At 26.9% G+C, this 60,948-nt stretch overlaps 1 long non-coding RNA gene across 1 annotated transcript; it reads right to left on the bottom strand.

Moving 5' to 3' along the window:
• Nucleotides 1–4,690: 4,690 nt before the first annotated feature.
• On the bottom strand, nt 4,691–26,895 carry LOC139427065 (uncharacterized). Its single transcript, XR_011638224.2, has 3 exons — nt 25,554–26,895; nt 18,675–18,722; nt 4,691–4,879 (listed from the first exon to the last, which is right to left on the bottom strand). It is a non-coding gene; the product is annotated as an uncharacterized LOC139427065 (long non-coding RNA).
• Between the last annotated feature and the right edge of the window lie 34,053 nt (nt 26,896–60,948).

Raw genomic sequence — 60,948 nt, 5'->3', positions numbered from 1 at the left:
AGTTTGTATATTGGTTGCTTGATTTTGGAATGAATAATAGAAGCGAAGAATAAGAGGATTGAGTGAATTTTGACTCTCTTTTACCAAAGTCATGATTTTTAAATTTTATTTAAATTTTAGTTTTATCGATTTTTTCCTTTTCTGTACTAGTACCGAACTGAATGTGTCAACAAGATACTACCATGGTGTACAAAGCAAAAGCAACAGAAAAAAAAAAAAAAAAAAAAAAAAAAATACAAAGCCCATTTTTTGAATTTTATCACACAAACGGTATGCTTTGGTGTCTATTTTAGGCTTTCAACGTATGGTCAATTTGCAGAGCTCGAGGCAACAAAAATATTACCATAATTGGGAGTGCTTTAATAATTATGATAAAGTAATCATTTTGAAGGAAATGTCCCCCGTTAACATTACGGTACAATATGTTACTTCCGAAAATCAATATTTGTGAAAAAAATTTTTAATTTAATAAACTTATGTGAAAATTTTTTATTGCTGTCATTTTGAGATAGCCTGTGATACAAAAGATTGGCAAACTTTATCTGTCAACCAAATGTACTTAAACAAACTTTCCTAATACTTTACTTTGGTTCGATTCTTAATCCTCAATTTATCAAAAAATAGAGAGCAACCGTTTTCAGCAATATACCGCCCTGGTGCACAAAGCAAAAGCAACGTAATAAAAATGGTGCAAGCTAATTTTCCGAATGTTATCACACCTACGGTATGCTTTGGAGTCAACTTTAGACTTTCAACGTATGGTCAATTTTCAAAGATCAAGGCAAACAAAAATAAAATCAAAATTAAAATCAAAATTAAAAGTGCTTTATTTATTATGATACAGTAATCATTTCGAAGAGAAGGTCACCCGTGAACCTGTGGTACAGTGTTACTTCAAAAAATCGGTATCATTGTAATAATTTTTTTATTTAATAAACTTATGTGAAATTTTTTTATTGGAGTTATTTCGAGACAGCCTGCTATTCAAAAAATTGGCAGACTTCATCTGGCAACCAACACTTCTTAAACAAACTCTCTTAATACTTCACTTTGTTTCGATTCTTAATCCTCAATTTATCAAGAAATAGAGAGCAGCCATTTTCAAATTTCACCTTAATAACTTTCCCTATTTTTAAACAAGACAAAAGAAAAAGACAAATATGGGGAAAATAAATAGGGAAAGATTTATCATCGTCGCCTAAGCGGGGAAATAAGAAAAGGGAAAAAATATTGATATTTAACACGGAGTAAAAAGAAGGAGAGAGTGAAAAATAAACAAAGTAAAGGGGCCTAGCGGTGTCTGACATGTCAAAAATGATCATAAATTTATCGCCTCCAAAGAAAGCAGAAGATAAATAAGGAAGAAAGGATATCGGAATTCCCAATCGTGTGGGAGGGAAGTCAAAAGCTATTTGTCTCCCATAATGTTAAGAGAGGAATTTTTGAAACTTGGAGTGGGAGGATGTGAAAAAGATGAGTAAGGCGAACTTTTGTAGGTCAGAGAGAAAATGACAGCCAAGACGAATGATGTTCTTTTTGAAAAAATCATTTTTAATCATCGCATAAGGCACCCGCTTCGATGTAAATAGATACTCCGCCTTAAATTATCCGCGATTTATTTCCTTTGATCCCAGACATATCATCCCTCTGATCCTTTAAGGAAGCTCAAGATGATAGATGGAGAGTCTTGTCAATGAAGAGGGGAGCTGCTTTGAGTAAACCTATGTCACAGAATTAACTCTTCCGGAATATTTTACTGAGGTTTTATGTAAGAGTGTCTATTTAGGATTTGAAGAATACGAAATCAAGATTGGGACAACTGCATTCAGTATACTGTAACACAAAATTATTTTTTCCTGGTAGAGGTTTTAAGGTTAGACTTGGTTAGACTAGCGTTTTTCTGCTATATGCTTTTTACATGAAATTAATTCTAAAAGGCAGCTTTTTTTTTTGCTTGACTAGCCCAGTAAGAGATTTATTGTAGTCAATTTTGACGTTATGTTGTATAATCATATTATTTGAGGATTGATATTGATTTCAAGAATACATAATCAAGATTTGGACAACCGCATTTAGTAAAATGTAACACAAAATTATTTTTTCTTCACAGAGGTTTTAAGCGTAGACTTGCTTGTATTCAATAATGCTTAAAAAGTTTCCTATTTTATGCTTTTTATATGAAATAAATTCTAAAAGACAGCTTCTTCTATTAGAATAGCTCAGTAAAAGTCTTACTGTAGTCAAATTTGACGTGGTGCTGTATAATCATATTTAATTGTTTTTGGAAGATAGATATTGATTTTAAGAATACATAATCAAGATTTGGACAACCGCATTTAGTAAAATGTAACACAAAATTATTTTTTCTTCACAGAGGTTTTAAGCGTAGACTTGCTTGTATTCAATAATGCTTAAAAAGTTTCCTATTTTATGCTTTTTATATGAAATAAATTCTAAAAGACAGCTTCTTCTATTAGAATAGCTCAGTAAAAGTCTTACTGTAGTAAAACTTGACGTGATGTTGTATAATCATATTTAATTGTTTATGGAAGATTGATATTGATTTTAAGAATACATAATCAAGATTTAGAAAACTGCATTCAGTAAAATGTTATACAAAGTTATTTTTTCCTGACAGAGTAGCTTAGACTAAACCTTGCACTCAATAATGTTTTAAACGTTTTTCTGTTTTATGCTTTTTATATGAAATTATTTCTAAAAGACAGCTTCTTTTGTTCTTTGAATAGCTCAGTAAGAGATTTTTTGTAGTCGAAGTTGACATGGTGTTGTTTAATCATATTTTATTGTTTTCGGGAGATTTATATTGATTTTAAGTTTACATAATCAAGATTTGAGCAAGTGCAAGTGCATAAAAATATTTTTTCTTGACAGAGGTTTTAAGCTTAGACTTGCTTGTATTCAGAAATGATTAAAACGTTTTACTTGTTTTATGCTTTCTATATGAAATTAATTAAAAAAAAAAACTTTTCTTCTTCTTAGAAAAACTCAGCAAGAGATTTATTATAGTAAAATTTGGCGTGGTGTTGTATAATCATATTTTATTGGTTTGGAAGATTGATATTGATTTTCAGAACACAAAATTTGAGCTGTTGCATTCTGTCAAATGTAACCCAAAATTATTTTTTTCTGATTGAGGTTTTTTAAGTTCAGACTTTCTTCTCAGTAATGTTTAAAAGGTTTTTGTGTTTTGTTTTTTATGTAAAATGTACTGTAAAATATAGCTTCTTCTCTTCTTAGACTAGCTCTGTAAGAGTTTTATTGTAGTCAAATTTGACGTGATATTGTGTAAGCATATTTTATTGTTTTAGGAAGATTAATATTGATTTTAAGAGTACATAATCAAGGTTTGGACAACAGCATTTAGTAAAATATAATAAGAAATTATTATTATTTTTTTGGCGGAGGTTTAAAGCTTAGACTTGCTTGTACTCAGTAATGTTTAAAAGTTCTTCGGTTCTGTGCTTTTTGTATAAAATTAATTCCAAAATTCAGCTTTTTCTCTTCTTGGAATATCTCAGTAAGAGATTTATGGTAGTCAGATTTGACGTAGGCTTATATAATCACATTTTATTGTTTTTGGAAGATTAACATTGATTTTAAGAATACATAATCAGGATTTGGACTCCAGTATTTAGAAAAATAGCAAAAATTAGTAGAAATGCAGTGATCTACTGGAGGTGGATAAGACAATGGCTTTACATTGTCTAATTTTTTATTTTAAATTTGGTAACTTCAAAACTATTTTATACTTATGATTTCTGGCATCGAATGTCCATACAATTACGCTGCTAATACATAAAAATTCTCAAAGAATTAGATATACAACTTCTTGAGGAAACTATCATGAGGAATAAATTATGACAATTTTATTTGTTGCAACCATTTTGACGAGTCTTGTTATTCTGTAGAGAGCGAGTGGCATCTTCCTTCAGTGAAAAATTGAACAAATTTAAGCAGTGACTTGCTATATTGTATATATTCAGCTTTTTTTTAGGTCATTTAAAGAAAACTCATGAACTCCTTTTAATTTTTTCGTATTGTTTAATTTTTTTAAAAAGTAATATTTCCATAACTGAAGTGCTGTAGCGAAACTTTTTTCACGTATGACTTTCTATTATTAATGTTTATAGTTAAGTGATAGTTTAGGCACAGGGTGTTCCGTAATAACCATCAGTAAAACATATTTTCAGAATCCTTGTGAAAAATGAAGTCAAGCAAGTGTGCGCAGTAAGGGTTACAAAATAATACTTATGAGGTGAATAAAAAAGTAAGCTCTGTTAAAGAAAGCGGGTTGAAAACACCAAAACTTATTTGATAGCTTAAAGAAACAGAAAGGAATCGAAAGACGGTTGCTAAAAACACCTTAAAATTGTAATAGTTAGATTATAGTTAATTAGGTAAATATATTGGTCTTGTTGTTTGATTCCCATTTTTACAAATTATTCGGTAGTAGTAATTTCGATAGTAGTTTCGTCTTTTTAGTGATCCCTATAGTATATACATTTTTGGAAAGAATTCTGAAAATAGATATTAGGGGAGGTGGTTATGGAACACCCGGTGTATTAGTAGTATTTTTAAAGCAACATATCTTTATATTCAGACATAAAAATTCGTATACTTTTCCTTATAAAAAATCAGAATAATAGGAAATGGATTTAAATAAATAGAATTTTTATAATTTAAATATTTATTTATGCACACATGTCATTCATAACTACAAAAGAACACAAATAATAAATATATCAATTATAATTAGACAGATTTCCTTCAAGGCACTTTTATTTCTGTTGTTTCTAGGACAAAGCTTCTGATCTTCAATAACTATAATGTGATGCTATATCTTCTATTTAAATAATTTCTGCAAAGGAAAAAAAAAACGTTTATTAGATATAGGAAAATATTCTTCTTTGTGAGCAAGAAAAATTGTTGTTTTTAAAACTTCTTCATTCTCGTTAGTTTTATGTATGATTTGTAAAATTGAGTTCGATTTTAAAATAATTACCTCAAACGTAGGGCCGGACAAACGGAAGATGAGTCTCCAGAGTAACTGCGATTCCAAAACCCCTTATTGATTCAAATTTTTGAATATAATATAATATAATATAATATAATATAATATAATATAATATAATATAATATAATATAATATAATATAATATAATATAATATAATATAATATAATATAATATAATATAATATAATATAATATAATATAATATAACATAACATAACATAACATAACATAGCATAGCATAGCATAGCATAACATAACATAACATAACATAACATAATATAATATAATATAATATAATATAATATAATATAATATAATATAATATAATATAATATAATATAATATAATATAATATAATATAATATAATATAATATAATATAGCTGAGACTAATGAATTTGATTAATAAAATGGCTATCGGTAGAATTTATACTAATCATAACATTAGTTAAAATGCAATCATCAATTAGAAATAATAAAAGGAAGAAAATACTTCATTCCGACTATTTCGTTTCAGGCTAAAATTTTCTTTGTTTGGCCAGATTTATTTTTCAAATTAGATTTTTTTCAGTAGTTTAAATAATATAATTAGCATTCTTCAGTATTTTTTATCTTCATTTTTATTATTAATTTGGGATTAAAAAATTATGTTTTGAGCTCATTTCATGTTGGCAATTTAGGTCTGTTTACTCATGCATGAAAGGTCTTCTTTTAACCCAATAGTGAGATATAGTTATTTAAAATTTAGCCAAATTTATTATTTCGCATTTTAAGCTTAATGTCGTATTTTAGCGTGCATAATATGCAATTAGCTATTAGAAGTTTGTTTTCTTATCTTTTCTCTCGTTTTTCTTTAAAACTCTTTTATTATTATTTGCAGAGTGTTCTGCAATCAAGCCCTAAATATGTATATAGCTATATTTTTACGAGTAAGAATCATAATCTTAAGTCACTTTAGAATTCAAAAATTAATATTCCACTGTAAAATTTTTTTAAATCAAATTTAGACAAGTCATTATCGAGGTCAATCAGAGCACAATTAAGAGGCTATTATATAAAAAACTATTGATATGAAGCTGAAGCTGATAGTTTCCAAGAAAAACCCTAATGCAATTATAGTATTTAAATTCGAATAAAAACAAATAAACCGGGTTTTTTTTTATTAATGAAATCTCCCTTTGCTCCAATAGACCACGATAGTGAGTCGTCAGGATTCGATAATATTTTTTTTTTCGAAGTTAAGCATTGAATTGCATCTCTTATTAAACAAAGTATTTTCACTGAATTTTTTATCTAGATTCCATAAAAAATTATATTAATGTTGGTCATTACAGAACATCCTGCATGCGAGAATTAATCTTAACTTTATGATGGTATAAACTCATGTTGTTATAAAATCCAAGTAATTTTACAATATTTTGGTTTGTATAAGCTTTAATTACCTATTAAAAATTTGTAAATCTTGTTTGTAGCAGCATTTTTGTCTGGAAGTTTTGATATTAGTCAGAGTAAATATTTAACATTTTTGTCATGTCAAGCTCTACTTTATTTTCATGAATAAAAATTTCTTACAATCATTTAAATGCTCTCAAAATTTAGATTAAAAAATTTAATTTCGCCTCAAAATTCTTATTAAATTAAACAATTAATCAACATTATGCAAACTAATGATCTCTATGAAAATAAAAAAGTTTTCCAATTATTTTTTACCCTTCTAAAATGATCAATCATATAGCCATGCCAAATAATTACACACTGAATTATTTAGTATTATCTGGCGTTTTTAAATTCTAAATGAGAGATAGTGAAAGCAGGGGAAAATAAATAAAAAGAATAAAATTGTTTCTGCAATTCGAAATAGCGCGTTAGCTTTTTCTAGAACATCATTCCGAAGCGTTCCACTTGGTGGATCATAGAAAAGAGACAGAAAAAATATACGAAAACGTGCTATAACGCGTTGCCTAATCATGTTGGCAAGAGCCAAGACATTATCATAAACGACTGTGAAAATGAGGCACTGCAAACCTGCAATCAACTGTGCCAATCTTTGTCATTACTATTTAGGGTGACAGTTGTGATTAAGGGAGTTCCATTGCGTCCAATGGACACGTCCGAATTCCTGGATTTTGACACCCACGGACATGGTTTGCTTGTTCTTCTAATAGGTTCTAAGGTCTCGTTAAATGCTGATGTAACGGGAGCCATAAAAAGGGTACTCTTCAATTGGATACTTAGGTGGCAATTGAAATTAAATTCTAACTTCCGAACGAATCTTCATAGTTTTTTCATGCCAGGAGTGGGGAATAGGTTAATATTAGCTAATGGTGCGTCGCTTTAATATTCGAGTCACCAAGTCTAATTGCCCCGCTCATTTCTTTGTTTCCACTATTAGACCACCTCTGTGATTGGTATTTTAAAAATACATCGCCAAATTGGTAGCCAACAAAAAAGGTGAAGTGGAACGGTGTTTAAGTGATATGCCTTATCAAAATGAGAGCAATTTTTAAAGTAATTACTTTCCACTGTAAAGAAATGTTAGCTTTTAAGATGTACTTTTACTATACTTACCAATGCCAATTTCTGTAAAGTATTTCATTTATAGACGTAGAAGTTCGTAGTTTCATTTTTGACTGGGTTAATAAAAATGTCGGCCACGCGCTATTTAATACGAACTTTACGTTAAGTTTGGAACAAGAAATAAATGAACGTCAGTAATGCTTTAAATTCCTATTTTCAAAATTAAGTATACAGCATAATTATTGGGAAAAAATATGTTAATGAAAAAAGTAAGATATTAGACTAAAAACGTAGTTAATTTTCGTTTTTGCATTTTTTTTACTGCTTCTATTTTTTTGCTTTTTTTCTAAGTCATGTTTTTTATTTTATGCCTTAATTTAATGCTCATTTGAATAGAGATAAAGCGATTCATACCAGTTACCAGTGCGTTTCCACATACTTTTAGTTAACAAATTTCAATCACATAAATACTTATTATTCCTTTTTTAAATATAATATCTATTATAGACAGGATCTGAAAAATTCAGGTAAAATTATTCACTGTATGATATTGACATTTCTGGTAGAAAAAGAACGCAATTCTGTTAATAAAATCCAAAATAAACGGTATTTGAACCATTCATTTGGTAATTTTTCAGTTCGTATGATATCAGTTTTACGGAAATTATGGTTGTCAAAATCATAGTTCTTATTATCATACATTTAGTGAAAAATAAAAAGCCGGAAAGTAAATTTAACCGAATAAATGGTTTTTATGTCATGCTCTAAGGTATTATGATAAAATAACCAAATTTTACCACATGTTGTAAAACCATATTTGATTGCTAATTTTACCAATATTTTTATCAAAGCACATCAGTAAAAATTAAAGTTTTTTTTGGTGTTTCCATAGAGCCAGAAACACGATAAATTTTATCATATTCTGGTAGGTTTGACCATCCTTATTTTCTCAATGCATCAAAATAAACGAAATTTTTATTTTATTTTAATGTTTTAAATAAAGAAAATAAAAACATATGTTTTAGCTTAGTAATTTTGGTATTAAAAGACTTTTTTAATATATCCATTATGGTTTTCATTAAAAAAGATAAACGGATAATGAATGTAAAATTTATTTCGAGTGCTCATTCATCATGATGTGCCTTTTCTCTTTTTTATCATTAGAATTGTAGTATTTTAGTTTCGATTAAACTGTTTTTGTCCAGCCTTGTTTTCAGATGAATATCACATATGTATTTTTCAAACAAATAAGATTAAAAGATGCCTATTATTTGAATATCGATTTTGTTATTTCTAATTTCAAGAAATCTCAATAATCTTCATCATGTGCTCAGCCTTCGCTGATAAAATAAGTATGATCAAAACTACCAGAATATATTAAAATTTACGGTGTTTCTGGCCCTACGGGAAAACCAAAAAGCTCAGTAATTTTTGCCGAAGCGTTTTGGTAATATTTTAGTAAAATTTAAAATAAAATATAACTTTATAATTTGAAAAAAAAATTTGGTAATGTGGTCAAATTTGGCAGTTTTATTATACCTTAAAGAAAGGCATAAAAACCATTTATTCGGATAAATTTACGTTTCATTTTTGCATTTTTTTACTAAATGTGTAGTAATAAGATCTATAAATTTAAAAACCAGAATTTCCAATTAATCGTTAACGTATGAAAGAAAAAATTACGAGATAAATGGTTTAAATATTTCATATTTTGGTTTGGTTTTATTACCTGAATTAAGTTTTTTTTTGTCAGATATGCCTTTACAGTATGGTAATTTTATCATATTTTTATCTGAGCATTAAATTAAATATTAGATATATTAGATATTTACTATAAGGGAAGTAAATATCTTCGTGAAAGCTAATTGGCATTTTAAAAAATTTATTCTGGGAAAAGAATGTTAAGTGACCATTTCAATGATAACAATAAAATAGCAATTTCAGATTCCTGTCCTTTAGTGAAGTAGATATCGACAGTAAGAAAAATAATTTATTTCACAATTGCAGTTGTATTTTTGAAGCTCTTTTTTTAAAAAAAAATATTGTTCATTTCGTTTTATGATGCACGGTTTGATTAAATTTAAAAGCTTTAAAATGTTAGATGTTTCTGTATGAGTGTGAATGAATTGACAAAAATCCTGTTCAATTTACCAATGTAGGTTTAATATAAATCGCATTAATTGAGAGTGTGAATTTAATTGATTCAACGGCTAAAATGTTTTTCAAAATCTTGGCTAAAGTTCTCCAATTTTAGATACTCTGTTAAAAATATCGGTTCACGTTCAACCGTATTCTCAAACAAAAGCACTGATTCTCAAACAAAAGTAATGATTCTCAAACAAAAGTGATGGAGCAAACTCGAACAAAATTTTCTATCAATGTAGTTATGCCAAAATGCTTCTCTTTGGATAATTATGAGTTACTTCCAGAAATTAATTTTATCGGTTTTTACTCCGATGTTCAGCAATTGAATACTATCTTTCAATAGAATATAATTGTTCAAAACACCTTGATAAAAATGTCTAGTCGTGTTCAGCAGTATTCTCAATCAAAAATACTTATATTAAGGTGCAAAACTCGAAAAGAATTTCTAACGATGTGTTTATACCGAAATGATTTTCTTTGGGAAATTTTAAGTATCTTTCAGAAATTGATTTTATGGGTTTGAGCACCAATGATCTACAATCGAGTACTATTTCTTTAATCGAAAGAAATGACAGAATGTATTAGTTAGCTAAAATATTAAAAATGATAAATAAAAAATATGACAGAAAAATAATCAGCATTTATGTCGCTTATGATTTTCTTATTTTTTAAAAAAAAAACTTAAGCATTTATAATTGACTTAAAAATTCAGCAGAAAAAAAGCTTGTAATAGCTTTTAATTAAGAGATAAAGTAAAAAGTATAACGCCAACAATTAGTTCGTAGTTTTAGTTTTCGATATAACAATGGCATTCATTTTAAATATTTATTTAAGAAATAAAAATATCATTATTTCGAATCTTTTTAAAGATTAATGTAAATATATTGAAAGTCATTAAGCTCTGATTTCAAAACATGAGATTTTCGATGTGGCGATGAAATATGCAAATATTCTTTTCGAAATAAAGACAGATTGTGAGGATCTTTGTGGGTGGATCTGATCATGTCCACACGCAAATGGTTTCATGATCCATGAACATTAAGGTGCCATCCTTATCCTTGGCTTTTAAATATTGAATTACGGCGAGTTTTTGGGGTTGTCGTTTCATAAGACATTCGAAAACTGGTATCAAATTTGTCACTAGGGGATGTTCTCTCACGATATCTGGCCATTAAGCTTGTATGACGTCATTGTTAAAAGCATCGAAAAATGTAAATGCATTGAATATTTATAAAGGTGCAGATATCATAAATGATTTTTAGTGTCGGCTTTTCGATTAAAAGTCAAAAACTTTCATTTTTGGAAAGTTATTGAAATGGGTTTTTATTTCATACACGACTTGAAGAAAAAAAAGGTATTTCCGTGTTATTTCGTTACTTTTTTTACCTGGCTACTAAGAAATACTAAAAAATAAATAAATCAAGGAAAAGCACAAAACTCAGGAATGCATTTTTCAATGCTTTCAATAATTACGTCATACAAGCTTGCTTCGTTGTCACAAAAGCTTACTTCATTCATCCACAACTCTTTTTAAATTTATAAATTCAAGTTTGAAGAATCAAAATAAATTATATTTCAATTTCGCTCTTAGAATTTTCATTCTAAAATTACGGTAAAATAACTGCCAACATTGTGTCCATCCAATTAACCGTAAAGTTTACAGTTAAGTACTTTTTTTATCTTTACGTTTTCGAAACCGTTCACAACTAGCATGGTTAAAAAAGCGTGAATACAAAACAATATTGGTTTTTAACCATTTGCAACTAGCATGGTTTCAAAATCGTAAAAAAAAAAAAGAAATTTAACTGGACATCGGAGCCAAGCTTTTCGTTACGTAACGGGCATTGGAGCTCAAGTGGGATTATATTGTGTGTTATCAAATGAACCGTGGAATGTGGTTTAATTAGCTTATCTGGTTGTTTCACCTATCATAAGAGATGGGAGAATAGTTCGTGCAGGATGCTGAAAACTCTTCATGTGTTGAGAGGAATAGAAAAAATATTGTTGTGTCTACACCTGGACTCGAACCCCTTTTCTGTCGGTGATGATATTGACAGAGGCTAAACTATAGACTCTCGGCTAAAATATGCATCCAGCTGTAAGGAACTAAGTGGCTTCATTAAGTGGGCCTTGTTGGTGCGATAAAATTCTGTTTGTTTAACTGTATTAGGCGAACGCAATTAATAAACGCTTTATTTTCACAATTAACAGTTTGAATACAATATTATCTTTGATTAATTGACTTTTTTATTTGAATATGGTAAACCATTTTTTCTGAGAAACTTCTAACAGTGCATTATTTTTGATTCTTGTGTTCTTTTAAGAATTAAAAATGCATTTAAACCTCATAAGAAAAAAAAAGGGGGCATGAGAAGAATGCTCTTTTTAAAATATCTTATTCTAAAGTTGTTTTTTTTTTTTTTTTTTTTTTTTTTTTAACTCCAATTGTTATTTTACATAGCATATGTTAAAATAAATCTATTTTATAGTATGTCCTGTAATTTTAAACATTGTATAGATGAGGAACGTTTTCAATTTCACAATTGGGACTACTTGATTTCAATTTTATTTGTTGTTTATACTTCAATAGTAAGTATAAAAAACAATGCTCTGATAATAGAAAAACAATTTCGCTAAAAAAAATTTTTTTTTCATAAAGTAATATTTCTTTTGACCAGATTGTGTATACAAATTCTTTTTTTAAAATTTTTTTCTTGCTTTTAAACTTATTTGGGGATCGTATCGTAAAAATGTTTCTTTCAGAAAATTTAAAATTTTTCAAATGTCAATGGCAGAAAATGCAGTTTACATTAAGATGTGACAGTATTTGTAATATTTTACTCAACTCAATTTAAAAAACATTGCACAATTAGTTTACTGATATAATTTATTCAGTACTTTTTTTGTATGCCAAATTAAACATTTTTCAAATGAATGTAATTGCTGTGAAAAAATTTTGTTTGAGGAATGTAATTTGGAGTGCAAAATATATATTCATTAAGTTAAACTTGTAAATAAATAAATAAGTTGGTCAAAAAATATACCACCTTGAATAATGTTTGTTCAAAAGAATGGATTTTCAAAAACTAGTGCCAACCTCTATGGTACAAAAGGCTGCAATCTGAAAAATATGGCCCCAATACCTTTAGTTAAGAAATCGAAGATGATTATTTCACTTTTTGCTTATTCCACGAAACATTTTAAGTAAATTAAAGAAAAACTTGGTGACAAAATTAATTTATCTGTATATAATTAGTGTGAGAAATAATTTTAATAATTGTTTTTTAATTTATTGATTAAAAATTTATAAAATGTAGACAAAACAAATTTTTCCAATTTTAAATTATCTAATTTTAAAAGACAAAATCCGAAATCTGAGAGAACTTGATTGAATTGAGATATAAGACTTCAAAAATTCCGCATACTTAAATTTTAATTTCTCAAAAAATTATTCGACTGATTTTGTTTAAACTACGAATTTTTCCATTTGTAGTTACTTAGTTTAAAACAATGAAAGAACTTGCAACGTTACAATTTAAAACTCCTACCGCACCTATTAAATCAAATATTAAGTAATCGAAATTTACTTTTATAATTATGCTCATTTAAAAGACAAATGAATAAAAACAAGAGTATATGACGTCTCCTTTTTGAGACTATCCTCACTTTCATTTAAATAACAAACTACAAAAATTGGTACATGCACAGCAAAAAAATCAAGCAAAATTACCGTACTTGTATCGTAATGACATACCTGGTGAAAGAAATAAAACAACAACGTAATTCTGGTTACAAAACCAAAATATACGGTACTTAAACCATTCATTTATTTATTTTTTTTCGTTTGTATGGTAACGGTTTGCCAAACATTCTGGTTTTCGAAATTACAATATTTTTTACCACACACTACGTAAAATTTCAAAACAGAAAAGTAACTTTAACAGAATAAATGGTTTACATACCATAAATAACCACATAAAATAAATACAATAACCACATAATACCAAACAGTGACCACAATACAATAACCACATTATACCATAAGATAAAATAACCACATTCAATACCAAACAGCGTGGTAGTAAAACCATTTTTGTCGTTGTTGTTTACTTTACCAAAAATCATTACCAAAGCATTTCGGTAAAAATTACAATGCTTTTTGGTGTTCCCATAGAGCCAGATGCAAAGTACCGTACCATATTGTGGTAGTTTTGGATATATTTTTTCTCAGTGAGATATGTCTCTTTTGAGACTATGCATTTTGTTAAAAAAAAAAAAAAAGATGGATATACGGTTTGAATTTTGAGCATGTCGTTGTATTTAATGAGGAGTACATGGCGTTTTCAAATTCAAATATTTGTTTCGGAGCAATTTTTAGTATGTGACATTAACAGAAAAGACTCATTTTTGACTCAATTTTGAGAAACCTTTTTTCAACAGTGCACATTGCTTTAATTCAACTCGGGTGACAACCTTTTATATTATATGCTTTGAAATGTATGCTGATCTCAGTAAATACAGATGTTTTGAGGAAATTAAGTACAGATGTTTAAAAGCGTATTTGGTTATCTTCCTCCGTCTTTAACTCTTTGACTGTTGAGTGCTGTCGATATGCAAGAGTCAACTTAAGTGCAAATACTCTTTATTTCTAAAGAACCATTGATGAATGCGGCGTTATTAAAAATAATATTATTAACAAAACGAAATGAATACCATTTGTAGTATTTTTTCCTTCTATTCATAATAGCAAAGGAATCATCACTGTAAATATCAACCGAAAAGAAATCACATTATACTAAATACTTTTCCTTGACAAAAAAAAAAATATATATATAATATCTTTTAAACTTCAATTGTAAAACAGTTCAAAAAGAAAACTGTAATACTAGTTAGGGGGAAGACAGTTTAGAATCATAACTTTGAGACGGTTCATTTGCCATTGTAGACCAAACAAAGGCGATCAGATAGTAAGAGACGATATATTTTTAACGGACACAATAATCAAAGGGTATTTATTATACAGTAGTTTTTTTCTTTTTCTCTTTTTTAAATAACAATATAGGACTTTAAAAAGGAAGCATTCCAATATGATGACATTAGTTTTTGCTGAATCGCCGCCTGAAAACAAATTAATACGGTTCATAATAAAATTCAAAGATAAAATTTTAACTAATGCCGTAAAGCTTTCAAAACATATAATTTAATACGTATATCAAAGGTGAATACAGTTTTCTTCTAAATAGTTTGATAGGAGCTTTTATCCGAATAAGAACAATTATTTTCAATTCTTATGGTTTTTGTTCCGCTACAGGGGTGGTCTGGGCAATATTTAAATTTTTATTATTTTGAATTGAGAAAAATATGTCTGATTGAATTTTTCTTCTTCTTAATTTCCCCTTTGGTTTTAAATAAAAAAAATAGAGCAAAAGTTGAAAATTATTAGGTTTATTGTTTTCTGATTAACTTGCGTTTAATTGTAGGCATTACATTTTCTTTCTTGTTTTAAGTATAAACAATTTTTTTAAGATAATCAATTGGTAGATTTTTAGTTAGAGTAATTTAATTAGTACAAGCTGCCGCAACAAAAAACAAAAGAATATATGCATAAAGTCATATTGAAATAATTTGTTTTGTTGATTAAAGTGATGCTTACATAAGATTAAATGAGGAAAACTTAAATCGAGCTATAATTTTCTTTTGAAAACATTAAGATAAAAGAAAAGAAACTGCTTAGACATACATATTCAATTATTGATTTCTCTTCACCACATCGTTCTGTTAAAAATTAAGTCATTTTAGGACAAAGTATAAGACATTGTCAGTAATGTAAGAGAAAAATTTGTTTCTCTGGTTTTTTTATGACACTAATATCCGTTAATTAGAGAACTATAAAGGTATATCACTTGCAAGAGTAAGGTCAATCTGATGATAAAGTTTAATAAATGTTATATCAAAGATTTTTATATCAAGGTTGTTATATCGAAGTGTTTTACAGTATTGTTCCCAGTTCTGTGTGTGTTATACTTGAAGCTTTGTTCCATGCAATAAAAGATTAAAGTTATTCTGATTTACATTAGCCAATAGTAATAAATGTACAGATTTTTTTTGGAATAAAAATACCTTATATAATAAAAGGGTTGGCTAAATTTTTTCTTTTTCTTTTTTCGTTTATATTTATTTTTTTATATATTTTTTTTAATATATTTATTTATTTTTATGTATTTATTTATTTATTTTTTCTTTGATGGAAAGGGAAGAGAAGGAAATTCTTCAATATTTTCTTGTATTCTTCAGTGTTTGTGCATCCTTAAATTCAACAGAAGCCATGAATAAAAATTGTGAATTTATTGAAAAAATAATAAAAATGTATTAGTATTTTCCTTTTAGTCATGCGAATTTAGATTTGTTTTGGAATAAAAAAAAATGGCGAGAAACTGGAGAGGTGATGGAATAAAATGTAAAGGTTGTTACAACACATAAGATTTAAAAAAAAAGAAAAAAAAAAGAAAAAAACTTTTGATAAGAGTAATGTCAACTAGTAAAAAACAAAAAAATTAACACATGACAATTAAGCAATTTCATTTCTTTGAATCTAAATAAGTAATAATATTTATAACAAATATAAAACCTTTAAAAAGATATTTATTCTTAAACAAGTATAATTGTTGCATGTTTTTCAAAATATGTCAACATTAAATATTTCTTATTATTTATTTTATTTTACCTAACATATTTGTCTTTAAGGTCAAATTTATTTGTTTGACATTATGCGCGATAACAAAAATAATGGCAAAAAATTATTTGAAATCAGGGAAAGGAAATATATAAACTGAAACAAAATAAAAATTTTACAACAGTGAAATTAAAAGGAAAAATATTCTTGATTTATTTTATTTTTAGCTTTTGAAGCAAATCCATATTAAAATTAAAATTTTAAAAGCAAATGAATTCTATGACTGGTGAATGAAAAAAAAGTTTAAACCGTTCTAAAATTTTAAGATCCGAAAGTTCTCTTAAAATAAGGGTAAATTTATATTTTGAATGATTTTCTAAAAAATAAAACAAGAAAGACGAGAAAAAAGAAAAGAAATACTTCCGCCTTAAACTATATAGTCAACCTCAGTTATACCTACCCACTAAACAAGAAAATTTTCGAGTCCTGTACTAAAAATTAATAAATAAATACATAGTCCCTGAAATTTTAAGTGGAAAAAATGTCTTATTTTTTCGTAATTCTCACAATTTAAAATTTTTAAACATCCCTCTATTTTTTTAATTGTTTTCCGTAGTAACATCGCATTATTACAGCACTGTATTATTACGTTAAAATAAAGTTCAATTTAATTTTGTCTGTCAGGTCAAAACAAATCTGCAGCGTACTCATCTTGGGGTTATAACTGTAGTTATAACTTAGTACTCCTAATTATAACTTAGTATCCCTAATTATAACTTTATACTTATTGCGCATAATATAATAACTTTATACTTATTACACATAGTTACATCGTTAGAAATTTCTTGGAAAAAAATGGTCAAATAATTATTATATCTTGGAAAAAATGGTCAAATAATTATTTATTTAATTGATATTTAAACTTATTCTAACGAAACAGTCAAATACCGATTAATAAGAAGGCAATCAAACTGCTAACTGAGAGAGAAACCGTTTATTAACTTCTTTCACCTAATACGATAAAACTATCAAAATTTTATCGCACCAACTAAACCCATTAAATGAATCCACTTAGCTTCTTACAACTGTGTACATATTATAGCCGAGTAGTCTAATCTCTCAGTCACGTGACAGACAGAATTTGGGTTCGAGTCCCAGTGTTGACACCACATTATTTCCTCCATGTTCACATGAAGAGTTTTCAGTGCCTTGCTCTCTCCAATTTTTGTCCTTTTCTCTCCGATGTCCATTATCTAACAAAAAGTATAGCTTAATGTCCATTTGAATTTCTTATTTACGGTTTTGAAACTGCTGATAATTGTAAATTGTTAAAAAACCGTATAGTTTTGTATTCATGGTTTTGTAACCATACTAGTTGTAAACAGTTTCAAAGACGTAAACGTAAAAAATGTCTTTTACCGAAAAATTAACGGCTAATCGGATGGGCAGATTGCTGCCAGTTATTTCACCATAATTTAAGAATGATAATCATTTAAGACCATAATTAAGATTCACCATAATTTAAGAATGATTAAGAATGATTTCACCATAATTTAAGAATCTAACAGTGTAACAACATGAACAGTGTTATTGTACGATTTTCTTGCAACTTAATAGGATGTCAAGTTAAGTTTTTCACTTTAGGCTAAGACAATGAAATCCTATAGAAGTTGAAGAGAAATTAACTGACATAGTAATATGGTTCAATTAAATGCTTAACTTGTATTGAAGCAAATTTGAACTACAATATGACTAAACATGAAACAATATAGTGACTGCTTCATCAGGCTATCTGCAATTGCTAGAGCTATATCATTCACGTTCCAACTGAAAATGGGAAATTAAGATCAGTCGAACTCTATAAATATAGTGAAGAGTAGAAAAAAGAAGAATATATGCAGAAAACAAATTTTCTTGTCGATTGAAAAATATTTTTTATATATTTAGTTTAAGAAGAGTTAAATATTGTAGTAATATGGTTTAATTAAACATTTAACTTAGGTTGAAGCAAATTTGAACTATAATATGGTTAACAATTAAGTAATACCGACTGCTTTACCATGCCGATAATTGCAAGAGCTATATCATTCAAGTTCCAGCTGGAAATGTGGCTTTAAGATCTGTCTAACTATGAAAATGCAGTTTAAAACTGAAAAAAAAAATCATTCATACATAGAAAGCAAATTTTTTTCATTAAATTAGAGTAAGAAAATTTAACTTGTGCAATAATATCGTTCAATTAAACGAGCTTAGGTCGAGGCAAATTTGAACAATAATATAGTCAAACATGAATCAATATACTGACCACTTTATCATGCCGATAATTGCAAGGGCTATATCATTCAAGTTCCAGCTGAAAATTAAAATGTGGAATTAAGATGAGTATAACAATAAATATGTAGTTTAAAAAAAGCAACAAAAAAAAAACATTGATACGTAAAAACAGATTTTCAGGTCAACTGAAAAGTACTTTTATATGTACGCATGTGCATAAAAAAATAAACAAAAGGACTAAAAATTTGGATTAAACTTTTATCATTCTAACCAAGTCATTAGCGCGAGCAATGAGATTAAGCGTGAAATTACATTTATTAATATGATTTAACAAAAGTAAACGTTATAGAAATGGATGTTCATTTCTCAAATAGATGGTACAACACCCACTAATTTAAGATAACTCCCAAAATGATCCCCTCAATGTACTCCATTTTATTTTTCATATAAATAACTGTACCATTTATATTCATAAGAAATGATATAAAAAATCTCATTCAAAGAGCTTCAAGTGAAAGAAAAAATTGGAAAGAAAAAAAAATGAAACAAAAAGCTCCATTATGACAACTAAATCGAAAGAAAAGTATTACACAGTGAGCAAATCATCCGAGCAAACGAACAATAATCATTTGCTCTAGCGGTTGAGATAAAATACAGTACCGCATCAGTAGATTATTATTTGACCATTCTTCGTCCCACACCACAGGGGTAATCGAGCGCTGGGACCGCGTCGAAGGGATTGTTACATCGGCATACACACCGTTTCATCCCGCATTGAAAGATATTCCCTCTGTATTGTTAGTTCTTTTTGTACTACGACTTGAAAATTTAATTTTTTCTTAAGTATTGTAAAATATTTTGGTGGGCTTTTCTAGTTGGTTTAATCTATATGGATAACCAAGATTGCCATATTTGGTCATCTATAACAAAATTAATTATAAATAAAAATAAAAATTCGGGAACTAAGAAACTTTAGGAATTTTAACTTCCTTTTAATTTTTATGGAAAAAAAAACTAATGATATTAATTTTTAACTTATTTTTGTCTTATCAAAACTAAGTTAAAGGTTAATATCATTCTTAAAAATTTTTGATGCTTAGTTTAATGCTTTTTTTAAATTTTAACGGTGTTTAAGCTGTATAGAAGTTACTGTACTTTGCATTCCGACAGTACTTGAAAATTTTGTTGGTTTTTAGATTTTGCAAATCATATTTTGCAGTATTTTAGTTTGCTGAATTTCGTAACTCATATTTTGCTGCATTTTTTAGTTTGCTGAATTTTGTAAATCAGATTTTGCTGAATTGATCCCTATCTATTACGAATATTGCCATTATGAGCCGAAGGTTTGGTTTCTAGGTCACCAAAAAGTAAACAAAAACTAATAATCAAGCTAATATTAAATAAAAATAATAATTTTCAGAAGAAATCTAATTTGAGTGCTTCATGTATATGTTGTTTTTTGAAGTAATTATATATGAAAAAAAGTTATAATAAGTATTCATAAATTTCAATACTATTAAAATAAAAATTATGGTAATAAAAAACAATGAAGCTCGAAGTACTTAGACTTAATTTTAAACTGTAAATTTTGAGTAAAATTTCGACTTCATTTTATTTTTTATGATAATAATTTTTACTTCATTTTAGATTTTAACTTTAACTAATGTTACAATTCTTTAACTTTTCAAAAATAAGCTAAAGGCCAATAGTTTGATGTATCTTGAAACTTTTTAATGTTTAGTTTGCTGTTTATTTTAACTTTTAATGATGTTAAGGCTGCATAGAAGCTACTATATTTACTCTGACTGTACTTGAAAATTTTGATGGTTTTTCAATTTCGTAAATCATTTTTTGTAAATCGTATTTTTTATTTTGTTTATCCATAACGAATACTGCCATTATGGTGCAAATGCTTGGTTTCTAGGTCACCAAAAAGTATGCAAAAAATAATAATCAATATTATATTAAATAAAAAATAATGAAAATTTTGAGAAGAAATGTATTTTGAGTGTTTCATATATATGCTGTTGCTTGATGTAATTAATGCAAAATTACTAAAAATATTTCTGAATTTCAATATAATTTCAATATTATTATTCAATATTACTATTATATTATTAAAATAAAAATTATGGTTATAAAAAACAAAAAAATTTAGTATAATGCAGTTGAAAATAAATTTTTTAGTTGCTTAAATATTTTTGTCAGAGACATTTTTAAATTTATTTAAGTAATAAAACAAAGTCGTAACGTAGTAGTAAGAAAGCAAATTTATTTATTCGTATATAAATTAGCTTTATTACTACTATTATATGAAACTCTTATTTCTACAATTTTCTCATCTAAGAATTTTCTTCATTCAATTAACTTCTCAATGAAAACTTCTATGAATATTGGAAAAAATATATATAAATAAATATATTTAAATAAATATATATATATAAATAAATAAATATATATAAAAATAAATATATATAAATAAATATATATGAATAAATACAGGAAATTAAAATATATTTTAAACAATAAACAAGTGTTTTTTCAATTATAAGTTTAAAACCTATATTTGTGAAAGTTTTATTAATACAATGGTTTTTTTTCCGATTTTTTTCAAATTATTCTGAAAGAAATGAAAATTATTCAACTATTTGTCACTGGAGTTTATTAAGCTGCCACCAAATGATAAAATTTCTGTCATCGTGTTTATATCGAAAGGAATACTGCAACTTCAATTTTAAGACGAAATCGATTATTGTAATTTTCTGTTTATAAGTTTACGTGATTATGATCACTGAATTACATAATCTATATCATGATTATTATCATTACCTCAACAACGTAATCAAGGCATGATTATTCAATTTACATAATCATCTTAAATTCTCTCATCACTTTCTACGATGTTATTATCGTTCTCTATCATTTTATTTTCTCCCCGTCATCTTTGCATAGCAAAAGCTTTACTTAATAATTTTTGTCATTTCAATTTAAACTCCTGAAAATAAGGTTACTTATTTCAAATTATTCTACAGAAACTTTTATACTTATCCTACAACGGGCAAACAAATATCAGCTTATTTTTTTATGCATTAGAAATTAAAAAAGCTTTTAATATTAAAATATTTTGCAAATGATTCAAATTAAGTTCAAAATTCAAATACATAAGTAAATACTAATAGAATTCGTTTTATAAAAAGAGTTTAGGACATAAAGTTCTTAGTGTTAAGTCTTCTTCCTCTTTTTTTTTTTTTTTTTTTTTTTTTTGTAAAGTTTATCTTATCTTAGTTTTCTTATCTTGTTCATTTGGATTTTAATTGACTTAACTGTAAGTACGCTAGGAGAATTTAATTCATATTCAACTCATTTGGCCCCTGGTTTGTCCTTATGGGAAACCAAATTTGACAGTATTATGATTTTCTAAAAAAACTACAAATCATTCTTTGTATGTTTGTGATAAAAATGTTTAGGAACAAATATATAAAATTTTTACTCATGAACATTTTCCCCCATTCAATTATCAAACTTACATGAATTATTAGGCTAAATTATATAGTTTTTTTAATGTCACGTTAATCGCAGAGATAATTTTCACGCGGAGAATGTGTTTTAATTCGAATACTACAGTCATATTAGTTTGTGTCTTCTTAATTTGAAACACTCTGCTGCTCTGAGTTGAATTTGTGTTGAATTCCACTGAAAATAAATTTTCAATATCATGCAAATAAATTTTCACAAATACAAATAAACCTTTATGTAAATATTTAGACTGTAATTAATGATTTCTTTAAAAGCGTTTTGAAAAATTAATTAACTAAATTAACTAATTAGTTGTCAGTAAAGATTTAATTTTATAATCAAAATGTTTCATAAAATCATAAACTTGTAAACATGCCTTATTTTCAAAACTGTCTTCTTCAAGTAATTTGCTTTTGGAATAGTGGTAATTTAAAAATGGATTGTTCAAAATAAAATATTATTCATAATATACCGAATTCTTTTGCTAAATATATAATTATTTGTCATTTTGCATGATTCTCTCAAAATTAAAATAATATCGATGCAAAAATGAACATTATTTTAGAAAAACATAACCACACCTAAAATATTTCTCGCTATAGTAATAAAAAAATTGAAAGTTTAAAGAACACCAAACAAAATATCTCAGTTTTGCACTAAAATATCCGCTTTAACTATTTTTGAAACAATTTATTTATAGATTAGAAGAGTTGTAAGGTTTTTAAAACATTGCAGAAACATTTAAAATAACCCAAAGTCAAATTCAAATATTCAAATATTCGAATACTTGATTAAAGATTCGAATACTTGATTCGAATACTGATTTGTTAATTATATATGAACTTTAATGCTGTGTTGTCTACTTTTGATGTATTTTAGAAATTAATTTGATATTGTTTGTGCAGTGTTTTAACAATTTTTTTTTAAAAAATAAAGAAAATCTTTTGTGCTGTTATGTCGGAAGAAAGGTTTACAATTATTTCAAATTAAAAGCTGCAGAATTTTTTAATTCTTAAACGTATATTTATGTAATTCTAAAATTTACATATTCTAAAAATAAATTAAAGATAAATGTCAGAAAAATATTTTACATAATAGATATTAGGATGGGATTAGTAAGAGAATTACTTTAGTGTGCCAATAATGCATAAATCAATTGCACTTAACAGCAAATTTTATAAAATGAATACGGTTGGTTTATAAGCATATAAGTACGACTTAGACAAATGTTATAGATATATAAACACAAAAACAACTCATTTCATTTATACGAAGTTATAAACTAAAAGCATTGTTAATGAACTATAATCACTATGAATAAGCTGAAAAATATTAATAAACTAAAAACATTATTAATAAACTAGAAGCATTATTAATAAAATATTTTTGGCTATTGACAATTTTATAATAAATAATTGAGAAGTCTTAATTTGCAATGAAAAATTAGGATTTTTATGTCATATATTAATTGAATAAAACTTTAGAGTAAATGGTTGAGCTATAAAAGTATAAAAATATTAAACAATGCTTAATTTTGTAATAACTATTGGCTCAATGAATAATCAACTAAAGGAACATAAATTGTATTTAAAAAAACTGTTTTATTTATGAATAATGTTTTAATACTTAAGGAATAAAAATAATATGGTCACATGATATTTTTTTAGTAATCGTAAACATTTTATCTGAAGAAAATAATGTTTAGATCAAAAGGAAATGTGCATAAAAAAGAGAAGAAAAAAAATTATATTCTAGTTACAAATAGTTAATGCAGTTTTTTAAAGCAAAAATTAGTATTTTATAAAATGATCATCTTAGAAGCTTACAAGCAATTTTTTTTTTACCTTATATGAATGAAAGCAAATATAATTTCAATATTTGATAATGCAACTTGAGATTAATTAAATAAATTTATGTAACTGTTAGAACCATGTTGGTATGTTCGAAAAAAATAAAGCATTAATTTAGAAGCAGTATTTACGCTATATTTTAATATGCATATATATCGTTAAATACATAGGAATAAATAGTCAAATTTTCTCTTGAAATTAACTGATGTTTTCTAATTATAAATGAATAAATTCCTATCAAAATAAAAATTTATAATTCCTAACATGAATTTAAAATATACTAAATGCAATAGATTTTATGAATTCAAATGTACTTCAAAATTCTAATTTTTTAAAAAATGTATTTGAAATCAAGTTAATTAAGTGAATGCTTTCGTTATTTATAATTCATATAATAAATTCATTTACTCAGAATGACTTTAAAAATTAATTTCAATATTTTATGAAATATTTTATAATCAAATGCAATTTCTGTAGTTTAATGGTTTTCAGAATTATTAAGCTTAAGGGGAAAAAACTGAAAATATTAATAACAAATTTAGTTGTACATTGAAGTGCCATATAAAATTAATTTTGATGGATTCGATTACTCAATATGTATAGTGTGGTACGTAAAATTTCCAATCTTTAAATTTTCAATCTTATCAATGTAAATTTATTTATCTGCATAAAATTATTAGAAACAAATGCTAAATAACAAATTAAAGTACAATCTAATATATTAGTTAACTTAAAGTTACAAATATCGACAGTACGTAATTTTATTGACGTTTTCAAATAAAGTTATTCTTTATACATCTCATTACGTTCAAATGTATTCTTAGATTATCGTCTATAAAAGTTCGAATTTTTAGATTTTTTAAAAAGATATTTTTACCTCGAATTGCTTTTTCACATTTTTTGCATTAAAATAAATAAATGATAGATCCTAAAAATAGAATTAGTTACAAAAATATATTTATATTTTTCTGACTCTACTGATATAAAAATATTAGTGCAGAATGAAATAAGTAAATAATATAAAAATAATAGTTTATCAATTGAAATAAAAATATTTTCAAAAGGATGCTAAATAATAGAGGAAGATGCAATCCAGAGCATCAAAAGTATTTTCAAAGTCAACAAAAGTATTAACTAATAAATATTAACACCTAACAACTACACATGAATTGAATTAGGTTAAATAAAGGCAATATTCAAATAACTAATTGGGTTTAAATATATCATTAGAATATCATCTATAAAGGTTCCAATTTTCAGATTTTTTAAAAATGTATCTTTTCTACGATGTTCTTTTGTTTCTTATTTTGTTTCTTATATTACATTAAAAGAGATAACAAAAATAAATAGAAATTTACTAAATTGATCAAATGATCACATAAAAGTTTGATAGATAATTTTATTTTTAGAAATCTACTGATATGAAAATACTAGCAAAATCAGATTTAATAAAAAGAAATTTCTGATTACATAATGGAATAGCAATTAATCATGAATCAAAAAATGCGAAATTTTTAATCGATTATAAAAAATATGCATATTACCAGTAAGCTGATTCTTGTATTGCTTAATCATTCTTGAAAAAAATATCTTGTAAGCTGATTTCTGTTTCTGGCGAATAGCATCTTTGAAACAAATTCTCGAAAGGTGAATTCTGATTCATCCGAATCATTTTCTTAAACGTCTCTTAAAAGATGAATTCCGTTTTAGGTGATCATTCTTATAAATAAGGCGAATCTTGTTTTAAGTGAATAATTTTCACAAATATTTCTTAAACTGTGAATCTTGTTTTAGGTGAATAGTTTTTGAAACTATCTCTTAAGATTGGGAATCATTTTCGAAACTACCTCTTGAAATGTAAATTTTGTTCTGGTAAATCATCTTCAAAAGCATCTCTTGAAAGGTAAATCTTGTTTCTGGTGAATCATTTATAAAAAAAATATCTCTGGATTGAGGAATCCTATTTCAGGTGAATCATTTTTCAAAAAATATCTCTTGATCAATAAATCCTATTTCAGGTGAATCATTTCTTGAAATATCTCTTGAAATGTGAATCCTGCTTCAGATGATTTTTTATCGTTTAAATGAAATTTTTTTTCATTGATTCCAACTATATTTTTAGAGATCAGCAAAGAGGAATAAAGAATATTTTCTGAAAAACTTAAATTCAATTTTAGTTAATTTACTAGCAACTAGTCGTCATTGATAATAATTGAATATCATCTCTTGTGGCCTACCAAAACAGCATGAGTAATGAAGACTGATGCTGAACCTTCTAACTTTTACAGCATAAGTTTGAGGGAAAGGAAATAAGAAAGAAAAAAATTCTATTTAAAAACTACCATGATAATGGTGATCCAAAAGATGCATGGATTTCACAAGTTAAGCACTTTCTTTTTCTTATTAAATCCTATAACTTGTTGTTAAATTTCCTTTCTGCTGTTCTTATTATCCTATGCTCAACGTTGGTTGGAAAAACGTGAACCAAAGAGGTGGGCTGGGGGTGTAATAATTGTTATTATTACAGTCTGCTCCGTTCTTCTCTGGGTCGTCGAACGTGATTGTGGGCCTCAGTGGCATTCAGTGATTCGGAAGTGTGATTTTAGGTTATTTGAATACAGTACTCAGTTAAATGATAACTTAAGTGTATTTAACAGGTTTTAAAAGCATTAACAATAAAGTGAATAAAATGGTTGTGTATGCAAAAATTTAGAAATAAAGTTGAGTTGTTGAGTTTAGAGTTGGTATTTGTGAAGAATTGAAATAAAGACTCGAAGTTGGTCAAGTTTCATTGAATTGAAATTCAATGATAATTTTTCAATATGATACGCTGTAATTAGCTGCATTGAGTGCTTCAAAACTGTGATTGTAGGTTATATAGAATACAGTACTCACTTAGAAGATAATTTCAATTTGATGTATTTAACAGGTTTTAAAAGCATTAGCGATAAGTAAATAAAATGGCTGTATATGCAAAATTTAGACAATAAAGTTGAGCTGTCGAACTTAGAATTGGAATTTGTGAAGAGTTGAAATAAAGACGAAAAATTAGTTAAGTTTCATTGAATGGAAATTATTCAATGATTACTTTTCGAAATGATGTGCTGCAATTAGCTGCATTCGAAAGTGCGATTTTAGTTTACATGAATACAGTACACACTTGATAACTTAAATTTGATGAATATAACAGGTTTAAAAGCAGTTAAAATAAAGTGAATAATATAATTGTAAAAATTGGAGAATAAAATACTTAGAGTTGTTATTTTATTATAAAGAATCAAAATGAGAACTCGAAATTGTTTAAGTTTTATTAATTCGAAATAATTCAGATATTTGTTTTCAAAATGAAGTGCTCTAATTAACCTGTATTATTTTCATATAGATAAAGCCAGTTTAAAAAGAGGAAATAATTACATAAGGTTCAGATCTTAAATAGTTGAATGATTTAATCTATTTTCAACATCTTTATAAGAAGCATTGTATCTGAGACAGTTTTTTTACCTCTTTAAAAGTAAAGTAAAATAAAAAAAATTAGCTTTTAATGCATTTCTGATGAGTAATAAGAAAAGAATTGATCTAATTCTCAAATTTATTCTGAAATTTTGCAATTCCAATTTCATTCCTTTATTCATTTGAATGGCTTACACTCTCATAAAAATTGGTTCAATATTCAACCATAATGTCGAGACCTTAAGCAAATAATATGGTGCAAATTAGCTACTAACTTAATAAGGTGTTAAACTGAATAACTTTTCCATTCAAATTTAATGTTTGATCAAGTTGAAGTATGATATTATGATTCAACTTAGCGTCATATTAAAATTACAACTAAAATGATTAAACTCGAACCAATGCAACTATGTCCTCATTACTCTAGAAATATTTAAAAATTTTCAAAAGAAAAAAAAAATTAACGTGAATTTTTCAAGTAATTTTTATTTGATTTTTCAACATTTTTAATTTAATTTTTTAATTATAACGTACAAAATTGTTTATTCAAACTATTATTGAAAAATTGCGATTTTAGTATTAATACATTGAGAAAAAAAGTATGGTCAAAACTATTCGAATATGGTAAAATGTATCGTGTTTTTGGCTCTATGGGAACATCGAAAAAGCACATAAATTTTCACCGAAGCGATTTGGTAATGAATTCTGGTCATATGCAAATTAAATATGGTTCATTACCATACTGTTTTGTAGTAAATGTAGTAAATTTTGGTCCTTTTATCATGATACCTTAGAGCATGGTATAAAAACTATCCATAGGGTTAAGTTAATTTTCAAGCTTTATAGTTTTACTAAATGCAGAATAATAGGAACTATAATCTTGAAAACCAGAATTTCAGGTAGACTTTATCATACAAACAAAAAAATTACCAAATGAATGGTTTTAATTAACACTGTACATTTTAATTTTATAATAAAAAAAAATTATTATTTTTTTTTACCAGAAATGTGCCGCAATTTTATTAGAAATTCTCTTCCTATTTTTTTTTAAATATGCATACATGAAGTCGAATAAGAAAATAAGGACTCTTGACCTACCATTTATATGGAAAATGGGGTTTTAATCAAATCGATTTGGTTCAGCTCACTGAAACTCATCATCTTTAAACAGACAAATTATAAAAATAAATTTCTTCCATTCTTGAAAGAGGTCAAAGAATCGTTCCCACCATTGAATTTCATTCCAAAATCAATAAAATTCCTCTATACCTATTTTTTTTTTAAAGTTGGAAAACAAATTTCTTCTCAATATTCATCTTTTTCATCCTCCTACTCAGTCGTCTTCTACTACAAGCCCATCATTAACACCCCCTAAAGAATTAATATAACCGCCAAAGCTCGTTACCTAAATAAAACGAAATCTCTTCTTTTATCATGATACCTTAGATTTATCATGATACCTTAGATTTATCATGATACCTTAGATTTTGTCATGATACCTTTTATCATGATACCTTATCATGATACCTTTATCATACAAACAGAAAAATTATCAAATTAATCCTTTTAACACTGTACATTTTAATTTTATAATCAAAATTAATATTAATATTTTTTTTTACCAGAAATGTTTTGACTACTCAAGTGCGGCAATTTTATTAAAAATTCTTTTATTCATTAAAATATGCATACATGAAGTCGAATAAGAAAATAAGGACTCTTGACCTACCATTTATATGGAAAATGGGGTTTTAATCAAATCGATTTGGTTCAGCTCACTGAAACTCATGATCTTTAAACAGACAAATTATAAAAATAAATTTCTTCCATTCTTGAAAGAGGTCAAAGAATCGTTCCCACCATTGAATTTCATTCCAAAATCAATAAAATTCCTCTATACCTATTTTTTTTTTAAAGTTGGAAAACAAATTTCTTCTCAATATTCCTCTTTTTCATCCTCCTACTCAGTCGTCTTCTACTACAAGCCCATCATTAACACCCCCTAAAGAATTAATACAACCGCCAAAGCTCGTTACCTTAATAAAATGAAATCTCTTCTTTTTTACCCTTCTCTCTTCAATTCTATCTTCCTATTATTTCTCTTTGTGTTCTTGGTAAAAGAATTTCTCGTAGGGGCAAAGTAACGAGAAAAAAAATTAAATAAAATACAATAATAATAATAAAATATCCCAACTAAAAAAAATAAAAGATAGAATTAAATCACTAGAAATGGGTCTAAGAGTGCTTTGCAGTAAAGGTAGAGAATTCTCTCTTTTTTTTGTTTCGTTGTTTCGTTTTTGGCCTGGGGCGTCACTACCTCCGGAGTATCACTCGAATCAGCCGGATCGGACGGCGGCCGGATCGGCATAGGGTGGGGGAGAGGTAGGGAGAAATGGAATCATCCTTAGACTCTGAAGAGAAGTCCGCTGGTCTAATGATGGGTTTCTACTTCTTAATGACAGTGATTTTCCCTATGCTCCGAGAGTCGTGACTTCAGCTCTCTCCTCTCTTTGGCGGATCTTCTTGCAGTAGAGTTGACCTTTCTTTTTCTTTTTTCTTCTTTTTTCTTTCCATCAAACTGCTTTCTATCGTTCTATCCCTCCTTCTATCATCCACCGCTTTTAGATTTTTTTTTGTACTTGAGAAGGACCCCTATTTTATTTTCTTTATTATTATTACTTTTTTTTTTCCTGCGCAGGTTCGTGAATGTTTTCGCATTTTTTTAAGCTCTCCCCTCCCCCCCTACGGCGATACTGTTATCTAGTCCTCGTCCCTTTCATCCGGTTAAAATATATATATCTAAAGTTTTTATTTTTGTCATATTTTTTTCCAAACTTCTTTTTTTCTCTTTGGTTAAATTTGGAGGGAGCTTTCGAAAAAAAAAAAAGAATTATATCACCCGAATATTTGGTGTGCTAGATGTGAAGTGGAAATAGAGAAGAGGGGGCTGCATGTTGGGTTCTAGTGAATGACTTTCAAGTAAACAAAAAAGAACAGATTTTACAGAAACTTAACGAGCCATCGTTGTAACAACCTTTTTCAGAACAAAACTTGTCAATAACAGCTGCTAGATGAGATATAAGTTTTATTTTTGCCAACCGTAAAAAAAAGTCAAAAATTTCAACTAGGAAGAACGAATGTAATTTTAAAATAGGCTTATCATTTTATTTCAATTAAAAAAACAATTTTTTTTTTAAAAACATTCTTATATTTTGCCTAGAATTATTCTATTTAAAAAAAAATGCATTTTCTACTTAAGAAGAAAAACGTTTTGTAAACTGAGATTGATGATAAATAAACTTAAACATTAAAATTGTTTAAAAATTTCAAAATTTGCTTTATATTTTAAGAAAATTCCATTTTTTAACAATGACATATAACATTAAAATTATTTATATCAGGACTGCAGCAAAATCGTAATTTTTTTATTTTTTATTTTCATTTATTTTCTTTTTCCTTATGGGAATATTAAATCTCATTTTGTTCTCTTCAGAGAATCACTCAGATATTATTCTGATATTTAAAATATGCTTATATTTAAAACTTATTTAAAAACGCAGTTGGTAAGTTTAAACAAATCACTTTCAACTTGCTATGTCCATGTTTATAATAAAACAAAAACTACTGTTTATTAAAAAATATAATTATTTCTAAATTTTTTTGGTTTTCATTCATTTTTTGTCTAACATTTTCGTAGTTACATTGTAGTTATATTGTAAGTTCTAATTTTGCTAACACTAGAAAGAATTTCCCCAGAGAAGGGTGAAAATAGGTAACTTTGCACATTGTGAAAAATTCCGGGATAAAGTAACGGCACTGTTGATGCATCATCCGTAAAATCCATCTATCCGTAAAATCCATTTTTACTGTGAAATATTATACCGCAATTTTTATAGCAATTTATTGATAATTAATTAATTAATTTTATAGTTACAGTAATTAATAAATTTTTTTATTAATTTTATTTAACTACAGTGGTTTAGTGATTTTATGGCACTCATTATTGAAAAAATTGAGGTAAATCGGATTTTTTGTTCCGTAACATATTCCAATAAAAATGAATTTAGCAGTAAAAAGTATCGGCACCCTTAGTGCCGGTACTTTTTACCGTAAATTGATCCTGAATTTTTTTTACAGTGTATGCGTTTTTCGTTGAATCGTGTCTTTGAAACATGTCCATTATCAGTTTTTCTCATTTTCTAAATTTTTACTGTAGAACAGATTTTTTCTTACTGAAAAAATCGAATATAGGAAAAAAAACTCTTTTTAAATGTTCATTCAAAAGAATTCAGATGGTGGTAAAAAGAAAATCAAGGTAAAATGTAAAGAATTTAAACTTTTAAAAATGCAATCAAATCACAAAACTAACATGTTACTTTGTAGCATACTCCAAGAGTAAAAAGTCCCTCTCAGAGCAGACGCAATTGTAGAACAGAATAACTTGTATAAAACTTAAGTAAAAGTATAGAAATAAACATAATGTGTCCATTTTTGTATAGAAATAAGACTATGTATGTGCATTTATGAAATTTTATTTCTGCTCAATTCCTGTTTTTTTTTTTTTTTAAATATTTATTATGCATAGCAGAGCCACCCTACACTGTAAAAAATTCCAGATCAAATTACATTTAAAGGTATGGTACTTCTATCGTGAAATTCATTTTTAACGAAACATGCTACGGAACAGAAAATCTTATCTATCGAAATTTTTACAATAATAACCACCGTAAAATCACTTAATCACTCTAATTAAAAGAAAATATTACTGTAAAAACTATGGTATAATATTTTACGGTAAAAAAGGATTTTACGGAAAATGGCTTTTACAGATGATGCGCCCAAAGTGCCGGTACTTTATACCGTAATTTGATAAAGAATTTTTTACAGTGTATTTTCATTTGAGTTGCAATTGTATAACAGATCCAAAATAACTGCTTTATGAAATATTCGTCATCGTTACACTGAGGAAAAAAAAATGGTTAAACCTACTAGGATATGGTAACATTTATGATGCTTCTGGCTGTACGGGAACAACAATAGTTAGATAATTTTTACCAAAGAGCCTTAGTAATGATTTTGTTAAAATTAACAATAAAATATGGTTTTACAATAGGTGATAAAATTTGGTAAACGGTGTCAAATTTGGCAATTTTTCCATGGTACCTCAGAGCGTAGCATAAAACCATTTATTCGGTTAAATGCATTTTTTAGTTTTATGTTTTCTACTAAACGTGTGGTAATAAGAACTATAATTTTGAAAATCTGGTATACCGTCACAATATTAAAAAAAAAATTACCAAATGAATTGCTTAAAATACTGTATATATATATATATATATATATATATATATATATATATATATATATATATATATATATATATAAATATATATATATATTATTATTATTATTAATTATAAATCCCATTACTTTACATTGCGGAAATGTGACCAGAATTTGTTTCTACTCTACTTATGATGTCATTTTTTTTATCACAATTCAAAATAATACAGAAATCACAAAAAAAAAAAGAAACATTTTGTTGTTTGGATTAACAAAAGTCACCAGCACACAACTTTCCAGATTTGTAAAAAACAACTTTTCAATGGATCATTTGTTAAGAAGATAATTTCTAGTAAATGGATTATTTTTTTACAGATTGTCAACGAGATGATCTCTTACGAATTTAATAAAAGGGCACGTGGAGGGCTTCTAGTTTCATAAGAGGGTTTTTTTTTCTTTCGGCAACCACGCGTCACACAGGCTGTGGGAATAGGTGGCACGCGTCGATTGTCAATTAGCTTTAATATTCCTATACGACATGTTATGCGACTCCATTGCCCGGCTTCCAGATTTCACTCCCGGATAGAATGTGGGCGGGAGGCGTTGTTTCCCATGAGGGATACAAGGTTAACTGAGAATAGGGCTTGGTTGACACTTTTGACAAATATCTTTCCAGATAGTATCTGGGAAATAGAAAATTGGACGTCTCTCGGTTGGTGGGATTCATATTTCCTGATTTATACCGGTTGAAAAGCATTTTAACTAATATTTTGGTGTTTCAGTATGAAAAATTATTGTCTTAAAATGTTTGATATATTCTCTCTTTCAAGTTATTCATACTTTAGATTCTTTCCACAGTAATTATTTAAAATTTTTTGGGACCAAAAATAAAATCTATTTTTGATTATTAAAGTAAAAATAAATCTGTAAAACGAATTCGTAAAATCAATTTATCATTCAATAATAGATGCTTATTCATTTACTTTTATCTCCGGACCAGTAAATGAAGATCCCATCCAGACGCAGCATGAAAAGAAAGGCTTTTAAAAGTATATTCCAGTTAACTCTATGATGCAGATGGGACACCGATTTCCCTTTAATATATTCCTTTCTGACGCTCTAATTACGAGCAAAAATATTTTTTGGCATTACTAATTATAAAAAACAGCCTATCAGTAACTAAAAAAAAACCTAGATTATCGGAATTATATTTTTACTAAATCGTAAAGTTCAGAAAAAGAAGTTGGAAATTTTTTTTCCCACTCATATTCAAAAATGCTTCAATAATTGATTTTGTAAATTAAGGAAATTTCAATGATATTTAACTATTTTTCTTAAATCTAAATAATTGCTACTAAGTGCAAATTTGGAAAATTATTGCTTGGAAGGTAGCAGTGTTTGCAAGATTTTAGCTTTCACGCAGAAAAAGACACCGGCGTTTCAAGTTGTATTTCATAACAATATAACATTAAAGTGCTAAATATAGTATTTTTCTCTTATTTTCACCCAAATTAATACAAACTAATAAAAAATGTAAGAAAAATATATTTAATAGAAATTCTGCGTTAAAGGGTTAAACTATCATAAGCATTTTGTTTGTTTTTGACTCGGTTGATGAATAGTCTGCTCCATTGGGGAATTTAAAGTAACATTTGTTCAACGTTTAATTTTTGTAATTTTGAAACTAACTTCACAAGACAAACTCCTGAGTTAAGTACACAATAAACTCGCCTTTACTGAAGGCTTTTAGTTGAATACAGCCCAATTTCGCGTTTTCTGGAAAAGAAAACTACGACAATATTTCAACGTTATTTGCTTTGCACTTATGGGAGTAAGTAAAAATATTTAGAGACGGGACTCTTAACTTAAATAATAATAATAAACGAAGCGTGTAAAAATATTTTTCATATTTTTATACAAATTATTCATTTTTGCAAAAATATTTCATAACATCATGCATGAAAAGTCAAGTGGTCACAATGGTATAAGAAATGAGGGGAAAGAGAAGCAATGACTCATTCCCCTTTATAAATTGACTCCCTAAATCAACTTGAACACTGAAGCAATCCACCAAAAGTGGTCAACTTACACAAATTTCACTGTAGTACATGATTTGAAGGTCCTATCCCAGAAGTTGTAATAAACAAAAGCAAGATTTAAAACTTCCTTAGTAGCAAATTCTTTCCACTTAAGTATGGTCTTACTGAATAGCAACTAGTTGCTTACGAAACTTCAGAAGCTGAATTAGAAGTGACTGTTTTTAAAAACTCAGAACCTGAGATTGAAACAAAAGTGCTAAAGATTAGTATGTTTCTCTAAATCTATCCGCTCCCCTGTATTAAAATCATTACTCTAGGGAGAACTCCAGGAAGATAATACCCACTTATGAAGATAATGATAGTAGTAGTAGTAGCAAATGTTGTTTTGTTTTGAGTTAAGTTGCAGGAAAATGTAATGCATTTTTTTCTCCAAACATTTCGTATTTGTGATTAGAGAAATAAAAGAAATTTTCGCATCGAATATCGAGAAAAGTATTCATATCACTTGAAAATAGTTATTTATAGAATGAAAAATATGTCAATTTAGTGAATATTGTATTATTTAATGTAATGTGATGTTACAATTAGTGTAGTAAAAATAATACACACACATGCATTAACTATAATGAGTTCTATAATGAGTTTATCTCATCTGTAATGAGTCTATTATCATTTATAATGAGGTCCATTTTCATAATCTATTTGTTTAAAATCATCAGAATTACGGAATTCACGGAAATGTGGTAATAAATTTAGATAAAAATAGCAGCAGAAATAAAATATAAAATTGAAATTGATAATTAAAAAGAACTATTGGTTCAAAGAATTATTAAAAGCATAATCTTTTTAAAAATTTAATTCCTTCTTAATACTTTATTTAAAAATATGTGTTTTTGAATAAGTCTTTATTTCATTCTATAAAATTTATCATTTTTTTTAAAATGCGCATATGCATATTTTTCTTTTATATTTATAAATACGTCTTTATGCAATTCATTAAATTTTTTTATTATTTTATTCACTATTTCGTTTTTTTAAAGTATTTGGAAACATTAAGAAAAGCTCTGTTGCTTAATTTTAATTATTAATTACTTAATAAAATACTAATGAACTCAGAATTTATCGGCATAAGTATTAACAGCTGTAATTATAAAGTGGTATAAGGTGTTAGGTATATATTGTAGCACTTTAATTGGAATTAGAGCTTTATTATTTTAAGATGCATCCCAAAAGTTACTTCAATTTCAAGATTGATATCTTACTTTTTCTGTATTAATAGGATAATCTGTTTTGATAAATTTATTTTCTGCAAAATGCTGTTTAATCAAATTTTCAATTTTAATAAAATTTAAAATTTTCAGAAATTAAAATTTACATTCTTATGCATAAATCCCTGCTAAAGGAAGCTTATTAAGACGGGCTGAACTGTAGTGTGATTGAAAAAGAGAAACACATAAATTACTTGGCAGAGATTTCTAAAAATTCTAACAGTAAATAAAACTAATTCAAGCTAAAGATTTGTGCCACAATTTTGATGCATTTTTTAAGCTTTTTTAACTGCCTGAAATGAATTAATCATGAAAACATTAAAAAAATTTTTTAATGTTTTCATTGCAGTCCTTCATGAGGAACTTTTAGTACATGAGATGGTAAAAATAGCCATTTAAAGATTATAAATGTTCAAGATATGCAAAAAATTATAGTTCAATTTAAAAATTAATTATTCTATTTATTCATGACATTGAACATCATATCACCTATATGTAGCAATACTTTTATCAATTACAAATTTTTCTCTCAAAATATTCCAAATACTATCATCAGCAGGGTCACATATGCTTTTTACATTTTTCTTGATTGTTTATTTCTCTTTCTTTCGGTTTTACATACATATTCATCAATTTCTAATTTCAAATTCCCCTCCAAATGTCATTGAACTCGTTTCTAATTATATGATTTGAACATAATAATGAGAAGTTAATTAATAAAGGAATTATATGATGATTTAAATAATTGGATAAATTATATCCTATGACAAATTTTAATCTTTGTTCTTTTTTTTAAAAAAAAAAAGAAAGATTAATTTACAGCTCCTTTTTTGGTAGATTGTAGTTCAAAATTCACATAATTGGATATTCCACTTTCTCGGTCAAATTCTCTAATTTTCTAGTTTTATTTATTTCTTAATATTAATTTATTTCACTTTTTTTTACTTAAATGCGTTTGTAAAGCATGCGAATCATTAAATAATTAGATTATGAAACCAAATTAAAAATGTAATATAACGAAAGATGTGCTAAAAAGAAAATAGGAGATTGTAGTACCGGTACAGAACGGCTTCCGAGATGACGATGAAAGATGATTGCAATCATTCATTTTCACAACATCTTGTGAAGTATTTCTAAGTTTAAATTTGATTTTCTGAGAAGATGCTAACATATAATTTTTAACTTTTGTTTAATTGAGTTAGTATTAAGACCACCCAAACTTTCATTAATCCTTCACTTGTTAAATGATAGTTTGAATGATTCGCAAAATAAAAAAGGAAACTTACAGCGTTGATGACATTAAAAGAACTGCGCCTGATAATCGGGAGATGGTATGTTTAAGCGAGATATCTTTCAAGCTTTTAGCTCTCTAGGCCACGTAAATAGATCAAATCTTTTAAGCGCATAAAATAATTATCGTAAAAGGTAGAATAATACGAAGTAGTTATACACCTCAAAGCCGATTAGAGACGAGGTGGGTCATTGATGGGGACTTAATACTGATAAAAAAAGTCAAAAAACATTTTTAATAGATTTATTTACTTTTCTTCTTGTTTATTTATTATCGTTTGATAGATTTCAATATCAAATTCATCAAATATGGATATTCCCTTATCTCGGCTAAATTTCTCCAACATTTTTGTTTATGTTTCTCGAAAAATTAATTTATTTTAAATTTTTTTATTTAAATATGTTTGCAACGCTTACGATGTATTAAATAATTAGATTATAAAAACAAACAAACAAATAAAAAAATTAATGTAAAGAGATAGAGATAGAGAGAGAGGAAGAGAAAACATTTAAGGGAGCTCGTACTACCTGTCCTGAACGTTTTCAATAGCGAGGATAAGAAACAATTGGAATCATTCATTTTCTCGACTTCTTGTAAACAATTTCTAAGTTTAACTTTCAACTTCTGAGAAGATACTAACCATATAATTATTAATTCTTGCTTAATTGAGTTAGTAGTAAGACCACCCAAACTTTCATTAATCCTCCACTCGTTAAATGATAGTTTGAATGATTTACAAAATGTAATGGAAGCTTGCAGCTTTGATGACATTAAAAGAACCGCGCCTGATAATCAAATCGTGGGAGTTAGTATGTTTAAACGAGACATCTCTCACGCTTTTAGCTCTCTATTCCGCGGAAATAGATCAAATCTTTTAATCGCATAAAATAATTCCCGTGAAAGATAGAATAATACGTAACAGTTATTCACCTCAAAGCTGATAAGAGAAGAGGTGGGCTGTAGGGGCTTAATGCTGATAAAAAAAAGTCACAGAAAAGAATAGCATTAAAAACCTTACGAAAACCAAATGAGAAAAAAAAAGGGCTCAAAGTAATAAGAGAGTGAGTGGGCTTGTGGGAATTGCTGAAAAGGAGGTAAAACAGGGCTCCGCCTACTCCAAAATGCTATAGGCCCCGCCTGAGAGCCATGCACTAATCTTTCGTCATGCTTGGGGATGCTTTATAGGATTCCCCACTAAGCCGATTTAAAAATAAAAAAAAAATTCAGACATTTTTTCCCCTTTTTTCCATGCAAGTTATGAATAATAGTCTACTAACTTGTCTGATGGTAAGATGATGTGTTATTTGAGAATCAGCAATCACGAATCAGTAACACATTTATAGTGGTTGCACCCTATATACCGAAATGTCCAATTTGAGATTTTCAATTGTAATATAATGATTAACCGATTTGTGTTGTTTGAGTATCAGCATTGACTAATCAGTTACAGATTTACAGTGGTTGTACCCTATGTATCAAAATGATTACCTTATTTAAGTTTGATATTTGTATCATAATGATTAACCGATAGGAGCATTTTATTTATACTGTAATGATTATCTGATTTGGGCTTCATTATTTGAATCGTAGTGATTGTCCGATGTTATTTTTTAATTTGTATTACAATGATTATCTGATTGTAAATTTCAACACTGAAATTATTGTCAAAGTTAGTTTTTGTTTATTTCTACCCTTAGGATTGTTTGATTTAGTAAAGTCTTAAGTCTTAATCATAATGATTAACTTTGAATTATAAAAGTAAATAATGGATGATACTATTCATTAATAATGCTTAGACATATGTAGAAATAATAGGTAGATAATTGCGGTAAAGAAAATAAACAATAAATGATGACTTTTATTACTGTATTGGAAATTGTTTAGAAAATGCATGGAAAGGTAATGCACATTCCTTTAAAATTACGATCTTCCATTTGGATGTTTTCTCTTAATAATTTAAAATTACGATCTTCCATTTGGATGTTTTTTTCGATAATTTATAAAGTTCCAAATTGAACTCGCATTTCACACTAAAAAGCATTTTATTGACAAGCAATGATTAATTTTATTATTTAATAAATTATTTACAATAAGTCATGTTGGTGACTTGATGTTCAAAAGTTCAGGGAAGTTGTAAAACAAATTTGAATTGGTTTATACAAATCTGCAAAATGCTTTTAAATTAGTTGATTGTTAAGTTTTAAAATTTGTTTTAATAACTTTATATTAAATTCTAAAATACATTTTAGTAAGTTGAATTTTTAAAGACATTTTTAATAAGTTGTCATGAAATTGCACCTTTAAAACGTTGACACGATGTTGTATTATGGCTTTTTTATAAATTGGGAAACAAGTTTTTGAAATTTGAATAGCTCTTTAATTCATAGTTTCCTTTAGTTTATTTAATTTAATTAGTTTTTTCCAGACATTTTTTAAAAAAATTAATAGTGAAAGAATTTATTTCTTAATTTTAATTCTTTATGGAAAAATATTCTGTGCAGCATCTAATTTTAAGTCAAACTAATACTTTTAAAATTTATAAAATTAAATGAAGTTTTTTTCAAAGTTTCCTATACTTTTCTTTCTGATTTCGATTCCTGGTGGACAAATTCTTTGTGCATTTTCCTATTTTAAATTAAAGTAAATCTTTAAGAAGTTTATAAAAGAAAATGAAATTTTATTTAAAGTTCTCTTTAATTTACTTATTTTAATAAGTTTTTTCCAGACTATGTTTTTTTATTTATTTAAATAAGGAGTGAAAGAATTTATTTCATAGTTTTAATTCTTTGTAGGTAACTATGTTATGCATTGTCTTATATTAATAGAAAATAAATCCTTTAAAAACCTATAAAAGTAAAGGAAGTTTATTTTTAAATGTTTTATGAGCAATGCATAGCATTAAAAGTTTAAAAAGAATCTTCTAAAAGTTTTGTATTGTCTAAATTTTAATATTTGATTTTTTTAAATATTAAGTTTAAATATTTAAATTTTAGCATAGTTTTTTTTTTGCTGCATTGCAATTTATTAAAAATGTAAATGCTGTTTGTTCTCGTTCATGGTGATTAATTTTTTAACATTTATTAGTGAAAATTAATGAACGCATCAAGGGATACTAGTAGAGGCGGTAAAAAATTGGCTTTCCAAAAAAAAAAGAATGAAATATATGAATTATTTTATAGTTTTAATTCTTTGAATTAAAACTATTTAATAGTTTTAATTTTTTTGTGGGCAAATAATGTTGCGCATTGTCTTATTTTAAGCCAAAATAAATCTTTAAAAAATCTATAAAAGTAAATGAAGTTTATTTTTAAATGTTTTATGGTAGATGCATAACATTGAAAGTTTCGAAATAAATTTAATTACAAATTTAAAAGTTTTGTAAAGTCTAAATTTTAATTTTAGATTTTTTTTAAAGCATTAAGTTTAATTATTCAATTTTCTTTCTAGTTTTTTTCCTACATTGTAATTTATTAAAAATTTAAACACTGTTTGTACTCGTTTGAGGTGATTAATTTTTTAACATTCATTAGTGAAAATTAATGAACGCAACAAAGGATACTAGCAGAAGCGGTAAAGAATTCGCTTTCCAAAAAAATAATGAATGAAATATATGAATAGAGATAAATGATGAAAAAAATCTGATTTATTGCTACTCAGATTTCAGTAATTTTCTTAACCAAGTGGTAAAGATTGCCCCTAATTTAGTCGAGGAGTAATAAATCTCAGAAAAGAGGGGAGAGTAAAAAATTATGCAAATAAGTGACGGTGAAAAAGAATTTTGCCTATGCCAATCACTTTCTTTTTATATATTGAATATATTCCCTCTTTGTTTTAAAAAATGAAAGAAAGAAATTATTCCGCTGCGAAAGATGAATTTTGCTTTGATAGGAAAAACCATTTAAAGTCGAGATAAATTTCTAGTGACGCAAAGCGACGGACAAATGCCAAAACAGATGAGCAAATTCTTTTGACATCTGACAAATATCATTCGTCATCTTGACCTTCCTTAGTTTAAAATGTTTTCAAGGGACCAGCTATAAATTGAGCTGTGTGAAAGCTGTATAAAGAATGACAGCTAATGTATTAGAATATATTTGCATAAAAATAGGAAAAAATTTGCATGTGTTTATCTCAAGTGCCTAGTGATGATAATGATGTTGATTTTCGAATAAATATTGGATAATTTTGAATAGATACTTGATACTTTATACAAATTGTAAAAGATTTAACCTCAATGGAACGTCACTGTTATCTGTTATATGTGACGTTCAGACGTAATTCAAGAGCCCATATAGACTCAAATTTGTATTGTATGAATGGTCCCTAAAAAGTAAAAGATTATAACGTTTGTAGCAGTGAAAAATAACTATATGCTTATGCAACGTGTCATAAACGGCGTGAAAATATTTCATACATTTTCGATGTCGGTCGAATAGTTCCTGCGAAATCCAGTTTTCAAAAGGTCGTATATTTGAAATTGGATTTCTCAGGAATTATTAGACTGATTTCGTTCAAATTTTGTGTTTCGCATTATTAAATAGCATTCTTTAAAAAATGTACAAATTTGTATACCTTACAATTCAAAATTTTTTCTACTATTATTCAATAAAATAATAAAACAATAGATGATTATCAAAAAATATTTTTTGAATATGCTGTTTGACTTAAAGATTTAAATACGATTAAAGAATTAAAAGAATGTGGTAGTTATTACTTTTGTAGAATATTTGTAAGAAGAATCAGGAGGTTGGCGGTAAATCTAAAAGAAAAAAGTAATCCAAGCGGTAAATCTAAAAGAAAAATTTCCAGAACAAACAATCAAAAAAATGACAAAAACAGTTTAAAGCAATTCTATCCCTTCACTATATCAAAGTGACTACTTTTTCACAATGACTAGCTTTTTGATTATAAGATTTTTTTAATTATGCAATTATTACAACAATTTTATGGTTGTTCGCACAAACATGTTTGAATTGCGCTGTCAAAAAAGTACCACACATTACAAAATTTTACACAGCTAAATCAAATACAAAATCTCATTTTCTGAGACTTTATGACAGAAATTCTCATTTTCTTCCCGTCCATAGAGGACATAGCGCGGAGCTGGTATGATATGGGCTGGTAATGCGTCGATCAAAGTGGTGATTATGTAAAAAGAGACAGGTTGAAAATCTTCAAAATGATAAATGTATTAAAAAACGGTATTAAAAGCAAAGTAAATGTATTAAAAGAATAGAAGGCTTTTTTGAATTTCTTCCGTACACAAAGAGCAAATTATTAAAGAAAAAAAAAGTATTAACATGGAAATATCAGTTTAAGTTATATGCTTCCTCTTTGAACTATTAGCAAAACACATTGGATCTGATATATTTAATTCAGCAGCGTGTTTAAAGTTTATTTGATGGTCCAAGGTTCATCTGAAGCACATAAAGGAATTAAAAGGAAGAGCAGAATTAACGAGACTCTAATTTACAACGCAGCAACCTGAAAAAAAAAGTTCAGGTTACTTTGACTTTATTACCGGGATATATAGCAGGAAATTTTGCTTGTTAACATTAAAATGTCGCGTGGGCCACTTGTTCTCATGTTTTTTTTTTTTTTTGACAAATACTATGGTTAACTAATTTCAGTGTATTGTATATTCTCATTGAATTTTTCAACAAGGTAAAATAATTATCACTTAATTGGTGGGAACTTAATGACATATTTAAAGCAATTTTAGCAAAATCTATGCTTTTAAAAGTGAGAAAGAAAGAGGAAAGTGTAGACTTGGGGCTTATGTGGGTACCTGGAATATGTTATTAGTCCCTCAAAATTTCTCAGAGTAAACTTTGACAGGTTAGTAAAACTGTGTTACACTTTTATAGGCATTTGCAGGATAACGAACTGAAATGTTAAGTGGTAAATAAAAAAAAATTTTTTTTTCAAGGTGGAAATAGTTTTCTTTCAGTCTCTTTTATAGTTTCTTTTCTTCTTAATTGTTGCTTTCGACTATTTTTGTTTATCGTTTTTAATAATAGGAGTTATTATTTTATTAAAGAATCAGTTTATTAAAATTTTTGGGTTTTTATTTTAGTTTAATTTGGTTTATTTTAGTTAAATAATAATGAGATAAGGTCAGAAATTAATGTTGGGAAAACTAATGCCATAGGAATGGTGGGAACGCGGAATTATGGGCGTGCTGTGGACATGTTATTGATAAACTTTTAGTATGATAATAATGGTATTTAATTGCTAATACATTACTTATGAGGGTACTTAAATACTTAGTTAGAACAATTAAAAAGTATTTAATTTACCTACAAATTTTATTTATTAAACTCTATTTTTGTACAGTGAAACACTGAGAAAAAAACTAACACTTTAGCACATTTTAAGTTTTTTTATTTTTATTCAAAAAGTTGAAACTATAGAATTATATTAATTTTTATAGTAGTTTTAAAATGTGTACTTCACAATTATACTAATGCCTCTGACTTACAGCTGAGAATTTATATCGATTGCCAAACTGCTGTAGAAAATTCAGATTATAAATTAAGAATTTTTAGAATTAAACATTAAATTAATTGAACATAATTCAGATTATTTATTTAAAACTATTGTTTCAAAATTAGCTCAATTTTAATTTTGCATGCTTTTTATAAGTAAAATTAAATAAATTATCAATTTCATAATTTGAGACGCTTGATGAAAAAAACAAATTTCGTTAAAAAAAAGATTCTCAAAAAAGCATGTTCAAAATTAGCTCCTCTATATCATTAAAAAGGAAAAAGAGTTCAAATTACAGTGAAGAAATAATAGATATGTTCAAAAGGATAATTAGTAAACTTTTGTCATATTTAGAAAAATTGTCCTCATTAGCAGCCTATTCCTTGTATGTTTTCATGACACTGACAAAATGAACAAATCCCTTTCCCTTATGAGCTCAACTTAAAAAATTCTTCGTAATTGAAGAATGATTATTCGGTTAACTTTTAGAGATAAGTTCCAAGAAAAGAAAATGTGTTGGAGATACACATAAGCTTTTAAACCCCAGCTCGTCTATCCCCAGTTTATTTGATATTCTCAGTGACTTAGGTTATAAGTGACTAAATGAGAAAAAAAAAAGACTTTGAATAATTTAGATCAAAGTTAAAGTTTATGACCAATATATGAATTTAAAGTTCGTCCCTTCTCCCAATTTGAGCTTTAGCCGCCATCTTAAATTTACTCAAGGGGAGAGAAGGTCAAAAGAAAAGAATCCAACTAATAAGGCATTGTTATATATGAAATTTTTTATGCTGAAACAATTGAGACCAAAACTTAGGCACGAAGAGTAATAGTTTTGAAGTTAGCAGCTACTTAGTATGTAGGTTCCATGAAAATATTTTTTACGGGACATAAAAAGTAAAATCCCATTTATGCGTCAAGTAAGGTATTGTTTACTATGCATTTTGTTAATTATGCACAACATTTGCTAATTATGCACAAACAAAGTCAATCGGGATAATCGTTTAAAAATTTTGAAAGCTTTCATGTTTAAAAAGTACAGATTTAAACCTATACATTTTTATGTATTTGACAATATTATTGAGGCAATCAAGGAATTGCTTCGTTTTTCTCTCTCCACTGAATCTAAAGAGACTAAAAGCAAACAAAAAAAAAAAAAATTAATAGTTTAGAAGTTATAAAGGTTTCATGAATAAAAAGTATAATTTCTAGTTTAAATTTATACATGAAAAATCTTAACTTATAAGTTATTAGTCCTACACCTCGATGGTTTTTGTTTCTTTCCATTTAGTGTAAAAAATACATTGGAAACAATAGTTCACTAGTCGAGTTAATATAGTTTTTCTCCCCTTTCTATCCTATTCTCCCTTGCAATAAATTCAAGAAGGCGAAGGGGAAAAACTTTAGGCATAAACCCCCAACTTATAAAACAATTTCCAGCTCTCTGCTAATTATTTTCGTATTATATCACTTAGGAACTAGCCTAAAAGATATTATACAGTGTTTGCACAAAAATAGTGCAAATTTTTTTTATCTAATAAAATGACGGAATTTCGAAATTTATCGGAATTGAAACGACAACATTCATTATTATTATTTTTAATTGAAAATTGATCCTCACCAAATAAAATTAATAGCAGAGTAAAGTAGTTAAATAGCAGACACGCTAAAACTTTATAATACACCTTTCTTCATCTCCGTTTAGCACCACCGTTATTTATCTTTACATTATCGGTCTAATACTATTTCTTTAAATATATTAATATGAAGATTACATTTTTATACACAAGTAAAGTAATTAATGCAGTTTGAAAGTTTAAAAAATATATTACTGTAGCTGTGACCGTGACAACTGGAAAATTATTGCAACACTATTCTTGAGTATAAATACTTTTTAACATATTCATTCAATTTTCATTATTTCTTTCACATGATAGCTATAGGAAAATGTATTGGTTAAGTTATGTTATAAACAGTCTGCATTTGCCAGTAATACGCATAAACTGAGTTCGTATTTTAATTTCAATTTTAGTTATTAAACGTAGTTCTTACTCTGTAATTTGTTCAAAATCCCTTTTATGGTAGTTTGAAAGATATTGCAAGGAAAGGAAATACGATAGATCCGTCTAAACAAGAAAAAGGGCAATACTCTTCTTGAAATGGAATGATTCTTAAAGAGATGTTACTTGATCGCTTACCCATTGATCATGTAAAAAAGTCTTTCAATTCATCGCAAAGCGGGCGAAAAGCGAAGAAAGTTGAAACTGATGAACGATCGTCATTTGTCATTTTCCAGCAAAAATAATCGACTTTTTGTATCAGTTTTTTTGATTTATTTCATTCTTGTTTTTTTCTAACCCACCGAAAGAGAATTATCGAGCATGGAATTTTCTTTCCTAAATAAATCAAAGAGAGTTTTTGGGACGCAAATACGTTACTCTGCTAGGTTCAGTGGATATGAAAAATTGTATGAAAATAATAAAAAAAAAGGAAAGAAAAAAGAGTTCTAAGTGGACGAAGAATTAAATTAATAGCTGAATTATCTCAACCGTGATGAAAAAAAAGAAGCAGAAATATGTTTAGCTTTAAATATAATTTTGACAATCACAACTGTCAAAAATTATTTAATATATGTTGGGGATGCTTTTTGTTGCATCGGCTTTTAAAGAAATAGCTTTTACGCTTATGCATATTTTTCGAATTTCAATTAGAATAATATATCGATATGAGACCTCGTCAGTTAACTTGTTTTTATAACAAGTTACCTTTTTCAATTTAATTTAAACTTTTAGATTTGAATATAACTGTCAAAAATTATTTAATATATTTAGGGGATTGTTGCATTGGTTTTTAAAGAAATCGATTTTACGCTTATGCATATCTTTCGAATTTCAATTAGAATAATATATCGATATGAGACCTCGTCAGTTAACTTGTTTTTATGACAAGTTACCTTTTTCAATTTAATTTAAACTTTTAGATTTGAATATAACTGTCAAAAATTATTTAATATATTTAGGGGATTGTTGCATTGATTTTTAAAGAAATAGCTTTTACGCTTATGCATATCTTTCGAATTTCAATTAGAATAATATATCGATGTGAGCCCTCGTCTGTTAATTTGTTTTTTTAACAAGATACCTTTTTCAATTTACTCTAAAATTTTAGACTTGAATAAAAATGCCAAAAATTATTTAATGTATTTTGAGGATGCTTTTTGTTGCATTGTTTTTTAAAGAAATAGCTTTTACGCTTATACATATCTCAATTAGAATAATATATCGATGTGAGCTCTCGTCTGCTAATTTTTTTTAATACTAATATATGTTCCTCAATTTAAATTGAATTTTTAAATTTTAATATAGCTGTCAAAAAATAAACTCGAAGCAATCTGGTGCAATTTTTATTTTGTTAACTTATTTATTTATTTTGATTACAAATTTTAATAGACATTGTCATATACTTGCAATAGATCATAATTGCAATAGTTTCAATATATAGTGTAGGGGGAATTAATTATTACAATTCTACCAAAAATATTTTACTTGAATAATTGATCATCACACCAGATGTATGTGGTCTTTTGCATCTAAATCGATAACTGAAGAAGCTTATGCAAATTTTTTGCACCAAATTTTTCAAATTCGAACTCCTAAAAATATCAAGAAATTATTTCGAACAATTTGATGAACGATTTTCCGATATTTTATCTAAAATATTGGACGAAAGTGTAAATCTCTAGCGTTATTTTTACTTTTCATTTTATCTCTGGAATTAATCATGCAAACCAATATATTTTTAAATTTAAATTTAATGCTAGTGGTTATCTAATTTGAATAAAATTAATAAGCCTTTATAATGCTTAATTTAGTAACGATGCATTTTAAAGGTTCAAGATGTTTCGTAATAATGTTTAATGAATATAATGTATATAATTATTTTATTCCATTTAAATATATGCAATAAATAAAAAATTTTAAACATTCCAATTTAAATATTTTTAAAGAAATAAAAATCTAAATAAAAGTCCTTAACATTTAATAAAAAGTGCTGAATACTCTATGCAAATTATTAAACTTTGGAGTAGTTTTGTAATATACTGCATATTCAAAAGGAGCGAAGTGACTCAAGTTAAAAATGATTAAAATAATCTTTTGTTTTTAAATTATTCTTAACACTTCCTGCTGAAAATAAATAAACAAATTAAATCAATCAGTACGATTTTGAAATTGAATTACACTATTGAAATATCAAAAAATTAAAAGTTCTTATAGGAAAGAAAACAATAAATAAATATATTAAATTAACTATGATAATATAAATTACAATAAATTACGGAAACGATAAATAAATAAGGAAAATTGAATTAAAATATAATTAAAAAAATATATCGAGCAAAATAATACTTGCATATTCTAAACTGCAGTTAAAACACTAAAATGAAAAATAAGTCAATATATCAAATTTTTTTTCTTAGAAAAAACTAAACAAACTACCGTTAATAAAATGAAATAATTTAAATATAATCAATAGTAAAAATTTGATTCTATACTTTCACTTATTAAGAAATACAAATGTTTTCTTTTCCAAGCTACTTCCAATTTTTTTAATCTATGCTTACCTACTTTCTTGTCCGAAGAAATTTTATCATACTTTAGTTTTTATTTTCTTGTGAGAATTACCCGTTTTTCTCAATGTAGCATTCGAAGGAAGCGAAAATAAAAATTAACTCGGATCTCATTTCATACAACGTTGAACATGAACACAGTTTGTTTCAGATGGTTAGCCACTTAAGAAAAAAAAAACGGGACAGCAGAAATTGGTTACAGAAATAAAAAATGAATTTTTAAACGATTCATAGGGTTTACTACATTTGTTTTTAAAAAATTTTTTAACAGTACTATTCTAAAAAAAAAAGAAAAAAAAAACTTAGCAGAATGTGTTTTATGAATATGGGAGTGTTTTTGCTTCTGATGTTTTGATGAGCACAGTTGATAAAGTACTTAAAGATTAATGCTTATCCAGAATTTAAAAATGAAATACATAGTTCCTACAGATTTAAAAAAATAATTTTTTTTTATCCTAGATTACTTGAATCCTTCTCAAATACAATGGAATTTTTTTTTCTTCAAAAAATAAAAAGATGAAATTTCAGGAAATAGAGAGATTTAAAAAAAAAAAAAAAGAAAAATCGAAGAGCTATTATTTACTATTGAAGCAAATTATCAATGTACAGTGCACACACACACGAAAAAAAAAACAGAAATAAAAAGATCCCATTAATTAACGTTTGATTTAATTAAGATCTGCACAATTTAGGGCTTAATCTCAATGGTTCAAAAGACGTATTCGATTTCTCAGGAATTATTCGACCTATTTTTCTCAAATTTAGCATTTCCATTACATTCAATTGTATTCTTTAAAATGATGTAAAAAATTGTATACCTTGCGATTTGAAATGTTTTCGATTATTATTAAATAAAATACTAAAAAACAGTAAACAATTATTAAAAATTGTTTTCTTTTCCTAGGAATTATATTTGAATTATATTTGATTTTATAATTGTGTGCAAAAATGTTTCATGCAGCTTAAAATTTTTTCGAGATCTGGCGAAATACGCAAAAAGTAAAATTAACATTAAGAGGTCCAAACTTTGAACCACTTTTCAGACCAAATTATTAAGACCATACTTCTTGGACTACGACTACCTTGGGAGTCAAAAATTCAAATCCGTCGTCACGAATTAATTGGCATATTTGAGTTCACCACTTCGAACCATTAAAGTTGAATCTTAGAACGAAGATTATTGTTTTCGAAAATGACATTTAAAAAGTTTTTTTTTTTTTACTTTTGATTACATGTAACGTTTGGTAGCTCTATTTACCGATGAATCGAACTTTTTCTTCCAACCCTTCAAGTTTGAAATATCGAGAATTTGATTGTGCAGGTCATGAATTAAAATTTACACTTCCAATTTTATGGCAAACAAATTGCAGTTTCATACTGGGACAAACTACCAAAAGAAAGAATTCAATGTAGTTATAGTTTGAGAACAATCGCTATTTGCGCATTTAGAAATATAATACTATTCTACATGCCCATCTTTCATTAAATATACTAGCTGAATTGATTCATTTTTGCTTAGATGTAATAGTAATTTTTCAACATTTATAAGTAGAAATATTTTTGCCTTAAATGAAAAAAAAAAAATTGTTCACTTGTACTCAAACCTGATTAACCTATTTATTGCTGATCAACAGTACGGATATTTTTAATTTGGAAATGATTTTAATAAATTTCAATTAAAAAAAAAATTCAGAACTTTCTAAAAAGTTGTTTAAAAATAATGTCGTGCTTGGGGGTTGGGAGTAACAAAAACACGGTAAAAAAGAGATTCACAAATACTACGAAACCGTTTCCTGATATATACTCCGATCGAGCATAAAATCAAATTTTGTTATTCTAGTTTCCTCAAATTATGAATTAATTTCGTAGATTTGAGATGGTGAGATAGCGATGAGGTTCCAGGCAGCAAAAGCATTTCCGTAATATATTTGACAGTTTACATTTCGTCACAATTTATGTTATTTTTTGATGAAATGATTCTCATAATTAACGAAATACAGATTAAGGATTGTTGAACTGTCAAAATTGAGAGTTTCGTTTCTGAGATTAAAGTCCAACCCATAGATTTTAGTTAAATTAAAAATAATTAAACTCAGAAGACTAAATAATTATATAATTTTTATTTTAATATTTTTTCTCATCTTTTTCTTCAAAATAAGTACGCATTATTGTTGCTATGCTAACATATGTAATTAAAACACATGGTTAAAATTGAAAATAAAATTTAAAATAGGATCATAACGTAGTGCTTTGTTTTTGATCTGCAATTATATGTTTACGTAGTGTAGAGTTATTTATGATAAAGAGAAGTAGAGAATATGGAGCAGTGTTGACAATTAATTAATATGAAGGGAGGGGTTAAATTTTTTTTAGCAGGAATGCCAGATATGAACAGCTTCTAATAAATTTTAAGTGTTTGTACCGTTTTTTTATTACATTATATCAATTCACTACATAAAATTCTTACAATTTGTTAAAAATTTAATTGTTTTACTCAATAAACATTTTAATAGTTTTAATAATGATTGTACTTTGTTCGTATTAATGTTATAATTATTTTCGTTATACTTTTTAGAAGTTTATTTATTTTTTTATATTATTTGTAATTAAAAAGATTTTTTGTTAAAATACGATTAAAAAACTGTTATTATTGTTAATTTACATGAACAATAATAGGATAAAATATGCCGGATTACTTTTTTTCCCTACAAAATCATATTATTTTATAAATTGCTAAATTTTTGTTAATATTTTTGTTTTTTAAGTCAATAATAAATAATGAATGATATATTGTTTATTTTAGGTCAATAATAAGTAATGAATACAATTATGGATGATATGGCAATGCTTTTATTTTTATTATAATAGATAAAATTGTGTCGACTGATATAAATTGATTTTCAAATTTTGTTCGAAACACACAATTAAAAGAGATCTATTATCATTCTTTTAAACCTACAATAAATAAATAAAAATATCAAGTTAATTTTATTCAAAAATACTTATATAAAATCAATTTATCTCATAAATTTCTTAAAATTTGAAAATATTTTTGGGTTTTAAGTGAAACAATTTCTCTAAAGTCTTAAAAACAGAACATTATTCATGTTTATATATTTTCTTAACAATATATAAAGTTGATTTTTTTACATATTTTGCGATTTCATTTTTTTCTTCTAAAAACATAATTTAAAAATAAAAGTTAGAAACTCTAATTTACACCTGTAATAATAGAATTAAAAATACGAGATTATTTTTACATGCATAAAAAAAAATATGTTTTTCTCCGTTAAAAAAATAAAATGTTTTTATTAATTTCCGAGTTAAATGATGAAAGAAAAATAAACATATTTCATCAGATAAAATTAAGGAACATATAATTTTATGAGCAACAAAAATAATAGCACAAACCTTCGCTAACTTCGAAAAAAAGGAGAAGAAAGTAGCGTTGCGATATGAAAATTCATCATTTAATTTACAATAAAAATGACAGTCTATCATTTAAAGCAAATTTCTACGTCAACAAGAATAAAAAAGCCCTCTTTAATCGATATTATTTTGCGCAGAAAAGATGGACAATCATTTAGAGGTGAAGGGGGATAGTAAAAAGAATGAGACGGGGAGATTTATCGTACCTTATCCAGGGGTAAGGAACAATCCTCAAGTAATGGAGACAAATTGAACGCTGAGGTAAATTACTGAAATCTCTTTCACCTTATAGTGACACACGACTGGGTAATCTTGGACGAAATACACGGGTGTTGAAGTCCTTTAATACCAGATGCAACGCCACTGTAATCTACAAAATGACATAAGCTATGTTTAAGATTTCATTGCTAACAAACAATTGCAAAGATCAGTACGGCAGTAAGGTCTCCTAGCGGGGATGATTTGACAAGGTAATTGGACAACTTAGCTGGTTCGCCACACGTTTCTCTACCAAATCATTTTCGTGTGTATATGTTTCACTTGTTGCAATCAAAAGAGCTCTTTAAGTATACTGTTCAAGATGTTGATTAGGCAGTGGATAATGGTTAGAGCCGGCACGCTACTTAACGAGTGATTTTGATTTCGAATCATTTGTCTTAATGCCACTTGTTGAATTTTAATCATGTAGACAGAGATATTTTTCTATATTTTTTTATTTCTTATTAGCATCATTTAACATGTGAGATAAGGGTTAATCTGAGGGGTCGAGATAAGTTACAATAATTTTCTTTCTCGATTACTGCTTCCGAAATGGTTGAATTGTTGGAGTAGCAACTGTAATTTTCACACTTAAGTCGTAGATGAATTTATTTGATGCCTAAACTACGTCGTGTTAGGGAAATGAATGATGTTCAAATTTTTTTTCTTCTTATTTATGTATGTATAGATATTTTATAATTGTTAATGTGTATAGATATTGATTAATTTTGTTTTGAGTTTCATATGCCATGCTTCAAACGGTAGCTTACTATGTTAAATTGTAGAAGATTAAGTATGAACGGTAATGGCTCACGATAAAATCGATTGAGAAGGCTCTTTCTTTATAAAAGAAGTAGTGTTAGGAACTAGTCATTGAACATTAAAAAATTCCGGATCAAATTGCAGTATAAAGCACATGCTTTATTTTCTAATAATTTCTAATAATTTTAATAATAAAGCATGCTTTATTTTCTAAATAATTGCCTACATGATTTTCTTTTATCAGAAACAATCAAATATTTCAAACAAATAACCTAAAAAAAGTTCAAATGATCCTGGAAATCTGTTTTTTTTTTCCTGGCTTGCAGTTACAAGAAATATTTGCTCCCTGTAAAAAAAATACGGATCAAATTACATTAAAAGGCACCTGCTCTCTGAATGTCGGCACTTTTTGCCGTAAAATCCATTTTTACCGGAATATGTTAAGGAACATAAAATATGCAATGCCGTAATCTTTACAGTAATAACTATAGTAAAATCCCTGAAAAACTCTAATTAAATAAATATTACTTTAAAAACAACGGTATAATATTTTACAATAAAAATGGATTTTACGGATGGTACTATATACTATAATTTGATCCCGACTTTTTTACATTGTATGGAAATTACATTAAAAAAAGAAATATTTTTTTTACATGGTTTCAAATTTAACGCCTCCCTATCTTTTAAAACATAAGTTAAAATGTATGTATTTGTATTTGTCGAGAACATTTTGCTTAAAACATACTTTAAAATTCTTATAAATGTCAAAGATATACATCAAATAGACACGCTTATGCCTGGAGCATGTTTTCCAAAGTTTCAAATTCGTGTTTTCTGAAACGAATTAATTTTTCGAATTTATTTTACATAATGCACCTTATTTTGCATAAAATCAGCTTTAATTTATCTATGATTATGTTTCTTTCTAACGTTTCTACTATGAGTTCAAAATGTGTGAGTTTTTTCAAAAAGTTAGAGTGGAAAAAATTCTATTTGAAAATCATTTTTAAAGCTGTCTTATATGTTTTAATAAATTTTTTTTCTTCGTTCTTGTTGTCTTTTTTTTGTTAATACAGTTATTAAATCGAAATGTTGTTTAAAGGGTAGCATTTTCTTTCTTTCTTTTTAATATTACCCAAGTCCAGAAAAGTATTTTTTTCCAGAAGACTTTTTTTATTTATTTTTTATTTTTATTTATATTTTTCATAATTTGTATTGTGCGTTATTTCTACTCTAGTTAATAAAATTATCTAGAGTAGAGCGAGGCCCTTGAATATTCTATTTCTATTATTATTTCATACAATCAAAATATAAAATTTGTTTTAGTTATAAGCAACATTCTATAAGTTTCATAGAACATGAAATACGAAGAAAATTACTGAAAGAGTATCATCTTAAGAAAAAAAAAGTTTAATACAATTTGATTTTTTAAGAATATGAAAATCAAAACAATAAACTCACAATATTCTACGCTTCATTTCCCTTTATTACTAATGTGTGTGCATGCATATATATATATATATATATATATATATATATATATATATATATATATATATATATATATATATATATATATATATATATATATATATATATATTTCTTCTTATTAGATTCAAATAAAATCTCGTCTTAAGAAAAAATTTTAAAAAAATTTCAAAATTAAAATTAAAAGTGAATTTTTCTTGCAATAAGTTATAACATCTGAAAAATCAAAACAAAAATCGCATGAAATTCTAAGATTCATTTCCATTAATTAATGATGCACGTTTCACTCAAACTTTCGTAATTACATTTAGCAAATAAACGTTTAGTCCTATAATTACATCAGTATTTTCACAACTTTAAATTTGAAGAGAAATTAGGCAACTGGAACTCATACAATAGTAAGAATATAAAATTACGATTACAAATATTTTAAGAATTTTTCTTTTAAAAATCTTATTTCGCTACTTCAAATTAAATAATTATACGTTAATTTGAAATGAATTGGTTACATCAAATGTAGAAACTAATACAAATAAAATGTTATTCGAAAGGATATTGAAAATTAATGTAGATTAAGAACGTAGATTAATTCCCTTTAAAGAAGATATCAAATATAGTCTTATTATCGTTGAAAAAATAATACAATATGATGCTTGGCCAAAGAATACGTGATAGAAAAATTATAGAAAACTATAGAAAAATTAAAACGAAAAACACACAGAATTCCTGGCTTCATTTCTGTCAAATAATAATGCACGATTCAGTCAAACTTTCGTGAGTCAATGGTAATTGGAGTTAGGCAAATATACGTTCATTTCTATCCTAATATCTGTAACTCTTTTCTGAAGAGAATTAATCAATTGAAATTTATGTAAATATTAAGATTTTAATATTAATTATAGAATTTTTATTTTTAAAGGCTTATTCCTCTTCTGCAAATTAAATCATCATATGTCATTACACAACAAATTGCTTATATTAAGTGTAGAAGTTAATACAAATAAAATATTACTCAAAAGAATATTAAAAATGAATAAATAATTCAATTTAGAGAAGATATCAAATAGTAATGGAGTTTCATCTAGAAAAAAAAAAATTATACAATATGATGTTATAACTATCGAAAAATCAAAACAGAAAACACACAGAATTGTAGCTTCATTTCCATAATTAATAATTCATGTTCTATTCAAACTTTCGTTAGTTACATGCAATCAAAGTTAGACAAATAAGCGTCCATTTCTCTCATTATATCAATATTTTCACAGCTCTAAATTTGAAGGGAATTAATCAGGTGAAATTCATACAAATATTAAGGATGAAAATTCAGGATAAAAATTAGCATTGCATACATATTAAGAATTTTTCTTCTTAAAATTTTATACCGTGGGTTCTAATTAAATCTTCGTATGTCAATCCACAATAAAATTCTGACAATAAGTGTAGAAATGGATACAGATAAAATATTTTTTGAAAGAATATTAAATATGGATGCATATTAAAAAATGAATAAATAATAAAAAACAACTCCTTTTAAAGAGGATATCAAATATTAATAGAGTTTTATCTTGAAAAGAAACAAAAAAAAAAGGAAAAAAAAAAAAAAAAAACAGTATGATGCCATAACTAAGGAAAAATCGAAACAGAAAACACACAGAATTCTAATCTTCATTTCCAACAATCAATTATGCACCTTTCAGGCAAACTTTACTGTGTTATATGCAATCAAAGTTAGCCAAACTATCATTAGTTAGTCACAAAAGTTATAACTATCTAACTAAAAGTTAAACTATCACAAAAGTTAGTCCATTACTATCATTATATCAATATCTATACAACTCGAAAAGTAAAAGGAAGAAAACTACTGAAATTCATATAAATATTAAGAATAAAACTCAAGATAAAAATTAAAATTGCATACATATTAAGAATTTTTCCTTTTAAAACCTTATTCCGCTTGTGCAAATTAAATCTTTACATCAATTCATAACAAACTGCTTATCTTAAGTATATTACGAATGGAAATAAAATATTATTCAAATGAATATTAAAAAGGAATGACTAACAAAGATGAATAAATAATAAAGAATAATTCATTTTAAAGAAGATATCAAATACTAATAGAGACTCATCTTAAAAAAAAAAAAGATACAATATGATGTTATAAATATAGGAAAATCAAAACAGAAAAAACACAGAATTCTAAGCTTCATTTCCATCAATTAATAATGCACGTTTCACTCAAACTTTCGTGAGTTATATGCAATCAAAGTTAGCCAAATAAACGTCCATTCCTATCATTACATCAATATCCATACAACTCTAAAAGTGCAGGGAATGAAGCAACTGAAATTCATGCAAATATTAAGGATAAAAATTACGTGATGCACGCTCAAAAAATTATGCCATTTTAATCACACAACAGCGATCAATTGAGAGATTGTAAGTTTGGTGGGTGGATAACGTACAATGATTATTACGAACATGAAGCTTGCTTCTAAAGTCATACAAGTTTTTATTTATATTATTGTATTTTTTACTTTTTGGATGGTCGAGCGAGCAAATTGTTAATAATAGGTAACTAAAGAATTTTTTTTTTATGTGTTTGTGAACAGCAATGGTTGGGCCATTATTGATTCATTGGAAGAGGTACGATTCGTCGAATGTTTGATGACAAACACCTGTAGAATTCACAGAAATGTTTCTGTCATTGTAGTTTTGGTGGTTGCTAACGAGAGTTACAATTGCGTCGAACCATTACGTAGTTTTTTTAAACACAAATTATCTATTAACTTGCACTTTTCTAAAGTATAAAATTCTGGAGATTTTATAATATTTAGAGCTTAAAATATAGGGGGAAAAGGGGTAATACCGGTTAGCTGAGATTCGAAGTCCTGCTGGAGCTGACCTATTTGACCTAGGAACTGTTAAATTTAATTACGATATTTATTATTAAGTTGCATATAATATATCATTCCTGCGAAGTCATTAATGTATTTTTTTTTTATTTATGACTTTATATACAGAAAAAGTTATATCACCCGGTTTTATGCCACTAGTGAAAAAAAACCGGGTACGCGTGTGAACTCTATGGGAAATTTAGGAAAACTAGAATTTCAGTGAAAAAGTAGCAGACATTTCTATTTTTATGACAATTTATTTTATTTTATTTTATCCGTCGTTGAACAGCTGACCCAATTTTGGGTTTATAACTACTAATGTTCAATTCCGTCGCCTTGTAATTTTGAACCAATCCAGAAGACAGGGAAGCTTCTGGATCAGTACTCCCAGAGATATTGATTTGTTATGGGAACATGGAGGGCTTTGCAACTCGACAGATTTAACGTGCATGAGTCACTATTTACTACACTGGGAGTCTTCGGCCGGCGGGGATCGAACCCACGAACTCTTGGACATGGGCCCAGTGCCCTACCAACCAGGCTATCCCGGCCAAATTTTGAACTCTACATGAGACTTGGAGGAGCTGGGATTTGAACCTAGGACATCTCGCTGGCGAGGCGATTAAGGAGGGGAGAGAGAGGGACAATGTCCTGGTGCCCAAGGCAGTTGAGCGCCCGACCAAAAAACCTCACAAAAATGTAGTTCTTGTTAATTAGTTTTCTTTTTTAAAGAAAATTGCAGAGAATTTCTTTATATTTTTATGAAAACTAAGATTTTGCATAAAGGGTCTTCATACAAAATATGAAAATAAGGTTTCTTGCGCTTTGAAGAAGGGACACAGAATGGTCTCGAGGCCCCTGGCCTGGCCGTGGAGACTCTTGAGACCTTTGTTCAAGCTTGGATTTAGTTGTTTTCTTCTTCCACTGCACTGCAGTTTTCGTTGAAGTTTTAACCCCTTAATGTTAATTTTACTTTTTACGTATTTTGCCATATCTCAAATGAACTAAAAAAATTTTTTTCGCACAATTATAAAATTCTTTCAACCGAAAAATATTTCCATGCAAGAAAAAATAATTACCTTTAGCAATTATTTATTCTTTATTATTTATTATTTTATTTAATAATCGTCGAAAAAATTTGAACTGTAAGGTTTAAAATTTTTTTTACATTATTTAAAAGGATGTAATTTTACATGACAAAAAACAAAATTTCAGCGAAATCAGTCAAGCAGATCATGAGAAATTGAACTTTAAAAAGGTCATGTTTTTAAAATTCGATTTCTCAGGAACTTTTCGACCGATTTCGTTGAAATTTTTTACATTTCTATATAAAATTGCATTCATTAAAATTATTTAATGAAAATTGCATACTTCACAATTCAAATTTTCCGATTATTATTAAGTAAAAAAAAAAAAAATAGTAAACAATTACCAAACGTTATTTTTTGCATGGAATTATCTTTGAATAAGCGAATTTAATAATTGCGTGCAAAATTTTTCTATTATCTTTAAAAGCTCTCTAAATATAACGAAATGCGCATAAAGTAAAATTAACATTAAGTGGTCCAAATTTTGGACGGCGCACCTGACCAAATTATTGGGACCATATTTCCTAGATGGCGGCTACCTCCTATATTTAGGGGGTCAGAAATCCGAAACTGTTGAAAAAAAGGTGTGTTTATACAGAGAAAGTGTTTTTTTTTCTTCCTTTCGTCTGTTTTCGTAACTTAATATCTCGTCTACATTAATTATTTAACATAATTGAGGTCACCCCTCAAACATCCGATTGAGTTGAGTTCTAGAACGGGAAGACCCGATCATTAGATCAAAAGTTATTCAAGGTGGTCCAATTTTTATTTTGCGCACTGACATATGAAAAGCCTGAGTTCATCAAAATAGTTCTTAGAATTGTTTTCAGAGAGGTGCTTATCTAGTTTCGGGATTTTCCACTTGATATTAACACAATACAATGAAAAAATTCATAGTTTACACGGAAATCGCGTAGTACCTTCATATGTGCATTTTTTTTTGTTGCGTTTTTGATGTATACAACATGCCGCTCATGATTGAAATTAACTAATTTTAAAATAAGTTTATTTCTAAATGAAAGAGAAACTTGGCTGATGCAGTGCTATAGTCATTGTTATTTTTTAATCAATTCAGATTTTTTTCTTTATTTGTAATTTCTTAATTTCACCTTAGATTTTTAATTACTACGAGGCCTAACTTTCTATATTGAAAAGAATTTTCTTATTTTTTTTTTCTCCGCTTTGATCTTTGCGTAGGAAAATGCTGTATCTGAAAATGCTGCCGAAATATGGCAAAATTTACCATGTTTCTGGATTTATAAGAACACCAAAACGCAAGGTAATACTTACCGAAGCGCTTAGGTCATGATTTCGGTAAAATTAACAATAAATTATTGTTTTTAACAAGTGTTAAAGTTTGGTAAAAGTGATAAAATTTAGTAATTTTATTATAATACCTTAGAACATTGCATAAAAATTATTTATTCTTTTAAATTTAATTTTCAGTTTAATATTTGCTGCAGCATGAGTGTATATTTGTAATGAATATTTGTAAAATGTATATTGCTACTAAGTGTGATAAGAACTATTATTTTAAAAACCACAATTTCCGGTAAACCGTAACCATATGAACGGAAAATTATCAAATGAATGGTTTAAATACTGTGTTATTTTGATTTCATTACTGGAATTATGTATTTTTTTAATTTTATTTTATTTTATTTATTCATTTATTTTTTATTTTTAAATACCAGAATTGTCTTTACCATACAACAAGGTAATTTTATCAGAATTTTTCCCCATGTACATATCGTAATAGTTTGTGAATTAGAAAGTATTATTTATTACCCATAATAGTTATTTCTTTTATAAAAAATTTGAAGCGGATGAAAAAAAAATCTTTTTTTTAAACAGAAAAACGCAATCTGAACAGTATTCAACTCAAGTTGAATAAAATATTCAAAGTTAAAAATAAGTCTGAAAGAAAATAGATAAGAGCTCCACCCTTATTTTTCGAGAGATTCTTAGTTATATATAAGTAAATTCTAATAACAGTATTTGCTAAAACGAAAAAAAAGAAAAGAGAGAAAAAGTAAATGACGTCTCTATTTTCATTGTAAGATAACAGCTTGAAAATTTTGCTTAAAAAATTAAATTTATGCTTTTTTATATATGTATCTTTTATTATCAATTACGAACTTGTTATACCACTTTCATTTGGAAATTTCTTTCAGCGATTCAGCAAATGGGAATTCTCCTTTTCAGAACGAGATTTTGTTGAAATCCAAACGAGATATTGTTGACTTCATAGATCAAAATTATTTAGCGAATTTTTATATTCAGAATTCAAGACTGATATAAAGAAGGAAAGAAATTCAAGGAAATATTTATGCTGTTTATATCATATATCATATCATCTTTTAATCATTATTTTGTCTTTATCGTCAATTTGTTGTTTGGATTACTCAATTTGTGTTTCATTATGCTTATTAATGTTTTAACAATTATTTTTTAACGCATTAATAGTGAATTACAACGTTATAGAAATCAAACAGAGTATTGCAATTTTAATTTTCATTATTATAATCATTATTTATTACATTTAATTATTTTTATAAAGGCA

Source organism: Parasteatoda tepidariorum, chromosome 11 (genome assembly GCF_982258835.1).
Source record: "Parasteatoda tepidariorum strain Cologne lab strain chromosome 11, Ptep-v5.0, whole genome shotgun sequence".
In the NCBI taxonomy this organism is placed as follows: Eukaryota; Metazoa; Arthropoda; class Arachnida; order Araneae; family Theridiidae; genus Parasteatoda; species Parasteatoda tepidariorum.
This window is presented reverse-complemented; position numbering and strand designations above follow the sequence as displayed.